At 33.3% G+C, this 58395-nt stretch overlaps 5 protein-coding genes across 5 annotated transcripts; 1 reads left to right on the top strand and 4 right to left on the bottom strand.

Moving 5' to 3' along the window:
- Nucleotides 1-2255: 2255 nt before the first annotated feature.
- LOC137816022 (uncharacterized) lies at nucleotides 2256-3194 on the bottom strand. The gene is made up of 2 exons (XM_068619124.1): nucleotides 2780-3194; nucleotides 2256-2473 (listed from the first exon to the last, which is right to left on the bottom strand). Exons 1-2 carry the CDS (start codon nucleotides 3192-3194, stop codon nucleotides 2256-2258), a joined length of 633 nt encoding a protein of 210 aa, XP_068475225.1.
- Nucleotides 3195-17719: 14525 nt separating this feature from the next.
- On the top strand, nucleotides 17720-18546 carry LOC137816180 (dirigent protein 22-like). The gene has a single exon (XM_068619261.1). It carries the CDS (start codon nucleotides 17822-17824, stop codon nucleotides 18398-18400), a length of 579 nt encoding a protein of 192 aa, XP_068475362.1. The 5' UTR covers nucleotides 17720-17821; the 3' UTR covers nucleotides 18401-18546.
- Nucleotides 18547-27119: 8573 nt separating this feature from the next.
- On the bottom strand, nucleotides 27120-27867 carry LOC137814159 (dirigent protein 22-like). Its single transcript, XM_068616750.1, has one exon. It carries the CDS (start codon nucleotides 27844-27846, stop codon nucleotides 27268-27270), a length of 579 nt encoding a protein of 192 aa, XP_068472851.1. The 5' UTR covers nucleotides 27847-27867; the 3' UTR covers nucleotides 27120-27267.
- Nucleotides 27868-34638: 6771 nt separating this feature from the next.
- LOC137816179 (dirigent protein 22-like) lies at nucleotides 34639-35380 on the bottom strand. The gene has a single exon (XM_068619260.1). It carries the CDS (start codon nucleotides 35283-35285, stop codon nucleotides 34707-34709), a length of 579 nt encoding a protein of 192 aa, XP_068475361.1. The 5' UTR covers nucleotides 35286-35380; the 3' UTR covers nucleotides 34639-34706.
- A 14941-nt stretch (nucleotides 35381-50321) lies between these two features.
- LOC137816178 (zinc finger protein GIS-like) lies at nucleotides 50322-51672 on the bottom strand. The gene has a single exon (XM_068619259.1). The coding sequence runs from the start codon at nucleotides 51647-51649 to the stop codon at nucleotides 50843-50845; it is 807 nt and encodes a 268-aa protein (XP_068475360.1). The 5' UTR covers nucleotides 51650-51672; the 3' UTR covers nucleotides 50322-50842.
- Between the last annotated feature and the right edge of the window lie 6723 nt (nucleotides 51673-58395).

Below are 58395 nucleotides of genomic sequence, written 5' to 3'. Positions count from 1 at the left end.
ACCGAGCTTGTGATGTGTTTGATATGGAGTTTCTCGTAAAACTCTGCTAACCCTCGGTCGGTGAACTGTCGGCCGTTGTCTGTTATAATAACTTGAGGTAGGCCGAACCTGCAGAAGATATTCTTCCATACAAAATTTTGGACGTTACGAGCAGTGATGGCTGTCAAGGGTTCGGCCTCGATCCACTTAGTGAAGTAGTCAATGCCGACTAACAGGAATTTGCATTGTCCCTTGCCAGGTGAAAAGGGTCTGATGATGTCCATCCCCCATTTCACGAACGGCCAGGGAGATAGAATGTAATGCAAGTTTTCCGGTTTTTCATGCGATATATTTTCGTATTCCTGACATTTCAAGCATTTCCGAACGAATTCTGTGCAGTCTCCTTGTACGGTCGGCCAGTAGTATCCGGCCCTGAGTACTTTAGCAGCCATGGTTCGTGCTCCCGAGTGAGTTCCACATATTCCTTCATGTAACTCGGTCATCACATAGGTAATTTGGTCAGGATTCAGACATTTTAGTAGAGGACGAGAATAACCTCTCCTGTAGAGGTCTTGATCAATAAGAATATACCTGGCAACCTGCTGTTTCATTGTTTTCTCCAAGTGCGGGTCACATATTCCTTCTGTCAGGTATTGTTTGATGGGGGTCATCCAGTTAGGTTGAGTGTTGGTCGTCAGGCATTCCTCCACACCGACACTTGGTTTATTCAGGGTCACATTTATGACCGACCGATGGACTCCCTTTTGCTTGACAGTGGCCAATCGTGAGAGAGTGTCCGCCCGAGTGTTGTTTTCTCTCCGGACGTGTTGGAATGATACTTCCCCGAACCTATTTAAGAGGTTTTTCACAAAATGGTAATACTGCTGAAGTAAATTTTCCCTTACATCATACTCTTCTGTGAGTTGCCCGATGACCAGCCGAGAGTCACTTTTGCAAATCAATTTGGTTATTTCTAACTCCATAGCCAAATGTAGGCCGGCAATGATAGCTTCATATTCTGCCTGGTTGTTCGAAGTCTTGAATTCAAACTTCATTGCCTGTTCAATGACAATCTCGCCTGGCCCTTCCAACACCACTCCTGCTCCACACGAGCGGTTGTTTGAAGAACCGTCCACATACAACACCCATGTAGGTTCCTCTTCCTCGGTCGGTTGCGGGGTGAGTTCTGATGCAAAGTCTGTGAGGGCTTGGGACTTGATTGCGCCCCTCGGCTGGTATTCGACATGAAATTCTGATAGTTCGATCGCCCATCCTATCATACGTCCGGCCAGGTCGGGTTTAGTCAAAATCTTCATAATGGGATAGTTGGTTCTAACTATGATGCGATGATTCTGAAAATACATCCGCATTCGTCGTGCGGTGATGATTAGGGCCAATGCCACCTTCTCAACCATTTGGTATCTGATTTCCGCGCCATGTAGCACACGGCCCACGAAATACACCGGTCGTTCTTCTGCTTGTATCTCTTGCACAAGGACCGAACTTACTGCTTCGCTAGAGACAGCCAGATAGACTATGATAGGCTCTCGTGTGTTTGGTTTTTGGATGACCGGTGGAGAAGCTAAAAATGCCTTTAGTCGGAGGAAGTTTTGCTTGCATTCGGACGTCCATTCAAATTTGGTTGTCTTTTTTAGCAGTTTAATGATGGGCCTCATTCGTTCGGCAAGTTTAGGTACGAAACGAGACAGAGAGGTAAAACGACCGATGAGTCGTTGGATCTCTTTAAGACTGCTGGGACTCCGCATTTCTGCGATGGCTTTACACTTTTCAGGATTTGCCTCTATGCCCCGGTGAGTGAGCATGAATCCTAAGAATTTTCCTCCTTCTACGCCGAACGCGCATTTCTCAGGATTTAGACGCATATGGTATTTGCGCAAAGCTTGAAAGACTTCTTTCAAATCTGAAATGTGTTGGTCACAGGAGTTCGACTTAACCACGATATCATCGACGTATACTTCGACATTCTGTCCGATCATGTCATGGAAGACATGGTCCATCAAGCACTGGTAAGTGGCTCCAGCGTTTTTCAGGCCGAACGGCATAACCTCATAATAAAAATTGTTAGAGTCTATGCGAAAGGCTGTTTTCTCCTTGTCTTTCGGGTGCATCTGGATTTGATTATATCCGGAATATGCGTCTAAAAAGCTGAGTATCTGATGGCCGGCCGCTCCGTCTACTAGCCGATCGATAGTCGGCAATGGGTATGAATCTTTCGGACAAGCTTTGTTAAGGTCCGTGTAGTCGACACACATTCGTCACTTTCCATTTGCCTTTTTAACCATTACCACATTGGCTAACCACGTGGTGTAATGGGCCTCTTGAATAAAGCCAGCTTGTACAAGCTTTTCGGTTTCCTCCCGGGCGGCTTTACGTCGTTCCTCCCCCAACTTCCTTTTCTTCTGGGAGACCGGCCTAGCTTCTTCGTACACGGATAGACGATGAGTAATAACATCGGGTTTCACCCCGGGCATATCTGCAGCAGTCCAGGCGAATAGGTCAACGTTTTTCATCAATGTTCTATTGATCAAATCTCGGTCGTTCGGCTTGAGGGAAGTGCCCATGTAAGTTTTGCGGTCTTAATCCCGGAGGAATATAGGTTGTAAGTCCTCGTCTACTTCCATACGAGGGCCGTCCAATCGAGGATCTAGGTCCACAAGGGCCACCAAGTGCCTTCGGGAGCTCACTCTTCTGGGGCGCCTCTCTGGCGACCGACCTCTTCTCTCTGGGGAGCGATCGGCCGTTGTCTTATATAATCGTCGGGTCAGCTCGACTTTCAGACTGGCCACGTAGCATTCTCGTGTTGTCTTCTGGTCTACGTGCACCGTTGCAATATCTCCATTCACGGAAGGGAACTTCATAGCCAAATGAGGAGTGGAAACGATAGCCTTTAACCTGTTTATGGAGGGACGACCGAGGAGTATATTGTAGGACGTATTAGCATTGACCAACAAATATCGGACATTGATGGTTTTGCTGAGATAATCATCACCAAAAGTGGTGAATAGGTCAATATACCCTCTAGTATCTACTCGTTCCCCTGAAAACCCGACTATCTGTTCGTCGTAAGGCTGTATCTCCGATTCTGAAATATTCATTTTCTTAAAGGTTTCACAGTACAAGATATCGACCGAGCTTCCTTGGTCGACAAGGACTTTAGCAATTGCGAACTTATCTATCTCCACCGTAATGACCATGGGGTCATCCTGAGCGGGATCAATTGCGGTGAAGTCTGCGTCCGTGAAGGTGATAGGTGGGATATGCGGTCGGCGATGTACAGATGCCGAATGAACGGACTGAATAGCCCTTAAATGTCTCTTCCTGGCTGAATTAGAACATCCTCCTCCTGCGAATCCGCCCGCAATGTAATTGATTTCTTGAGGAGGAGCGTCGAGCGACACAGGTCCGACAATTGTGTTAATGACTTCTCAAACTTTCTGTTTAGTTCGGCTTCTGCGATCTGGGCTTTCACTTCGAGGCCTTGTCCGTCTGACCGGACTTTCACTCCTTCTTCTTCGGTTCGTGCGATTTCGATCGTTTCGGTCGTCTCGTCGCCCAGATCGTGCTCTGTCCTTAGTGAAGTCCTCATCACGTTGGGGTGACCGCGGTGTAGGTGCCACTGTTTTCACAAACTTGTGGAGGTGGCCGGCCTGGACGAGTTCTTCTATCTTATCCTTCAACGCCTGACAGCCTTCGGTTGAATGGCCGTAATTACGGTGATACTGACAACGCTTAGCTGTATCCGCGTTGGGAGGTGTTTGTGCTTGCTTTAACGTCGGGATTAAGTCAGTTTTTAAGGCTTCGTCCAGTACCTTCCCTATAGGTACAGTCAGCGGGGTATAGCTATGGAAATGGGGGCCTTTGTTCTGGAAACGAGGCCCTCGTTCGTTCGTCTTCGGATGGATGCGGACGTCTCTATTTCTCTCCATATTTTCCACCAGTGTCTTCCTGTGATACTCTATGTGCTATTCTATCTGCATGAATTTGGTGGCTCTGGTCCTTAATTCATCCATATTATGCGGCGGTCGCTTTATCAAGCTATCGGTGAATCGACCTGGGAGTATGGCCGAGATCAGGTGATGCATTGCAATCTCAGGGTTTAAATTCCTGATCCCCATACACACCCTGCTGAACCTATCCATGAAGGTTCTTAATGATTCTCCCCATTCTTGCCTGACGTGGAGGAGAGACATGGAGGACGTGCGATGGGGCCTGCTAGTGGTGTATTAAGTGATAAATTTTGTCTCCAACATTTCAAAGTTGTCCACGGAGTTTGGTGGGAGTTCGGTAAACCATCCGAGAGGTCCTTCTTTGAGTGAAGTGGGAAATACCTTACACCATACCGTGTGTTCCACAGTGTACAGCGTCATTTGCGTCCTGAAAATGTTCAGGTGTTCGTCTGGATCAATGGAGCCATCGTATAGTTTCATCGTTAAACCCCTCCATTTGTCAGGGAGAGGTGTTGCGATGATATCGTCCGTAAAGGGATGACCTCTTGGATTTGCCGACCTGCGGAATACGACACTTTTGACACTTTGATGAGTGTGCTGTGTGGGTGAAGTGTGACGGACTACCTGGGTCTGAGTTTGCGGGGTGGTCATCTTTGTTCCATATGGATGAGGGGGTGGAGTTGGAGCGTGGGAATGTCCTTCCCTCTCAGAGTCTTCGAGTTTTCGGAGCAACCTGTTGTTTTGTTCTTTCAGTTGAGTCATTTCTTCTGCTTGTTGGCGCCGTTCTTCCTCATAGCGTATCTGGTCTGCAGTCCCTTTCTTTAGTAGTTCCTGCATTTGGGCTTGGAGAATTTGTAACACCGCCATTTGACTTTCCGTAGAGTTGTTGTTATCTGTTGTAGACACCATCGTTGCCGAAATCCTTGTGGGGGGCCAGAGATTATTCGGGCCCCACGGTGGGCGCCAATTGTACCTGTGTGGACGTCAGGGCCAGAGTGATGTTGTTCCATGTCAGTACCTAGTTGTTGTTGTCCAGCAGTTGCTTAATTCTTCTAGTCCTTTCTCCTATGCGCGTATGCACGTCCGGTCGGCGGGGGTACCTGCGATTGTACTCCGACGCTCAAGTCAGTGCTCTTCCTTTCTCAGTGTTTTAGATAGATTAAAAACGTACCTTTTCCCCCTCTAGAGATCCTTCTCTTATCCCCTTCTTGGGCCTTGGTTCGTGTAGGTCCAGTAGGCAGTTGCTGAAGACATGCATAGTGGTCTGCATAGTGGTCTCTGGGTCGTGGGTAGTGGCTTCCTGATATTAAGGGATTGCTGGTGAAAATGTCTTTGACCCATTCAAATACAGCCACGTAATTTATTTCATTTATATTGTTTAATGTGCATATTCGGTCGTACGGCGCCTACCGGTTGGAAGGAGTTTTTAATTCTTTAGTTTCGTGGGATGTTAGCTTCGTGGTCAAAGACAAGATTGTTTGGGTTAGGTGCAGAGGTATTCCACTGGCACTTTGGAGCAGTGAGTGTTTTGAAAGAATTGGGAACCATGTAGGAACTTTTGTGGAGGTTGTTGAGGCATGTGTGGCAAAGGAAGTCTTAAAGTACGTTCGTTTGTGTGTCAGAATACCATTGGGAGGTGAGCAATATTGGGTGAAGCGGGTTCGGATCAATGATACTCTGTGCCAGATTTCCATAGAAGAAGAAAGTGTCCTTTCGGATTCTGTGCTGCAGTGCATCCATAATATTTGGGGTGCGTCTTGAAAGGGTGACTCTAAGGCTGGTTCAGGTTTTAATGTCGGTGATGCATTTCTTGAGTTTGAGTGCTCTGATTATGGAGAAGGGAAAGAGGTGAAGGGAATTGAGGAAGCGTTAGGGTGCTTTGGTCATGAGCAGTAGCGATATCTTGGCTAGTATGGAAAAGCTTAAATGGTGCATTGGGAACAAAAGAAAAGGGTAGTTATTGTAGTGGAGATGTATCAGATGGAAAGTCTTATGGCCACCTAGGCATTAATGAGACTTTTATGAGCCAGAAATAGGAGTGGTCTGATGACCTAATTTGTATTGGGCCAATTCAGGCCCACCTGCGCAAATGGAGTTGGGTGAGTCAAACAACTGGAATTTGACTTAGGGTTGACGTGGCAGAGCACTCAGGATTATCCGCACAAAGAGAGGTGCATGCCAACGTTGATGATCATGGTTCACTTCCAGCGGACATGGCAGAGCCATGCGGCGGTGCTAATGGTTGCGAGCGCACAATTAGGCGTTGCGGAGGGTCAGAGCGGCGTCTCTACTGCTTGCGGTTCACATCCAGAGCAGGCGATGACACTTTCTGGAGATATCACACCGCATGCGTATCATGGAGGCGTTGGCGGTTTCTCCACTTTGTTGGAGTTGACGGCCGATGACGAGGTGGAGGCGGTTGGAGGCATGGCGTCCAACATTGTCTACAATGGGGGGGATGCATGGGTTGATTGGGTGCGCAACGTTGCTTTGCTGCTCTCTCCGATTCAATTTTTTGTGAGCGAGCTTTGTTGGTTTCGGTAGCCCCTTGCACTACCTTAAGCCAGAAGCACTGCATAGTATGACATCCCCATGGCAGTTCACCATTTGGGGAATGCACATCATTGGTCCCTTCACCCCGGGGAAGGGGCAGGCAAAATTTCTCCTAGTTGGAGTCGACTACTTCACCAAATGGATCGAGGCCGAACCACTCGCATCCATCTTGGCCAAGAACGTGCAAAACATTTTATGGCGAAGTATTGTATGTCGATTCGGAGTGTCGCACACTATAATAACTGATAACGGTCGACAGTTCATCGATCGAGGACTACAGTCTTTCTACGAGGACCTCGGTATCAAGTCAATAACCAGCTCGATTGAGCATCCCCAGACCAACGAGCAAGCTAAAGCTGCAAGGTCATCCTGAACAAGTTTAAGAAGCGGCTAGGCAAAGCGAATGGCCGATGGACCGAGGAGTTGCTAGAAATCCTGTAGGCATATCGCTGCACCCCCAGACGTTCGCACAAGAAACACCCTACAACCTAACGTACGAAGTCAAAGCTATGATCCTGGTCGAGGTAGGTGAGCCTGCCATCCGAAGGCAACTATTTGATCTGACTCTGAATCAGGAGTGTCTTTCGGTCGGCCTAGATCTACTAAACGAGCTCTGCGACAAGAGAAAAATTGGAGAGATCGTGTGCTAACTTTGAGCGGCAAGGCGATACAATACAAAGGTACGACCGAGGAGCTTTCAGAAGGGAGATCTTGTATGGAGAATGAGAAACGAAGCAAGGAAGAATGATGGCAAGTTCTCATCCAATTGGGAAGGCCCTTTCCGGGTCCGAGAGGTTGCAGTTGGGGGACGTACCACTTAGAGTGGCTATCAGAAAAAAATTATATCGAGAACGTGGAATGCCACACACCTCAAATTTTATTATAGTTAAACAAACAATAAAACTTACGCACCTTTTCCTCACCCGACCATTTTTTCCCTAAGGAGAGTTTTCAGTCAAACAGGTTTTAATGAGGCGTTTCTCTTCAATTTTGGGCAATTTTAACTCAAATTCATGCATCTTTCAAATGCTCAGTTCGGTCAAAGATGTAGCCCTAACTGGTATACCCTAACGATACCTAGAAAACTTGGTTCGGTCAAGGATGTAGCTCTAATCGGAATACCCTACCGATACCTAAAAGACTTGGTTCAGTCAATGACATAGCCCTAACCGACATACCCTGCCAATACCTAGAAGACTTGATTTGGTCAAGGATGTAGCCTTAACCGACATACCCTACCAGTACCTAGAAGGCTCGGTTCGATCAAGGACGTAGCCTTAACCGACATACCCTGCCGCCACCATAAAAACTTGGTGTAGTTAAGGACGTAGCTTTAACTGGCATACCCTACCCATACTTTGAAGCCTTGGTTCGGCCAAGGACGTAGTCTTAACCGACATACCCTGTCGAAACCTTGAACCATCCACAATAAAAGCAATCAGACCAATTACTTAACTTGTTCAATTTATTTGCTCAATTAAGTTACTCTGACTGATTACTTTACTTGTTCAATTAAGTTACCTCGACCGATTACTTAACTTGTTAAATTTATTTGTTCAAATAAGATAGCATATATGAAGGAACGACTGATTCATTAAAAAGCAAACAAGAAGGAGGTCACACCCCGACCTCAAAGGATAAGCAGTAAAGGGCCACATCCTGACTGAAGGAAATAAAAAAACTAAAGCCTAAGACTCATTGGTCTTCGTCTTCAGCACCCTCGGTTGGCACAGGTTGAGTTGCACTCTTCAAGGCCTGCACCTCACTGCTCGACAAGATCTGACCCTCAAACTTGTCCATATTGTGGTCAAAGTCGCCAGATGGTGGTGGAACATTGTAGAAGACGTTGGCCTGGCGAACGACCTGGTGGACGGCCTGAAAGAAGCTTTGGCTCAGTATTACCAAAGTATCATCTATATTTTTATCCAAGTCCGCCTCGACCACCTCCTTCTTGGCCCGCAACTCAGAGTACTTGGTCTCTAGCACCGAGTTCCTTCTGCTAGCCTCCTCCAAGGCATTCTTCAGTTGGGCGATCTTAACCGCCCTTTCCTGATCCCTCCGCTCGACCTTCCGTGATCTCCTGCTCGACAATCTCCTTAACGAGTCTCTCCTCATAGGCGGTGTTCACCTCAAGAGATTTCCTCAAGTTTCCCGAAGTCTTGGCCAACTTGTGCTCGAGCCGAGAGATCTCCTCTACTCGGTGGCCCCGGACGTCCTTACCTAGCCAGGCCAAGACAAGCCCTCGGCAGATCATGTCGATACTGCCTTGGATCAAGTCGTCATCGGGGACATCCCGAATCAGCTCCTGCATGGACGGGGTCAGACCGATCTTGACCCCTTTGACAAATTACAAGTCACCTCCAGTACCGATAGGGGCAACCTCGAGAACTATGGGTAGGCTCGATAACGGTAGGAGGGATGGGTCGATTGAAGTCATCGGTCGGCGAAGAGTCGATGTTGATGGGGGAGTGGCACGGAGGAGGGGGTGTCGGCATTGTGCCCGGGAGCAGGTAGTCATCGCTATGTTACCCCCCTCCCTCAGCCTTTTCTTGCTCTTGTCGGAGGGACTGGCACGAGCAACCGACGACCTGCTAGCAGCCAAGGCCTCCATGCTCGGACGACCTCTCCTTTGTGCAACCCTCTCCTTGAAGGCATCGATCAGGTTGTTGGACTAAGGAACTTCCTCTTTCATGATTTCTGCATCAATAAGAAAAGCATTAGTTGAATACTTGATATCCGATCAAGGTTAAAGAAAATTAGCATACCCTTAAAGGTCGCTCAGTGGTGTGACGACGCATACACAGTCAGCAGTTTCCGTGTAGGTAGTTTTCGTGGGAGCTTATCAAAGATAGAGAAAATCTCTTGCTCCTCGACACTCGGGGTCGGACGAGGTCATTCCTTGAACTTTAGAGGCTTCCCAGTTCAAAACATAGGAAACCTCGACCGACCACCTTCATCAAAGTAATACGGCATGCCCTCCGGTCGGATAAAAACCTTGAAAAAAATTTCTTTGAAGTTTTTGTACGATGTGGTGTATAAGCTGAACAAAATATTACCCGCCCGACTGATCAGCGAATGCCAGATAACAGGCTCGGACGGGTGGGAAGTATAAAAACTTAAAAAAGATGAAAGGGAAGGATACAGGTGACAAATGTCACATATCAGGCGGAAGTCCTGGATGGACACCCAAGTATTCGGGTGAAGCTGTGAAGGAGCCATGTTGAGCGCCTAAAGGACGCCCATTATGAAATTATCAAAAGGTAAGGAAATGTGTCAGTTTTTGAATAAACAAGAATACATATAGAAGAAAGGTGGCTCAATAGGAGATCGATCCAGACATATAGTCTCGGTCGGCAAGCAAGGTTCAACGGTCAGAAGATCAAGGCTAGCATCTGCCTTCAAAATTGGGACCCTTTCCAAAAATTTTGAAACAGAGATCCCGATCCTAAAGGCAGAGGTGATCATAGTCACCTTAGGATCCACCCAATCAAGCTCCAGAAGGGAGATGACTTGATCAAGGGAACCTGACCCGTTGACAACACATCCTGGGTCGTCCCCCCTAGCCACATTCTCCACAGGATACAACACTTGGATTGCACCGATCAAGATAGGCTTGGTTGTGGAGGAGTTGAAAGAAAAAGATGAAAAGGACGAAAAAGACGAAGGACTCAAAGGACAAGGAGAAGGGGGATCCAAAGAAGAAGAGGTAAGACGAGACAAAGAATTCATAACTAACATTTTAAAAGACGAAGAAAGCAACTCATGAGGACGAGGAATGTTTGGGTCTCGGAGCAAAGATCAGAATAGTAGTGCAGTGTCTCAACACTGTTGGGACCACTATTTATAGCCCTTGAGGGTCTCGGGAATTAAGTGTCACAACAATCTCAACCGTTAGATCTCCCTCGATCCAACGGTCTTCATCGATTGACGCTAATAAACCCATCATTAATGCATATCATATCATCCGTTCATGCGCCGTCAGACGTTACGTCAGGCATTGGGAAGCCTAGTCGTCACGTCGTACCTTGGAAAGCCCGACCGTTACATTACTCTCAAAGACTGTTCAGATTAATCATCATTGAGCCTAGGAGAAAGTGTACCGGTGAAGGCCGTACAACTAATCACATATCTCGGTCTCCATCGCTAGGCCGACCGATGCTAAGGTCCCCATCAATTGACCTGTTAGAAAAGATGGCTTTAAACTAGAGGGGGGTGAATTGTTTAAAGGGGTTTTCGCAAACTTTTCAAAGCTAGAATGAACTTATTTCAGAAACCAATTGATTCAGCAATTCAGTTAGCCAAAATAGCAAGCAAAACTGTAATACTAGAAAAAACAATCGGTTGTTTCTTCGAAACAATCGGTTGTTTATACCAGCAAACAACAAACAAACTGAATTTAAAGAGTTAGGGATAGAGAGATTGTACACAGTTGTTTATACTGGTTCACTCCAAACTAGAGCTACATCCAGTCTTCTCAGAAACCCTGAGGATATCCACTAAGCAATCACCACTTGATCACTTACACCACAACCAAGAGAATGACCTTGAACACCTCAAGAAACACACTCTCCTTGGCCAACACTAAGATTGTTGATCTTGAACACCTCAAGAACACACATCCATTCTCAGCAAAAACACACAAACGAATTGTTCAGCAATTTACAAAGATTACACTTGTTACAGATGAATATCTGAAATCAATACAAGCAGAATCCTATTCAGCACCTTGATCAATCTCTCAACTCTTAAGCAATCTCAGAACTCTTTGAAAAACTCTTAGATCAAAACTTTGTTTCAAGATTCTTAAAACATAAAAACAGTTTTTCAAAATATATCTAAGAATATAGTTTGTTATCAAATCTTAACAAACTCTTAATTGCATTTAAAACAGATTGGTCAAAGCATTTAATGATTGGAGCGTATTCAGTTAAAGCATTTAAAGCTCAGTCAAAGAAAACAATTTTTCTGTTATGGTTTTAAAACAAACAATCGATTGTCTCCTCGAATCAATCGGTTGTTTTGTTACTTAACAAAATTCACCATTCAAAAAACAGTTTTCAAACTTTCTCAAAACACCTAAGTGTAAACAATCGGTTGTTTCGACAAAACAATCGGTTGTTTCAACTTAGTTTGAAAAACATTTTGCTTTGATAAAATTGAGATGTTAATTGCTTTGAGATTTAATCTAAGGGTTGATTACAACATTGAACTATCCCAGAACAAGGCTTAAACCAGCACAGCAGCATCAAGCAAAGCAGAGGCTTCATCATCCTTCAAAGGATTGGATTCTTCAAAACATTGAACACCACATGGTTCAACAATCTCCCCCTATTTGATGAAGACAAATCCTTGATGCTTGTGTTGTTCTTTGATTAAATTTGAAGCAATTCCTGCAAAAGAACTTTGAGCAATATATTGAACTTCTGATATTCTGTTAGTATACAGATTAACAATTAAAGCTTAAACATCTAATATCAGAACCAAATAACATCACTCAAACTGTTTTTAACAACTTGAAAAACAGAAACTTAAAACAAATTGGAAACACAACATATATCTCCCCCTATTTGTCTTCACAAATAGACAAAGATAAGAGATAAAATAAAACATTGTTCCCATTACATCAGAAATAAACCAGCAACAGCAGAAGGAAAGAAATTTTAAAACCAGAAAAGAGAACAGCAAAAAACAATCGATTGTTTTGATGACCAATCGGTTGTTTTTCTTTCAATCTTCTTCATCAGCAAACTGAAGATTAAAGATTTGATTCTGGACAGCTTCAATCTGTTCGTCCAGAGTCATAAACCTTGCATCCATGTTGTCAATCCTCTAAAAGTTGCTAACACACAGATCATGAAGGCTTCTTTGATTTTCAGCAAAGCTATCTAGCCTATTCACCATGAGTCTTTCAAAAGGAGACATGGTTTGCATTCTTTCTCCTTGATGTTCAGCATCAGCACTAGGACCTGCATCTTGAAAATCTTCAGCTGGATCTTCATTTTGAACATCCATGTCAGCAGGTTCATCTTGTTCAAGATGAGCAACACCACTAGAAGATGTAGCATGACCACCATCCTTACTTATCCACTTTCCACCTATTTTTGTAAAGCCCATCTTGCTGAGTGATCCATTGTTCAACTCTTGAGTTGACTTGACCAGCTCAGAAGTTTCATCTTCAAGATTAACTTCAAAATAGTGTAGAAACTTAGATATTAAAACAGCATAGGGATAGTGGTAATCGCCTAACCTCATGGCTTTTTGCATATGTTATTTGATTATGTGAATCCAATTGATCTTCACTTTCTTGGAGATGCAGAAGATGTAAACCAGATCTTCTTCAATCAACACAGAGTGGTTACTCCCCCTTGGAGTTAGAATCCAAGTTACAATGAGAGCAAGCAACCTCTCATCAAGCTTCAAACCTCCAACCGAGCATGTGCTAACTTGAGATTGATTGTTCTTCAAGCAACTTTTGTAGAACTGGATTTTGTTGAAATCTTCCACCACACCAAGGTTTCCTTTATTGATTCTTAATCCAGAGAACTTAAGCCCAGCAACAGCTGCCCAAACCTCATGGGTTATCTCCATCTCCACGCCTTTCACATGAGAGACTAACTTGTTTCCCTCAAACTTCAAGTTGGTGTAGAAAACTCTCACCAAATCTGGATATATATTCACTTTGAGCTCCAGAAACTTTCTGAGTGATTGGTCCTTGAGAAGCCTCCTCACATTGTCAAGCTTTTGACTTTTCAGCCAGTCAAAGCACACAACCTTGGGGTTGTTTATCTTCTTGACACTTGTTTCATATCTATACTTCTCAATGAGATCGGTGTCACCAGAAAACCAGCTTTCAAGCCTTTCTCCAGACCTTACAGCTCTGGTTTTAACTCTTTTAGAGGTGGGAGGGGTTGATTCCATGACAGCAGAGACAAAAACTCACTTCACAGAAAAATTTCAAGAGATGGTGCAAGAGATGTTGCAAGAGATATTGCAATTGGTTGTTCTTGATGAAAGAAATCTGCACCTGATTTTATAGCAGAAAGAAAATCAATTTGAATTTAATTTCATTCAATGGGTATCTGATTTTCAGAGAGAGGACTTGACTCTGTTTTGCACTGAAAATGTCAGAAAAAGCTGAAAATCACATGGTCTTCACATGTGATCTTTGACTAGTCATTAAGGCTCTTGAATTTCCAAGATTTTGGAATATATTCCTTTATGACTGTTGTAAATCCTTTCTGAACGTGATCAGCTTTCAACACAGATCCTTTGACTAAGATTCTCCCTTTGAAAAATATCTGCAACGGCTAGAAATTCAAAAAGCAGTTAAAACAATTTCTACACAGTGCTGTTAGACTCAAAACAATCGGTTGTTTCGAAGAAACAATCGGTTGTTTTTCTGCAGCAGTTAAAAACTTGATTTTTCAATTTAATTTTTTTTAACCATAAACAGAAACATATTAAAGTACATGACATTGATTAAAAAACAATTAATCATAAGAAGGAGCTTTGAAACAGAAATTGATAACAAATAAAAGGAAGGTCTTATCCTTGTGTTGTTTCTTCAATGAGCCAATTGCTTGTTGATCAAGAAAACTTCTTTTCACTGTTTTGACCTTTTGCATAGCATTGATTCAGCTTCAATGACTGCCTTTTTATTCAACAGCTTGATCAGAAGGCTCAATTCTTCCTTTTCTCTTCATTTTTCCTGCATAAACAAATTCAAGTTGCAAGATTTGGTCCCCTTACAAATTTGGGTCCATTTGGCTTTTCTTTGCTGTTAGAAACATCACATCCCTTAGGAATCCATTTCATACAACCTTTAGGAACATAATATTTTCTAATTTTGCAGAATCTAACAGAGTGGCCTTTCTTCATGCAGTAAAAGCATGTAACAACCGGTTGTTTCGTCTTAACAATCGGTTGTTTTTCTGATTTTCTCAAAAAACTTTTTGAAAACCTATCTTGCTTGTTCTGTGGATTGAAGCCTAAACCAGCCTTTCCAAAAACACAGCTTTGAGATGCTAGGACATTCTCAAAGTTTGACTTTCCTTTTGAAAGCTTGTCCACAGTTTCAACAAGATAGTGAACCTTTTTCTCAAGATTTTCACAATTTGTGCAATTGAGAGTATCACACTTGCAAGAGGCATTTTTGAAATCTTTTTTCAATTTCTCAAAATCACTTTTTGCTTTTCTCAGTTCCTCTTCAAGTGATTTAACTTTCTTTTCAAGCCCATTGTTAAGATCTTTCAATCGGCTGTTTGAAAGAACCAATCTATTAGCTTCATCATGAGTTTCTTGAAAAGCTTCAAGCAATTCACTATAGTTTTGTTCATTTAAGGAAGCACATGAACTTACCTCACTTGAACTGCAAGAATCATCATCATCATCCTCAACAACTAAGCATATGTAGGCTTTTTCATCTTCACTTGATGAAGAGCTTGATGATGATACTTCCTTTTCATCCCAAGCAATGTAGGCTCTTTTTGTCTTGCCTTTCTTCTCCTTGTAGCTTGTCTTTTTCTCTTTGCTCTTGTTGGGACAATCAACCTTTATGTGACCTTGCTCACCACAACCAAAACAAGTATAGTTATTTGAATTAAAATCATTGGGTTTCTTGTTTCCATACCTATCCTTGTTGTTGTCTTTGTTGCGGTTTCTCTTTAAGAATTTGCTGAATTTTCTTGACAGCAAACTAAGATTTTCCTCATCACTATCATCACTTGAACCTTGCTTTCCCTTATGTTTGGATGCTTTCAAGGCTATGCTCCTTGTGTGCTTATCTTCACTCTCTTGAACATTGAGTCTATTCATCTCTAGCTCATGTTCCCTAAGCTTTCCAAACAAAGAGGCAACACTTAATGATGTTAGATCTTTAGATTCGGAAATAGCAGTTACCTTTGGTTGCCATGCTCTATCAAGACATTTTAAGATTTTGATGTTCAGCTCTTCTTTATCAAACGTCTTGTCTAGGCTCATAAGGTGATTGATGATGTGTGTAAACCTTTTCTGCACTTCAGCTATGGTTTCACCTTTCAACATTCTAAACATCTCATACTCTTGGATGAGAGCATGCTTTCTAGCTCTTTTCACCTCATTTGTTCCTTCATGAGTGACTTCCAAAGTATCCCACATTTCTTTTGATGATTTGCATTGTGAGACCTTGAAAAACTCATCAGAATTTAAAGCAAAGGTTATAATATTTTTGGCAATGCAATCGAATTTGGCCTTTCTACTTTCTGCATCAGTCCATTGAGACCATGGCTTCTCAATGACAGAACCATCTTTTTCAAACGTTGGGATAAAAGGGCCATTTTCAATTGCATCCCAAATTCCTTTGTCAAGAGATTCCATAAATATTTTCATTCTAACTTTCCAAAACTGGTAATTCAAACCACAAAACAAGGGTGGTCTGTTTATTGAGGCACCTTCCCCAAACGGTAGTCTATCAGCCATTTTGAAAGATTTTAGGATCAACTTGAATGACTTTCAAGAACCAAGCTCTTGATGCCAATTGTTAGAAAAGATGGCTTTAAACTAGAGGGGGGGTGAATTGTTTAAAGGGGTTTTCGCAAACTTTTCAAAGCTAGAATGAACTTATTTCAGAAACCAATTGATTCAGCAATTCAGTTAGCCAAAACAGCAAGCAAAACTGTAATACTAGAAAAAACAATCGGTTGTTTCTTCGAAACAATCGGTTGTTTATACCAGCAAACAACAAACAAACTGAATTTAAAGAGTTAGGGATAGAGAGATTGTACACAGTTGTTTATACTGGTTCACTCCAAACTAGAGCTACATCCAGTCTTCTCAGAAACCCTGAGGATATCCACTAAGCAATCACCACTTGATCACTTACACCACAACCAAGAGAATAACCTTGAACACCTCAAGAAACACACTCAAAAAACAGTTTTCAAACTTTCTCAAAACACCTAAGTGTAAACAATCGGTTGTTTCGACAAAACAATCGGTTGTTTCAACTTAGTTTGAAAAACATTTTGCTTTGATAAAATTGAGATGCTAATTGCTTTGAGATTTAATCTAAGGGTTGATTACAACATTGAACTATCCCAGAACAAGGCTTAAACCAGCACAACAACATCAAGCAAAGCAGAGGCTTCATCATCCTTTAAAGGATTGGATTCTTCAAAACATTGAACACCACATGGTTCAACATGACCGACCGATATCTCAAATCTAGTTAAGCTTAAGCAGAGTCGGTGAAGCTAATCCACGATTAAGAGCTAGGTAATGTATTCCTAAACATGGTCAAACACCGTAATATGACCCAATAAGAAAGACCCATTAAAATAATATAAATAACACACATTCCAAGATCCAAGTACGTCATCATATACAATGTTATGGCAACCAAGTGTTGAATACCTTCACTGACTTAAGCGTCGGAGTGCCTTCTGCAGGTACCATCCGAGTCTGAACTACGAGAAAACCGAGAGGTGAGACGAGTAAGGAGCTTACGAGGAGGAAAGTTAAAGTGCAATCCGACCAACCGACTAAGGAAGGACAGTGATCTTAGTTTTATGAGTCACAACCTCGTTTGAGAACAAGACATTAATACTAATGAATGCATCGTAATCGATTAATAACTATATGAATTCAAATATTTATTAATAACACCTTCAAATTTCAATATCCTTTTCCAAATATATAATAACTTAAATATAAACAAAATTGAATATATATATATATATGAAGTAAGAATAATAATTAAATTTAATATTTTATTTCTATAATAAAACAAAATTTGTTAAATTGTTTTTAATTATATTTATTATAATTAAGTTTAAGAATAAGAATATATTTTTGGAATATTATCATTGAATAAAATTTAAGAAATTAAGAATTCCTTGTATTTAAGTGCAGCAAACATGATTCTCTCTCATAATTGTTTTTTTACTTATATTAAAGTATAGAGGAGAAAAAAAGTTTACATTTAAAACTTATTTTTTTTATTAAATGTTCTAGTGATTAATACGAGTAAAGTAATAAAGGAAATCATCAGAGATGTCGTTATTTTAAGAAATAATAGCCAAAGCTTTTGATTCAACTTGCGTATGTAAAGCATCATAGATTTCGATACTTATTAATAACTATTGAATTCGATAATTTTTATATATTTTAATTAAGGACTTTTATTTTAGTTATATAACTTTGGATGTAGATGGTTATTTTAGTTGTGAAAACTATAATTTTTGTTGGGATAACTTTCTGGCAGCTCATTGGTTTCAATTCTGCACTCTATAAATTGCTAATAAAAAGTTAATTCCTCACACATTTTCCTTTTCCCTCTCATTGCAATGGCCAACTCCAAGAGCCTCACAACCATTTTCACCATCATCGTTCTCAACCTGCTCTTCTCATTGGCCGCCGCAAAATCTCCTACGTTCTACCGAAACCTATCTGCCAAGTCTTTGGGACTCAAGAAGGAGAAGCTCAGCCACCTTCACTTCTTCTTCCACGACATTGTCAGCGGCCCAAACCCCACCGCCGTCAGAGTGGCGGAGGCCGCCTCCACCAACTCTTCCTCCACGCTTTTCGGATTCATAGCGATGATCGACGACCCATTGACCGTGGGCCCCGAACCCGGATCCAAACTAGTGGGAAAGGCCCAAGGAGTATACGGATCTGCAGCCCAAACAGAAACGGGTCTGTTGATGGTAATGAACTTCGTTTTCTCGGAAGGGAAATATAATGGCAGCACGCTGAGCTTGTTGGGGCGGAATGCGGTGTTCTCCACCGTGAGGGAAATGCCAATCGTTGGAGGAAGCGGGGCTTTCCGGTTCGCACGTGGGTATGCTCAGGCGAAGACTCACACGTTTGATACTAAGACTGGGGATGCTGTTGTGGAGTACAACGTCTTCGTGTTCCATTATTAACCAACCAGTTCTTGATGATATAACACCCTTCTACTTCTGATTCTCTCATGTTTCTCATCTTTGCTTCATTGTTCATGCTTTTGAAATGTTTAATGTGTATATTTGACAACCTTATCTACAATCAATAAATATTAATACTTTAATTATTTATAGAAATTTATAATATTCATAATCAACCTTTGTATACTGTGTATATATTAATTATTAAAGAATTTTTATATTTTTTTTATTATAAATATTAATATTTATTATGATTTAAAAAAAATTCTAACCTTTGTATTTTATGTGTATTTTTATTAAAGAATTTTTTTTATAATAAATATTAATATTTATTATGATTGTATTTTGATATTGGTGGTCTAAATATCATATCTCTTATGAAATAAAACGTTGCTTTAATTAAATATAATGATAAGATGGGTTAATTAAGTTTTATATTAAATTTTATGAAATCTTATGTATCTTAACATCTGAAGACACTGTAACCAGATAACGAAACAAAATAATAAATGTCACTTGTTTAATAAAAAAAATTAAACAGCAAAATTTAATTATAAAAATATACAAATTTTAAATATTTGATAAATTAAAAATTTTAGTACACACTAGGTCATATAAAACCATCCACGTAGACGTTAAGAAATAGTCTATGATAGATATATGTTTGTAGAAGATATGATGATTTCAAAATGACTTGGGTCTCATCTAGCATTATAGCTTGTTTTGGTTCAGTATTCTTATATTTTTGCATTCATCACATGTTCTGAAGTTCTTATGATGTATAGAACCCATTTTTATGTTGATAGTATAATAACTTTAGGTAGATAATTTTTTTTCTTCTATTAAGACACTTAGGTTATTAGTTTGTCAAAATTGAATAATATTAACTACGATAAAAAAAATTATGGAATGAACATGTCTTATCAAGAATATATTGGACTGTCGAGAGAAAATTGTTGAGAGTAAAGTCTCCAAGTTTAGTCTAATAATTGCTAGGCAAAAGATGGGTAAATACTTTATTTTTTATGATTAACATAAATCGTAGCCTAACACCTTTTTTCAATAGTTTTTGAGTAAAATGAACATATGATGTCTTTTTCTAAAAAATTATACAAGAGAAAGAGAACACATTTATTAAATACATGAATACTAAGGAATACATAGTAATCAATTAATAACTATATCAATTCAAAATATTTATTAATAACCTTTAAATTCCAATATACTTTTCCAAATATATAAGAACTTAAATATAAACAAAATGAATATATATATATATGAAGTAAGAATAATAAACAAAATGAATATATATATATATATGAATATATATATATATATATGAATATATATATATATATATGAATATATATATATATATATATAAATAATAAGTAAAGTTCATACATTGTAATTTTATAATAAAATACAATTTCATTAAATGTCTTGCTCCCATCACTGGGTCGATTGAGAATAAGATCCTCATTAGTGGACTGACCGACATCTCAAATCTAGTTATGCTTAAGCCGAGTCAATGAAGCTAATCCACAATTAAGAGTTAGGTACCATCCGAGTTTGGACTACGAGAAGACCGAGAGGTGAGATGAGTAAGTAGGAGTAAGGAGCTTGCAAGGAGGGAAGCTGAAGTGCAATCCGACCGACTAAAGAAGGAGAAGAGTGATCTCAATAGTTCTCTGGGTCCCAACCCCATTTGAGAACAATTGGCGCCCACCGTGGGGCCGAGAGAATTCGTGTGAAGAACGTTAGGAGATGGTATCAACTCGCAGCATGGCAAGTGAGAGGATGACCGAAGCTAAGCAAATGATGTTGTTGAGGTCTCTGCAGATAGAGATGACCGAGATGAGGAGGAAGACCTCATGAAGAGGAGATTCTAACCCTCAGAAGGGAGAACAAGGAGATGACGAGGAAGTTCGTCGAGGGGGGACCGTCTGCTGTATCGACCAACCTCGTCCGCAGGTAGTCCCCTCCCGACCGAAAAAAACTGAGGAGACCTAGGACAAGGTCCTCACTCAAGAGATGGATGGTGAGTCCCATCCAAACAAGCCGGTCTGCGCGATTGGGACGTCGGATTCGATGCGCCGACATCCCTTTACCGATTCTATAATCGGGGTACCACTGCTGGATAAGTGGAAAGGTTTCAACCTGGATCGCTATGACGACACGACCGATCCAGAAAAACACATGTATGTGTACACTATGTATATGAGCTTATATACCTCGGATGATGCGGTCCTATGTTGAGTGTTTCCTACATCACTGAAGGGAGGAGCCCTGAGTTGGTTCACAAAGCTCTCCCCAACTTCGTCGACACTTTTGCGACGCTGATGTCCAATTTTGAGATGCAGTTTGCCACTAGCTGATCGCACCACCTAACCTCCATCGCCCTGGTTGAAATCCTCCAAGAGAAGGGAGAGTCCTTGAGGACCTTCATTGATAGGTACGAGAAGGTGGCAATGAGCATCCGGAACCTTAGCCCCCGAACGTGGCCATGCAGCACATGCTGACGACCTTATGACTGAGACCGTTTGCTGGCAACCTCTGCATACAGCCGGTCGCTAGCTTGGACGAGCTCAGGAGAAGAGTCGCCAAGTTCATGCAGTTGGAGGAGCTGAGAGAGCTATGCAACCAGGCCCGAGTGGAGGCCAAAGGGAAGAAAGGAAAGTAAGAGAAGGAGCACCAAGGCCGATCAGACGTCAGGGAGACAAGTGCTAAGATAACCGGAGCAGCCGATTCGCAAGGTATACCCCCCTGACGACAGAGAGAGCAAGAATTCTAGACGAGGCCCTCAGTGTCGAATTGATCCGTCCATCCAGAAAGGCATCACACTACAAGAAAAATTAGAATTACATACAGCCAAAATCCGTATGTAAGGCCCAAAATCCGTATGTAAAACAGGTTTACATACGGATTATGATGGAAGAGGGCCAAGCACAATCTCACATAAAAAGACAAGAGCCAAGACATGAGCATCCAAAGCCAAACCAAGAGCGTCTAGGCCAAAGGGAGGAGCGTCTAGGCCAAGCGAATCCATGAAGATTTGTATATGCTACATGAAGGCCCATTAAGGGTAGCTTGGTATTAGTTGTGGTGTAAATAGCATAAACTTGATTCCATGAGACTTGACCTAGATTTGCTAAAGATTTGGTCGCATTCTAGAAGGATTCCCCACATGGCCGGCCATGTGTGATGTGATGTAATTTGCATTTCATTTTGCTTAGCATTAGGGTTGCATTATGGTCCTCTTTAGCCTATAAAAGGAGGAGCCAACACCTTGTATTTTGAAGACTATTTTGAGTAATGAAATGCTGCCCAAGTGCCATTCAAATTACTCCCTTGCCAAATTCTCTCTAGAATTAGGTTTTTAGTCTTCAATCTTCACCCTCAAATGGAGATGGTCGAACCACTCCAACCCTCACTACTCCTCATGCACCTTCAAGGCACCCACACTTCCTAGGAAGGCCTTGTTCCACTCTCCTCCACTAAGCTTCCGCAACCATCATCATCAAAATCAAAGAAGAGCTCATAGGAATGCCATCAGATTACATACGGGCAAAAATCCGTATGTAAAACTGTCATAGGTAAGCGTTACATACGGATCCAGAATCCGTATGTAATACAAAAAAAAAAAATCTTTATTATTATTATCTTTTTTAATTATTTCCGATTATTATTATTATTGGAAGCCATCTACACTGGATATGTAATACAAAAAAAAATCTTTATTATTATTATCTTTTTTAATTATTTCCAATTATTATTATTATTGGAAGCTTATTGGAAGTCATCTACACTGGATAGGACTCAAACACAAGTCCCAAATTAATATTGGAAGCAAACTGCAGTAGACAGGAATCGACTACCAGACCAGACAAGTTCTTTAGTCATATTACCATTTTTATTATACTTATTATTATTAATACAATTTATACATATTATTATTAATACAATTTATACTTATTATTATTAATATAACTTATACATTAATATAACTTATACATATTATTATTATTAATATAATTTATACATATTATTATTAATTTAATTTATACATATTATTAATATAATTTATATTTATTATTATTAATATAATTTATACATATTATTATTAATATAATTTAAACTTATTATTATTAATATAATTTATACATATTATTATTAATATAATTTAAACTTATTATTATTAATATAATTCATACATATTATTATTAATATAATTTATACAATTTATAATAATAATAATATAAATTATATTCATATTATTAATATTATATTCAATATTCATATTCTTAATACTAGCGGGAACACAGGCACGCAGTGCCTGTGTATCCGCATTTTTCATTTTTACTATTTATATATTCATATAATTTTAATAAATATTAAATTATATGAGAATATATGTAAATTATCTAAATGCACCATTGATAATAGTTTTATTAAGATTTTATGTTAATTTTTTTATATTTTTATTTTATTGTTTTTGAATATTAAATATTGATTTAACATGGGTGTAATCTTGAACTTTGTAAGATTATCAAGAATAAAATTAAGGTTTAAAAAAAATGGACATTTCCTAATATTTATTTCTCTCTCATAAAAAAGACACTCTCTCGTTCTGCAATTAATTTTTAAAATAAATTATCTCTTTCAATTCAAATATTTTATTAAATTTATTTCTCTCTCATACAACTGACACTCTCTCATGCAATTAATTTTCAAAATAAATTATCTCTTTCAATTCATAACCACTCCTCCACCTCTCTTTCAATTCATAACCGTTCTTCCACCTCTCTTTCAATTCATAACTGTTCCTCCACATCTTTTTCAATTCAAAACCGCTTTTCCACCTCTCTCTCAATTCAAAACCGTCTCACTACGTATACCAAATATTGTAGAAAAAATAAGAAAGGGCACAGTGACCATAATACAATAATAAAATTAAATATTAATATAAGGATAAAATGGAAAAAAAAAATTAAGAGCAGGAGAATAAGAAATGACACAATGACCATAATACAATAATAAAATTAAATATTAATATAAGGATAAAATAGAAAAAAAATTAAGAGCAGTTAAGAGAGTAATCCCCTTTATATATAGGTATAGATTATATTCATATTATTAACATTATTCATATAATTAATAACATTAATAATATTGTTAATATTATATTCATATTATTAATATTATATTTCATATTATTATTATATTCATATTATTAATATTATATTTCATATTATTATTATATTCATATTATTAATATTATTTGTATTATTAATATTATTAGTATTATAAAATATTTTTAGTTTTATTAATATTATTAGTATTATAAATTATTATTAGTATTATTAATATTATTTGTATTATTCATATTATTAGTATTATTAGTATTATTATTAATAATAAGTATAATAAAAATTATAATAATATAAAAGAAGTTGACTGTTGTAGTGGTTAAATTTTTCCTAATCTGAAGGAACACCTGTTTACATACGGAATTTAATTGACCGTGGGTCCCGAACCCGGATCCAAACTCGTGGGAAAGGCCCAAGGAGTATACGGCTCAGCAGCCCAAACAGAAATGGGTCTGTTGATGGTGGTATATGAAAATAGTATAAAAAAATATGATGATAAAAATATTAACACTATTTATTTATAGTTATTGTTTATGTATCATGCTGGAAGAAAAAAAAAAGCATTTCAACTTTTGATGGAGTGGTATCTGGAACTTCAGAATCTGCATCACCATGCTAGAGAAATGAACCTAAGGAAACCAAACCAGTAAATCAGGGACACTTCTATGAAATGCAAGGTGTAGTCCTTCATCCTTTCCTTCTACCATTATTAGTCAAACATTTCATTCATTTCAACTAACTCCACAATCAAATTTTCCCTTCTAATTATTAGTCAAACATTTCATTCATTTCAACTACTTTATATTATACCACACAAACCAATTTCACCAACAATGTATAACTCGCTAAAGAAATAACTTATTAGTGATTTTTCATCTCTCTCTCTCCCTTTTTCACAACAAGTTTTTATAATTCATTTTTTATCCCACAGTTTCTCTGTTTTTTCACCTCTTTTCATGCTATGACAAATAATACGAAAAAAAGGACGAAATTATTGTCTAAGCTTAGATAAACCTAATTATCTCTACCCCACCAATTAGTTGTTATCGTATTACCAAACATGAATGCTTTTAAAGTCTTATATTGTCAAAATAATTGTCTGTTTTTATTAAGAGAATTAATTGTTTGTTATCATATGAAAAGTCATGAATGCATTGATTATTTTAATTTTATTAATGCATCTAATATACAAGATAATTTCAACGTGTATCAAGAAAATATAAGATCATTTCAGCAAGTGGCATCTTGGATATTTGTTAAGAAAATTAAGAAGAAGACAATATTTGGAATTTAAAAAATCTTTTTATAAATTGGATTAATAAAGTCAATGTGGTAGATTAGTTGGCATTGATAATGCAATAGATTAGCTGACTTCAACAGTGGCTTTTGTTATTTTGTTTATTTTGGGTGTTTTTCACTGTGCCCATTGTGCAGAATTTTGTAACTATTTTTAAGCGAATAATAATTTATGTTGAAAAATGAAAAGAGAAATTTTTTCACCAAAAAAGACAATCTAATTTAGCTAACTAGAAGACAATTAATGGACATGTTTGATGAGTGTTTGAAGAACTTTTCGGATTTTAGAGGAACCAAAGCCTCCTCGAGAAGAATTTTAGAAATAGTTCCGTGGAAGTTTTTATGACCGAGACCCATTATTATATACATAATCCTTCTACTCTATCTACTTTTATACACAAGTTATAAACCGTTCAACTTTATTATTGTGACAATCTTTTCTCGTAATATAGTGTTTTCAATAATTGGCCTTACATTATAATTTTTTTATTAAATAATAATTTATTTTAAAAATAAAAATTAATTAATTATTCTATTTATTAAGTCAATTATTATTTTATAAACTAAAACAATATTAGTATCTAAAATAATTTTTATTATTAATAAAAAAATTGTAAATTAATTTTTAAACTAATATTTAAAATTAACTAATAATATTTTAATTACTAATTATTTTAAATTCTAACTTAATATTTATATTAACCAATTTCAAAATAAAGATTATATTATATTATAGAAAATTATTAAATATAAACTAATTTTAAAAACTAAAAATTTATTGATATCTGAATTAGTTTTTATAATTAAATAATTTATAAATCAGTATTTAATTAGTTATTAATATTTAAATATATTTTAATAAATTTTAAACTATGTGTGTTGTAATTTCTTATTATATCAAATTCAAATTTTGTATAATGAATGGTGTGCAACATTTAAGTTAAATGATTATTTTATATAATTAAATATGTTTTTCGTTATTCTAATATGAAGTGAGATTGATATTTGTTTTTTATATAAACTTTAAATTATCTATAATTAAAGTCAATTTTACTTTTACGTGGCAAACAAAAAATATCTCTACGAGAATCGTTTTGTAGACTCAATTCCTTTACACTTTTATTTTCCTAGTTAACACTCTTTTGTTTTTGTTTCCCTATTTAACACCCTTTTGTTTTTATTTTCCTATCTAGCACCATTTCAAAAGTAAAAAAATAAATTAAAAAATTAAAAAAATTGATAATTTTAATTTTGAATACATTAAAAAAAATATTTTTTAAAGTTTAAAATAGTTAGAAATATAATTAATGAATAAAGAAATAATTTTTTACAAAATAAAAATAAAAAGTAATAAATTAAAAATGTTTAGTTTAATTTTTTTTTGTTAAAAATGAAGAAAATAAAAAATTAAACCATACAACAACATAAAAGTTGAATCTATAAACAAAAATTAGTATTTATTTATTATTATTGATGATGTAATCATATTAAATTCAAGTAAAAAATACATAACATAATTATAGAAAAACCAAAGTCAATTAGTATTAATTAGTAGTTGACACACATATAATATTGAAGTGTCTACTCTAAATGCAAAATCATAAAAAAAAATCTAATGCAAATGCTACACTTAATGCTTAAAAATGAAAAGACATTTTAATATTATCTATCTGTCCACTACTAATTAATATTAATTGACTTTGATTTTTTTATAATCATGTCCTATATTTTTTACTTGAAATTAACATGATTACATTATCAATAATAATAAAAACAAATACTAATTTATGTTTATATATTCAACTTTTATGTTGTTGTAAGATTTAATTTTTTATTTTCTTTATTAAAAAAAAAACTAAACATTTTTAATTTATTACTTTTTTTATTTTATTTTTGTAAAAATTCATTTCTTTATTCACTAATAACTATTTTAAACATTAAAAATATTTTTTAATTTTTTTTATACTTTTGAAATGATGCTAGATAGAAAAATAAAAATAAAAGAGTGCTACATATGGAAATAAAAATAAAATGGTGCTAGACAAACAGGAAAATAAAAGTGTAAATAGTGATATACGAGAAATTGAGTCTATTTTTTATGGCACAATGTTTCTATTAAATTTTTTAATTTATCAAATATTTAAAATTTGTAAATTTTTATAATTGAATCTGTTTAACTTTTTCATTAAACAAGTGACATATTTATTATTTTGTTTTGTTACCTGGCTGGTTACAGTGTCTTCAGATGTTAAAATACATAAGATATTATAAAATTTAATATAAAACTTAATTAAACCATCTTATTATTATATATTTAATTAAAGCAACACTTTCTTATTTGGAAAGCATGGAACAAAGAAGCAAAGATGAGAAACATGAGAGAATAAGTTAAAGGATGCTATATCATCAAGAATTGGTTGGTTAATAATGGAAGACGTAGACGTTGTACTCCACTACAGCATCCCCAGTCTTAGGATCAAACGTGTGAGTCTTCGCCTGAGCATACCCACGTGCGAACCGGAAAGCCTTGCTTCCTCCAACGATTGGCATTTCTCTCACGGTGGAGAACACCGCATTCCGCCCCAACAAGCTCAGCGTGCTGCCATTGTATTTTCCTTCCGTGAACACCAAGTTCATTACCATCAACAGACCCGTTTCTGTTTGGGCTGCTGAGCCGTATACTCCTTGGGCCTTTCCCACGAGTTTGGATCCGGGTTCGGGGCCCACGGTCAATGGGTCGTCGACCATCGCTACGAATCCGAAGAGCGTGGAGGAAGAGTTGGTGGAGGCGGCCTCCGCCACTCTGACGGCGGTGGGGTTTGGGCCGCTGACAATGTCGTGGAAGAAGAAGTGAAGGTGGCTGAGCTTCTCCTTCTTGAGTCCCAAAGACTTGGGAGATAGGTTTCGGTAGAAAGTAGTGGATTTTGTGACGGCCAATGAGAAAAACAGGTTAAGAACAATGACGGTGAAAATGACTGTGAGGCTCTTGGAGTTGGCCATTGCAATGAGAGAGGAAAGTAAAATGTACGAGGAATAAACTTTTTATTAGATATTTATAGAGTGCAGAGTTGGAACCAATGAACTGGAAGAACAGTTAAACCAACAAAAATTATAGTTTTGACAACTAAAACAACCATCTAAATCTAAGTTTACATAACTAAATCTAAACACGTCAAAAGAACATAAAAGAGTTGTATATAATTCCATATAGATTATCAAAGTATATTTTTCAAAATAAAGAGTCCTTAATTAATATATATATATATATAAATAAATTATCTCACATCTATGATGCTTTTTTATTACTTTGTATTAATCACTAGAACATTTAATAAAAAAATAAGTTTTAAATGTAAATTTTTTATTTATCGTCTCGTATATACTCTAATATAAGTAAAAAAAAAAATAAGAGAGAGAATCATGTTTCGTGCACATAAATACAAGGACTTTTCAATTTCTTAAATTTTATTCAATGATACTATTCCAAAAATATTCTTATTCTTAAACTTAAATATCATATATATATATATATAATAAAAAACCACTTGATAAAAATTTATTTTATTATAAAAATAAAATATTAAATGAACTTTAATTATGATTCTTACTTCATATATACATAGTTAATTTCGTTTAAATTTAAGTTCTTGTATGTTTGGAAAAGGATAATGAAATGTAAAGGTGTTATTAATAAATATTTGAATTCATATAATTATTAATTGATTACAATGCATTCATTAGTATTTATTAGTATTTATGTATTTAATAAATGTGTTTCTTCCTCTTGTCTAATTTCTAACAAAAAGGATACTATCTTCATTAGACTCAAATTCATCTTCCAAAATGTTTTATTTAAGGTTGTTATTTAAAAAACACTCTTATATTTAGATCAAGAAACTCTCTCTTTAAGGAAATTTTGAAAATATATTTATATATGATATAAATAAAAAATATTGAATAAATCTGTGCGAGTATTTAAATTCATGTATTTCTGAATTGATTTCTAATATATTATTGTGAAAGTTTTAGGTGTCATAACGAGAATTTTGAATTCATATATTTATTAATTGATTTTTACGCACTAATGTACTTCCCCCAACTTTCAATATTGCAAGGTACTTTTAAATTGATTACACATAGATAAAACTAATTAATTCAGTTTTTTGTCGAATTTTTAAAATAATATTGCCAGCGTATTAAAGTTATTATTATTATTAATTATTATTAACTTTTTACAATTTTCTCACATTATTCATTAATAAAAAATAATTCATAATAATTACAATAGAAAGATATAAGGGAGAAGTGTTAACCAAAAGATCTAAGATAAATGAATATAAAATATGATGAAGTTTCTTCCAAACATAATTTGAAGAGATGATAAGATAAAGTTTTGAAAAACTTTAGTATTATAAAAAATTAATAAATGGATAAATAGTTCTATATTTATTCTTTATGCTTTGTCGGTGTTTATTTATGAGGTCTTTAAAAAATAGTTGTTGTAAGATGTTTAAAGAAATTTTTAAAGAGTTTACTTATGATAATTATAGAGAAAGTCAACATTCTACATTACATGATATTTAATATATTTTGTTGCAGGTTACAACAATTGTCCCGTGACATATGTCACATGATCTAAGTCAAATGTTGTACTTATGTTTTTCAATAAAAAGAGTTTCACTCACATTATTAGTTATAATTTATTTTCCAAGTGGTAAGTACCTAATTTAACAATTGGTATTAAAGCTAACATCAGGACTTGGATTCCTAGTGAAACAATTGTTGAGGAAAAGATTATTGCAAGTTACTTCAATTATTATGTGGTGTGTAAGCCAAATGGACCAAGTCACAATTCAATAGTTTGGTTTTTAATTGACTTAATTATAGGGTGCATCAATGGTGTAAGCCGCATGGACCAAGTTATAATCGTATCATGCCATTTGTGTTGTTTCACTCTTAAGTATAAAGAGATACGCTATGATTATAAGTTATAGTTTTTGACCTATTGGTAAGCTTTCAATCTAATACATTTTACCAACCTTTTTCCTTGATAAGATAATGCAATCTGTGTATCTATCTTTAAATTGTAGGTTATTTCTAACTTTGCACAACTTATTATGTATAACATAGTAAATATATTTTTCTCCATGACTTTGCACTCAAAGAATACTTTTTTTTTTTATGTTACATTGTCTAATTTAAACTATAGATGAGTATCATCATCTATTACAATGTAGATGGTGTATGGTTTAATGTTAAGACATTAGATACTTCATCTAATGTCTTGTCTTGAAAAGTATTTACTTATATGTTAATAATCAAAATAAGATATTTAACCATCTTTTGGATAAGAAGATAAACCTATTAGTAATGATTATGATACATTGTAGAAATTAAAGATGATTGTATAGTTCAATTTTGACCATATTATCATTGTTGAGATGAAAACCTTTGTAGGTATAATGGGACAAAAAAGTTTTTAAAGGGGATAAATATGTTGTTCCAGTGTACACCTTTCTACCAAATGCATTAGAGATCATTCGAGAAATTTCTATATTGGCATGGTAGAAATTAAAGATGATTTTATAGCTTAGTTCTAAACATGTCACCATTGTTAAGGTGAAAACCTTTATAGGTACAATGGGACGACAAATTTCTTAAAGTAGATAAATATATTGTTCCACTATACACCTTTCTACTAGATGTATTAAAGACCATTAGAGAAATTTCTTAAGCATTAATTATGTGATACATTCATGATTAATATAGGTCATGTTTTCTTATTTATGTTTCCATTTTAATATCTACATTTAGTATATTAATTTTATTCATTTAGGTACATTGAGAAATTGAATGTAAAGTTAAGAGAAAATAGATGTATATGGATATTTTTGCCTCTATTAATTTCTAAGCTTGTGAACACAAGTGTGGAAATCCAAAAGTACTTACACGGATAAGTGGCTAAAAATGACACACATATTTAGCTTTATATATAAAGGTTTATCATTAATCATTTGTTATTTTGTAGTAATGTAACTTACATGACTAATTGGTTTTCCTCTTTGAATGCAAGGCCTATTAGCAATTGGTTGTCCTTATACATAAGACTACATTGTTTTTATGGCTATATTTGTTCAAATGCAAACACAATAATGAAATGAAAAAATTACTATAAGGGTACGTCGTTATAAATTTATCTCAAGAAAAGTTGATTTTAAAATATGTTATTGACTTATTTTATTTAATTAAAATTGTGGTTGGTATCAATGTTTTATGTTTAAGGTCAAAATAAGGCCCAATGCAATATATTTCCCAATCTATTGCTTAGTTTATGCATAAACTAATTGGTTGGTTTATAAATTTATAATAATTTTATCAATTTACACTAAAAAAAAACATTAAATAAAAATTAATTTTAAGAACAAAAGTAATTAGTTATTCTATTAACTAGGTTAGATATTATTTTACAAATTAAAAATCTATTTGTATCTAAAGTGGTTTCTATTATTAATAAAAATGTATTAACTAGTTTCTAAATTGATATCTAAAATTAGCTATAGATGTTTTAACTACTAACTATTTTAAATTATAAATTCATCTTTACAATGACTAATTTATTTAGAATCTAAAGTAGTTAGTAGCTAAAACTTTGATAGCTAATGTTATATACCAATTTAGAAACTACTTTAGATACCAATAATTTTTAATTTATAAAATAATATATAACTTAATCAATATAGTAACTAATTATTTTTTCTCTAAAATTAGTTTTTATTTAATAATTTCTTGTAGTAGTGTTACTTCTCATTTTAATAAGTAAGAGAATTTATTTTGAATGTTGTTACTACATCATGTATTGATGAGAGTCATCAATATTACATGTATTATATTGGTTCTTCGCTGAAAATAAGATACAATGTACATATATGCATTAATATTTTAAATTAATTTATAATTATAATTGAGAATTAACATATTTCAAAACACGACTCTATTGACCGAGGATGACCTGTTGCAAATACGACAATAATGAACAATAAGTATTCTACAAATATTTAGTAACTACGTTAAACTTTTTTATTTGAAATTATTTGATACTTTAAGTTAAAGAGACACTTTAGTATTTAAAATTGTTGACATATTTAAATAACAAGTTTAGGTAAGTTGAAAAGCAATCACTATATTACAAATCAAAATACCATTTTCATGTCCATAATGACCATATGCAACCTAGATTCATTTCCATTCTAAGTTGGTTATAGATTTAACTATTATAGACATGTGTCTTTTTTGTTATAGCTTTATAACTATTATAGACATATGCCTTTTTTGTTGTAGCCTTAACTATTATAGACATGTTCCTTTTCTATGTTGATTATGGTCATAATTGATATATAACTATGGAACTATGTCATTTAAAGACAAAATTAAAAGAGTCTCTTTTATTGTCTCTCATATCTATATTGACTTTATAGGTAAAGTAAATTGGTCAAAACAATCAATGTTAAAACCTCATTTTGTATTAGTGATTATTTCTCTCGGAAGCAAAACAACTATTAAATAATGGGAGTTGAACTATATTTAAATATTTTTTTAAAATTTATTAAAATGAAAGAATTTTATATATTTAATATTAAATAAGTAATTGTTGTTGATTTGATGTTGAATTTCAATTTTTAGATTGTATTACTTTTGGTAAAATTTGAAAGGTGGTACCATATTTTGATTTTTGATTAAATTGTGATTTTGATTATACCAACATATTTTATTTGTGTTAGAATACATGTTAGAAAATGTAAAAGTTATTAATTTAGTGGAGAAGTTCCTAATGCAATTATTTCATGAATAGATCTAAATTCAATTATTGGAAACATCAAACTCCCTTAAAACAAATTTCATAATAAGAATTTTTTTAATCATTTTTGAGAAAAAAAAGCACAAACATTCTTTTCACTTCTTTCTCCAAAATATTACCTAAATTATTCTTTTCATTATAACCTCTTTATGATTTTCTACAAACTCCCAATACATAAATAAATAAAATAGAAATTGTTACAACCCAAAATATCTAAGATAAATGAATATAAAATATGAGTTAATGTTTCTTCACTAATATAAGAACTTTAAGAAGAATAATAAATATAATTTATGATCACAAACACTTAATTCTACATATACTATGTATTATTTAATGTCGATGGTACTTTGTCTAATTTAGATTCTAGATAGTGTGTCGCCTATTACAATACGTAGATTATGTATCATGCAAACAACTTATCTAAAAAGGAAAGATGTTAGTGAGGTGGAGTAAGTCCGTTGTTTCAGACCCTGCGCTTCACTAAAAAAGAAAGAGAGAAGTCACATGGCTTAGCCTATGAAACTTAGTCATATTCCAAAAGTGTTGTCAAATAATCCACATACATTCAATACTAAGTCAAGAGAGCATTTATGATTTCTCGAAGCTTTAAAACATGCTTAGATGCAAGAACAAGCAAAAGCAAAAGAAGATCTTTATAACGATTTCAAAGGATGTTCAACAATTTCTTTTCTTTTCAAGCTCTATATATAGAACATCTATTTATAGCAATAAAGTTGTCGAAGAGTCTTGTTATAAGAATAAGTTCAAGTTTTCAAGTTATCCTTAGCCTTTTGTAGTTGTGAGAAAGAACATTGTTCGTATTTGAAAGCAACCTAAAAGTGTGTTCCAAATAATACTTAGGTTCGTAGACAATAGTGGTTGTGTTTAGAATAATACTCGTGTTTATCTTTGTAATAGTAAAACTAAATTAGTTGATTGAGAACTGAATGTAATATATTGTTTACTGATGAACTAGAGTTAAAACATCTAGAGTAAATCTTCTTTTTCTGTGATATTTCTATATTACATGTTATTTAATAATACTTAATTTTTGAAAGAGAGATTTCTAAACTAAGTTGTAGAAAATATCTTGACAAATTGTCTATCATATAAAACTATTCGTCTAACTGCATATCATCATACAATATGTTGCAAGAACTGCAAAAAGTTTAAATACACCATTCAACATTTCATTCTTATGTAATTTTTGACATGTTTTCTCTAATATCTTGAAACATGTTTACGTATACGTTAATCATAATAAAATATTTAACCATCTTTTTCCTGATAATTATTAGATGAAACTTGAACAATTTACTCTCAATTATCCAATACAGTCATGATAAGACATGCTCATCCCATAATTTTTTTTTATCATAGTTAATATTATTCAATTTTGATAAATTAATAATCTAAGTGTCTTAATAGAAATTTTTTATGTACCATCAAGTCATTATACTATCAAACACAAAATGTGTTCTATACACCATAAGAACTTGAGAACATGTGCAATGAATGTAAATATAAGAACTGAACTAAAACAAGCTCTAATGCGAAAGACATGTTATAATACATGTGACCCAAAATTATTTTGGAATCATCATATCATGTACAAATGAAGATTTAGCATAGATTGTTTTTTTATGTCCACGTGCATCGCTTTGTATGATTTAGTGTCTTTACTAAATTTTTTAATTTATCAAATATTTAAGATTTGTATATTTTTTTAACAGAACTTGCTGTTTAATTTTTTTATTAAACAATTGACATATTTATTATTTTGTTTCTTTATCTGGTTATAGATTGATTCTTCAGATGTTAAGATACATAAGATACACAAGATTTTATAAAATTTAATATAAAACTTAATTAAACCATCTTCTTATAATATTTAATTAAAGCAATACTTTCTTGTTTTCAAAAGCATTGAACAATGAAGCAAAGATGAGAAACATGAGAGAATAAGAAGTAGAAGGATGATATATCATCAAGAACTGGTTGGTTAATAATGGAAGACGTAGACGTTGTACTCAACAACAGCATCCCCAGTCTTAGTATCAAACGTGTGAGTCTTCGCCTGAGCATACCCACGTGCAAACCGGAAAGCCCTGCTTCCTCCAATGATTGGCATTTCCCTCACGGTGGAGAACACCGCATTCCGCCCCAACAAGCTCAGCGTGCTGCCATTGTATTTACCTTCCGTGAACACGAAGTTCATTACCATCAACAGGTCCAATTCGTATTGGGCCGCAGATCCGTATACTCCTTGGGCCTTTCCCACGAGTTTGGATCCAGGTTCGGGGCCCACGGTCAATGGGTCGTCGATCATCGCTATGAATCCGAAAAGCGTGGAGGAAGAGTTGGTGGAGGCGGCCTCCGCCACTCTGACGGCGGTGGGGTTTGGGCCGCTGACAATGTCGTGGAAGAAGAAGTGAAGGTGGCTGAGCTTCTCTTTCTTGAGTCCCAAAGACTTGGGAGATAGGTTTCCGTAGAAAGTAGGGGATTTTGCGACAGCCAATGAGAAGAGCAGGTTAAGAACAATGATGGTGAAAATGGCTATGAGGCTCTTGGAGTTGGCCATTGCAATGAGAGGGAAAAGTAAATTGTGTGAGGAATTAACTTTCTATCAGCAATTTATAAAGTGCAGAATTGGAACCAATGAACTGGGAGAACAGTTATCCCAACAAAAGTTATAGTTTTGACAACTAAAACAACCATCTACATCCAAAGTTATATAACTAATCCGAGCAATGATATATCTTGATATAAAAAATAATATTTTTATTATTTTATATAAAATAAAAAATTTAAACGAAGAAATAAAGTTGTATATTGAAACAAGATGGTTATATATTGAAACAAGATGGTTAATGTATCATTTTTGAACTAACAGTAAAGAGTTTTAATTAAAATACATAAAAATTATCAAATTCAATAGTTGTTAGTTGTTAATAAGTATCGAAATCTATGATGATTTTCTTACATATACGTGGAATCAAAAGTTTTGATTATTATTTATTGTAAAAAATAATGAAATCTATGATGATTTCCTGAATTACTTTACTTGTATTAATCACATATGAACAATTAATTAAAAAATAAGTTTTAAATGTAAATTTATTTCTCTTCCATACTCTAATATAAGTAAAAACAAAATTAAGAGAGTTTAGGATTTAGGATTTAGGGTTTAAGGTTTAGTGTTTAGGGCTTGTTGTTCTTACCTTAATTTACTTTCACTAGCTTACCCTTGTTTTTCTTGTTGTGTTTGAATTGTGATAACGGTAGTATATACACAAGCATATGATCATATAGGTGCTGGAGAACTTGGAAGGCTTTAGATTCTGGTTATGAGTTATGAATTGTAAATATTTGTATTTCTATAAGTCCTAATCATGTATTAGGAATTTTTTTAAAAAACTCTAAGTTTGTATACAAATCTATAGAACTTGTATTATAATAGTTAGAGGTATTTTTGGGATGTTACAAGATGTCTATGAAAGAAAGTGTTGAAATCTAAGTATTGGACATGATGATCCCTAAATAGGTAGTAAGGTGAGATTAAGGGTGGGCAAAAAATCCAAATTGTCAAATTCAATCTATAATTATCAAAATCCATATTTTTTTAATCCATTTAAATGGATCTCAAATCCAAATCCATATTTTTGGATTTTAAGTCCAATCCATTTAATTGGATATGGATTAGATGTAGATTGGATACATTTTTGGATTATCCAAAATGAATTTTGGGTTACATTTTGACTTGGCCCCAACCTTGATTAAGTCGAATCAATCTGGGTCCAGGTCGAGCAAAGTCCGCCCAAGTCCATGTCGAACCGATTCGGTCCAAGCCAAAGTCGAGATGTTCAGTCCGGGCCAAACTCGAACAGAGTTGGCCCGGGCAAAAGTCGATTTAATCTAATTTACAAATTGAATTTAATCTAATTGAAATGGATTTGATCTAATTTACAAAGTGAATTTAATCTAATTTACAAAGTGAATTTAATCTAATTTACAAAGTGGATTTAATCTAAATTTAATCCACTTTAAATTATTTGAAAAAATTCAAATAAATTTGATCAAGTTAAAATAGATATGGATTTTAAATTTAATCCATTTATTTGAATTTGGATTGGATCTAGATTAGATTTTAAAGAATTTGACCACCCCTATCCTAGGTGAGATTATGGAATGATAAGATAGGTGATAAAATATTGTTAGATAAATATCCAAGATTATATGTGAATTAACTAAATAAGGAGGTTGGTGAAATGGGTGTTTAGAATGAGAATACATGGGAATGAAATGGAAGAGATAATACTTTGATTGAGAGAGGAGTATATGCATTACAACAAGAACCAACGAGTAGTATTACGTATAAACAAAGAGAGGACAAATGGGTGAGGAGGGGAGTGAGTCCCTAATTTTTACTGTAGAATATGGATATGTTCAATTATATAAGGAACCATAGGGGAAAAGGCAAACATATAATATGCTATGGAATTTGAATACACTTTTATAAGTACAACACTTTGCATGGAAATTTATGTTTAATAGGGTAGTCACAAAAGATAATTTATATCAGAGGAAAGGGGTGAAGGTAGGCAATAAGTTATGTGTAATGTGTGAAACCAATGAAGAAACAGTGAACCCTCTATTTTTTCAAGGCAATATTATAATGAGAGTGTGGTATCTATGTGCATTAAGTGGATTGATATAAGTCCAACACAACACCCCCTTACCTAAGAAACTCCAACAATTTGCATTACATCAATTGAATACCAAAGAAGATATAATATGGAGATATGTTTGCGTTGCACTGTTATGGAATATTTGGAAATTAAGAAACAATATATTATTTAGGAAGACAAAGAGTAGGCATAGAGGAGAATTTTTTTTGTTCGACTCAAATAAGTGCTTGATCTGGATTGTAAACAAATCTTAAGGCAAAAATTTCATATTCATAATGATGTTTATATCCGAAATAGTGCATAAAGTCTATACAAAGTCTATGTAGTAAGCATAATCTTAATAGAGGAAAAGGTAGCTAAACACGGAGAATATTGTAGTGAGGAGAAGTTACTGAAATCACTCTATATGTACTCTGCTAAAAATAATTCTCATCAAGAGGTCACTGTGACACTGAGATGTCCTTAGAAAAGAAGGGGAATGGAGGAAAATATCACAGGTTTAGACTAGTAAAAAGGAGGAATTGAGAATAGGAACAGGGAAAAGAGAAAATGAGTGTTAACTATTTGTGTTCATAGAATGATGGTCTATCTAATTTTGCAGGTGCAAAGAATACTTGCACGAAAATATAGCCATATTGTGTTCAAGGAGTGGTGGTGTGTTTAATTTTGCATGTGTTAAGATTACACAAGAGCAAGAGGTAGCACAGAAATATAATCCAACCTTGAAATCGTGATATGAACAACGACAAAAATAAGAGAATATGAATCCTTGGCTGCTGGAGCATTAATTTTGTGGTAAAAAGACCCAATTTCAGTTGACAACGGAGAAAATATATGATTAAGGCAACAATTATAATAAATGTAATGGTGGCAAAAACAACTGGAACTATGCAACATTTTTTGGTTGACACATGTATTAGTTAAAGCATCAAGAAAAACTGTTGCAAAGTAAACGGGGCTAAACTCATAACAAAGGATTAAGGAGTGAAGCATGGGATTAAAGCAGTATAAGGGAACTCCATTGCATTAACAAAATGAAAAAGGTTACAACAGGATAAATCTTATGAATATGTTTGTGTTTTGTAGGCATATAACTCATGGGTAAGGAGTTCTTTGAGGGTTAATGTTTGATTATGAAAATGGTAGATAATCAATTAGAATAATCATTAGACATGTACATTCAGATACCCTACAATATAAATTTTTTTATTAAATAATAATTAATTTTAAAAATAAAAAATAATTAATTACTATATTGACTAAATTAAATATTAATTTATAAACTAAAAATTTATTGGTATCTAAAATAGTTTTTATTATTAATAAAAAAATATTATAAACTAGTTGCTATCTAATTAACTATCAAGATTTTATCTATCAACTTTTAGAATATAAATAAAAGTAATTGATAGCTAAAAAACTTTAGTAGTTAGTTAGATACCAATTTAGAAACTAGTTTATAATATATTTTTATTCAATAAATTTTTAGTCTATAAAATAATATCTAATTGAGTTAATATAGTAACTTACCTTTGTCTCTAAAATTAATTTATATTTAATAATTTTTTAGTGTTAGTTTCTCATCTAAATATATATCTATTCCATACTGATTAAAAACATATTTACATTAATTTTGTGTTTTCAACTAATATGACCTTTGTTTACTATTTTGACATAAATATTTTTGTTTATATTTATTTTGGTTGATTATAGTTGCATTAGATTCTACATTTTAAGGGTTTTAAAATAGACATATTGTTAACTCGATTTGGAGTCACTATAATAAAATCACTAGATAACAACTAAATTCAGAGACCAAAAATACTTAGTCACTATATTAGTCACTATATTGACTAAATTAGATACTAAAAAATTATTGGTATCTAAAGTAGTTTCTATTATTAATAAAAATTTATAAAATGATTTTTAAATTGGTATCTAAATTAGCCACCTAAGTTTTAGCTACTAATATTTTAGTTTCTAAATTAGTCTATAAAAGATTAATAAAAACTAATTTAGAATATAAAGTAATAAGTAGCTAAAACATTGGTAGCTAATGATTAGATACTAATTTAGAAACTATTTTATAATTTTTTATTAATAATAGAAACTACTCTAGATACCAATAATTTTATTAGTTTATAAAATGGTCTCTAATTTAATCAAATAATAACTAATTATTTTAATTTCTAAAATCAGTTTTTATTTAATGATTTTCTTGTAGTGAGTTTTCTATTTCTTTTTACAATTTTTAGAAGTTGAGACAAATTTGCTGAATTTTTTATAAAGAAGTCCATACAAATTTGTTTTTCTTTGGAATTTTGTAATTATGTACTTAATTAGTTACTTCAAAATTCAGAGCATATATAGTTTAAAATGTGTTCTAAACACTTAGAATAAAATCATCTGTTTATTTTTCAGTTTCAGAAGTTATTTTTTAATTTTCGAATTTGACTCTTCATTTTCTTCTCTTATTTGTGTTTTCTATTCTTTATCTATAAAGACTTAACTTTTTATGACCAATTCATGGAATTAAGTTCTGATAATTAAACAATTATTAGATTAAATGATACCTTATTTTTTTTTATTTTTATAACTGATTTAATTAATTAATTGTTGAAACTTGAATCTTAATCTTTATATAATTATGATTAGAAGAACTATTTGGTTCTTCAATTTATAAATTGACCTTTCTTCATTTTTATTATTATTTTTACCAATTTGGTTGTGTATTCAAGTTTTGTTTTACTTATTTTTTCAATTCCTAAACCCCTAAGTTAACTTCTATAGTAAAAGTTATAAATTGAAGACAATTGATAGGTATATTGTCAATCAAATTAGATTAATGTATTTTATATTATAATTTTTTTAAAACTTAAATATTTTTTATTTCAAGATAGACATTAAAAATCACTCAAATTAAAGAAAATGTAGCATTTACAAGGAATTATGCTCGTTTTCAGGATAAGATTGAGGTTTCTAGGGCTATTTCAGTTATTAAAGATTTAACTTATCTAGTGGGGAAATTGTCTAAAGCTTCAATGAAGAATGATATGATGGATTTCAGTGTGATTAAGTTTTTTGGTATTAATACTCGTACTGGTAAAGTTCTTCGTCCTCTTCATGTTAGATGAGTTTCTTTTACCAGGTTGAGTTAAAATTAACACTGATGGGGTTGCTAGGGGTTATCCAGGTCTTGCCACTTGTGGAGGTATTTTCCGTGGGAGTATGGGAGTGTTTATTGGAGTTTTCTCTGCGTTTCTTGACGTTCAAACTGTTGATTTTGGCTTAATCCCAAGTCCCACATCGGTGGGTTCATTGTTTGGGAAGGAGGTTTGAGGGTTATAAATTAAACTCTTCTCCTTCACTGTTATATATCCCAATTTGTAATATCTTCTCTCATAATAATAAAAGGAAGTTGTTTTTGCTGTGCTCGGAGATTAGGCTAAACAGGCCGAACTCCGTTAACAATTTTCGGGTGTGTTTTTTCCTCTTTATCTCTTTTATTATTCCGCTTTATTTATTCAATATTATTTGTCGGGTAGCTCTGTTAGGGTTTTGTTTTAGTGGGAAAATTACCCGTTTTTCCCAACAAGTGGTATCAAGAGCCGAAGGTTCGCCTTGGGTTGTTTGAAATTATTTGTAATATTGAATATTATATTTTGAGTTTGTAATGGCAAATCAAGAAGAAGAAGCCAAGGATGTATCCAGAGTGTCGGGCTCCTCTTCATCATGGTCGAGGTTCCCGGTGTCCACCTTGAAATTGGCGGTGGAAATATTTGATGGCACTGGACATTTTGGCATGTGGCAAGGAGAGGTCTTGGACTCTCTTTTTCAGCAGGGTCTTGATATTGCTATTGAAGGAGAGAAACCAAAAGAGGTAGAGGAGAAAGATTGGAGCATCATCAACCGGTTGGCATGCGGAACTATTCGATCCTGCCTGTCCAGAGAGCAGAAGTACGCTGTAAAAAACGAGACTTCTGCACACAAACTGTGGAAGGCATTGGAGGACAAGTTTCTGAAGAAGAGTGGTCAGAACAAGCTCCTGATGAAGAAAAGGTTGTTCCGATTTGACTACCAACAAGGTACTACTATGAATGCACACATCACTATGTTTAATCAATTAGTAGCAGACCTGTTGAATTTAGATGTGAAGTTTGAGGATGAGGATTTGGCTTTGATGTTGTTATCATCTCTTCCTGATGAATTTGAACATTTGGAGACTACGCTCCTTCACGGGAAGGAGAATGTGTCGTTAGATGCTGTTTGTTCTGCTTTATATAGTCATGAATTAAGAAAGCAGGATAAGATGAGAACCAAATCAACGACATCAGAAGAAGCATTGGTGGCAAGAGGTCGTCAGCAAAGCCAAACAAAGGAGAGAAGAGGGATGTCTAAGTCTAAAGGTCGAGTCGTTGCCAAAGATGAGTGTGCTTTCTGTCATGAGAAAGGACACTGGAAGAAAGACTGTCCAAAACTGCAGAAGAAAGGGAAGACTCCACAAGATGCAAATGTTGTAGAATGCAAAAGTGACGTGGAATCAGATATCTCTTTAATTGTCTCGCTTTCAGCATCATCGTATCCAGATGAGTGGATATTGGATTCAGGTTGTACTTATCATATGTGTCCCATTCGGGAATGGTTCTTTGATTTTCAAGAACTCGATGGCGGGGTTGTTTACATGGGTAATGATAATCCATGTAAGACAGCTGAGATAGGTTCAATCAAGCTGCGGAATCATGATGGATCCACCAGAATTTTGCGGGATGTACGGTACGTGCCAAAGTTGAAGAAGAATCTCATCTCATTGGGGGCTTTAGAATCTAAAGGCCTAGTTGTGACGATGCGAGATGGAATTCTTAAAGCAACTTCAGAAGCACTGGTGATGTTGAAAGGCGTGATGAAGAACAATTTGTATTACTATCAAGGTAGTACAGTGGTGGGGACAGTAGCGGCAACAACTTCTAGCTCTAAGAAGGATGCTGAGGCAACGAAGTTGTGGCATATGAGGTTGGGACATGCTGGAGAGAAATCCTTGCAAATTCTTACCAAGCAAGGATTGTTGAAAGGTACGAAGGCTTGCAAACTTGAATTTTGTGAGCATTGTGTTCTGGGAAAGCAACGAAGAGTGAAGTTTGGCACTGCAATTCACAATACCAAGGGTATTCTGGATTATGTGCATTCAGATGTGTGGGGACCTGCCAAGACTCCGTCAATCGGAGGTAGGCATTATTTTGTCACTTTTGTGGATGATTTTTCCAGGAGAGTTTGGGTGTTTACTATGAAGAACAAAAATGATGTGCTTGAAATTTTCCTTAAGTGGAAAGCTGAAGTTGAAAACCAGACAGGAAGGAAGATTAAGGTTCTCCGAACAGACAATGGAGGAGAATACAAGAGTGATCCGTTCCTGAAGGTATGTCAAGATTGTGGCATAGTTCGGCACTTCACTGTTAGAAAAACACCACAGCAGAATGGAGTGTCGGAGCGTATGAACAAGATACTTGTGGAGAAAGTTCGTTGTATGTTGTCTAATGCTGAGTTAGGCAGAGAGTTTTGGGCTGAGGCTGTGACATACGCTCAACATCTCGTCAATCGTTTGCCATCATCTGCTATAGATGGCAAAACCACGTTAGAGGTATGGTCTGGAAAACCTGCAACTGATTATGATTCTTTGCATGTTTTTGGTTCTATTGCATATTATCATGTGATTGAATCAAAGTTGGATCCACGGGCAAAGAAAGCTCTTTTCATGGGTTTTAGTCCTGAAGTGAAGGGATACCGTTTATGGTGTCTAGAGGCAAAGAAGACGATTATCAGCAGGGATGTTACCTTTGATGAATCTGCCATGTTAAAGAAGGTAAATCCAGAAGGAGCTGATAGTACTCCACAACAGGTGGAGTGTGTGCGGAAGCAGGTGGAGTTTGAGCCGACAGTGGTGATCCCAACACGAAATACCACAAGTGACTCTCCTATGGCAGAAGAAGAGTCAGATGAGGAAGAGGTTCCTACCCAAGAATCTCAACAACAATCAGCGCCAATTGCAGTTAGAAGACAGAGACGAGATATTCAGAAGCCTGCTCGTTTCATGGATATGGTTGCCTATGCACTTCCAGTTGTTGATGACATTCCATCCACTTACCCAAAAGCCATTCTGAGTTCAGAGAGTGGTAATTGGGCGGGTGCGATGGAAGAGGAGATGCAGTCTTTGAAGAAGAACAAGACATGGAAGTTGGCACAATTACCAAAAGGTAAGAAGGCAATTGGGTGCAAATGGGTATTTGCAAAGAAAGAAGAATTTTCTAATAAAGAAGATGTTCGCTACAAGGCAAGGTGGTTACAAGGGCCAAGTTTGAATATTGTTTAGACTTGGTTAATATTTTGCACATTTGAAGTTGGTGCCCGGAGGCGCAAATTTGAAGCACTGTAAAGTTTGTTTTTTGTTATGTTGTGAGAAGATTTGTTTTAGGTGGGACTTGAAATTAAGCCAAGGTGGAGATTTGTTGATTTTGGCTTAATCCCAAGTCCCACATCGGTGGGTTCATTGTTTGGGAAGGAGGTTTGAGGGTTATAAATTAAACTCTTCTCCTTCACTGTTATATATCCCAATTTGTAATATCTTCTCTCATAATAATAAAAGGGAGTTGTTTTTGCTGTGCTCGGAGATTAGGCTAAACAGGCCGAACTCCGTTAACAATTTTCGGGTGTGTTTTTTCCTCTTTATCTCTTTTATTATTCCGCTTTATTTATTCAATATTATTTGTCGGGTAGCTCTGTTAGGGTTTTGTTTTAGTGGGAAAATTACCCGTTTTTCCCAACACAAACTACTTTGGTTGCTAAATTTTATGGAGTTATATATGCTTTGGAGGAAGCTCAAAAGTTGGGACTTACTAATGTCTGGCTGAAATGTGACTCTGCCTTGGTTTGTGTTGCGTTTACTACTAGGAAAAATGTTCCTTAGATGCTTCGTAATTGATGGAATACTTGTCTTAATTACTGTAGAAAAATCAGGTTTAGGGTTACTCATATTTTTCGTGAAGGGAATGCGTGTGCTGATAAGTTGGCTAATTTATGATTGATTCATAGAGAATCATTTCATTGGTATAATAGACTTCTATCTAGTATGTTCTTAGAATTCTTTATTAATAGGTATAGTCTACCTATGTATCGTTTTTGTTAACATATGGGTTTTGATCTAGTCTCCCATATTTTTGTATTTTTTTTTAATAATACATTTTTCAAGTGATGACAAATGATTGTTGTTACTTGAGGTGTTAGCCTAGTTGAGATGTCAAGTAGCATAATGATACCTAACATGAAATTTTTATTAAAAAAAATGCACTTAAAAAAATCATCAAACTCTTAAGCTAATAATTACTTATACTTGTTTTACTTATAGATTTATTATTTTAGTTAATTTGTAGGTAATTTTGTTTTCCTATAAATTTTCTTGTGTTATTTATAAATTTCTATAATAGATAATAACATTTTTTTATAATAGTTTTAGTTGCTCCAAATTTTTTTTAATGTTTTATGACACGCCATCCCATAAAACACAATACTCATGGTACTTCAGAGAAAGTAGTTTAGGGCCTGGAGCTTCAAGTGATATTTTTAAAGGTCATAAAGACAACTTTATTAGTTTCGCTAATTTTATTGGCTAAAAATATTCTTTAGTTGCTGAAATTTCATTTTTGTTTTGGAACACTGAAAAAATGAAATGACACTTTTTATAAATTGAATGAGACTCTAAACTTTTTGCAATGAATTTATTGTCTCTGGTGAGTTCAAGCTCAATTAATGGAGAAAATACATAATTGTTTGTCTTTCTGTTAATTTCCATTACTCTCATATTTTTAGAGATGAGAACACTTATACCGATAGTTTGAGTTAGATACTAATTAAATATTCTTCTATATATGGTGAAATCTATTGTCCTATTTTCTAGCTTATAACTTTATTAGAAATAGGACGGGTTTCTTTTTGTTGTTTTGCTTAGCAAATTATATTTTGTCTTTCATGAATTTTGGGCTAGTCTATTTCTTATACTTTTCTTTGATTTTCTGTTACTTCATTGATCAATTATGTACTTTAGCACATCATAACTTTTCACTTAAAAAAATATGTGAGTAATTTCTACTATATCATTGTTATATACCCTTATTACTTTATTATAAAAAAAACTAATTAACTAATTATTTGTGGAAATATATATATAACTTTTTACTATATTTAATATATACGCACACCGAAATTTACTATATTTAACTTTTTTTCTAGGATTAATATATATTTATTACATGAGTAAAAAAGCTTTCTATACATTTCTATTTCATCTAATAAGCGGGTAATTAGAGATATCTAACAAAATGATGAAAATACAGATATTTTTAAATGCGTTTTTGGCATTCATAATTTTATGATTTATACATCTTTGACATTGTAAATTACGTAGAGCTTTATTTCTTATTTAATTTAGTCCAAGTTTTAAAATGATGGTGACACACAAGGATGCTTATTGAAGTCACCACACGAGGTTCCTTAGAATCCTAGATCAATGCAAATTTGCCATTGGTTAATAAAGGCTTCTAGACAGTGAGAATTATTCAAACTCACAATTCAGCATTACAAAAACTCACATTTCAAACTCACAGTGAGAATTAATACGTTTTACTTCTGCAGGAAACTATTAAATAAATGTCAGTAATGCAGCATAGTAATCCTTATTCGGTGGATATATTCTCACTCACTCCCTACAAAAACTTTCATTTCATTCATTAATTGATTTTATTCCAACTCGGTTGGATTTAAGATAATTAATCTTTAATAATTATTATGTGTAGTTATTAAAAGAATAAATTATTATTAATATATAATTAATTTTGAAAGGAATCTCTTATTTATTTATTTTTAATTTTATTCTATAAATTTAAAATATTCTTAATGACTTCTTTAATGTTAATGGTATAATTCTCTACACCTCAGAGTTACTAAAGACCAATAATCAATTACTTTAAACACTCACCAAGTTTAAATAAAATTAAATTTTTGTATTAGAACTGTTTTTTATTGTAATATATCAATACAAGAGTTAACTGACTATTTATATATATATATATATATATATATAATAACTTCAAAATTACTGTTTTTAAGCTTATATAAAATTTTAAAAAAAATAATTAAATATAAACCAATTTTAGAGAAAAAAATAATTAATCACTATATAAACTAAATTATATATTATTTAAAATATTATAAAATTATTGATATTTAAAGTTATTTTTATTACTAAAAAAATTATAAATTAATTTTTAAATAAGTATCTAATTAGTTACTAAATATTTTACATATCAATATTTGTTTAGTCTCTAAAATAGTATTTAATCTAGTCAACTTAAGATGGCAAAATGGGCTGACCCGCCCCGCATAGGTTCGCCTTGCATTTGACCCGTAAAATGTGGGCATGGTTGGTTTGCCCCACGTTCATTAATGAACGTGGACTGGATTCTTTGTCCTGCCCCACATAAGGGTCAGCCTGCGGGGTTTGTGGGCTAGCTCGCATTTGTTATTTTTTAGAAATTCAATGAAAATATTTTTTACATTTTGCTTTTGAAAAATTGAACCTATTTGTTACTATCAAACTTAAAAAAAAAAATTCATTTCAAACATATTCCAGCATCAATAATTTAATTAAGATAAAAATCAAATATCAATATTCTTTCATTTAAAAAACATTAAAAATAACTAATTAAAAAATTAAACTTAAGCATCAAAAAGAGAGAATAGTTGTTTGAATGTAATGCGAGACTTTTACAAGTGTTTTAATATAAATTATATTAATAGAATAAATTTGTATCATAGAAATACTTATCTTCAATATAACGTAATACCTTTGAATTGAAAATTATATTTAGTTGTTAGCCTAACTACAAAAAGAAACACACAAATATTCTATTTTTTTTTCTTTAGAAGTTTTACTAATCCATTTATAATTTAATCGAAAACAATTATATAGTGATTTGAGTAATAATTAATTGTATTAATTAAAAATTGTGTAGAAATATTTAAAATAACATATAAGTTGTATACGATTTTGGTTGAGTCTTGCATTTTTAATACTGTTTTATTTTATTTTAAATTTTGAAGTTTAAGTTGAGTAATAAAATACTTGTACCAATATCATGTAGATTTGTCAGTAAATACCATATTAAATCTGAACGCATTTGATGATTAATTTTCCTTTCAATTATAAACAAACATCTTTTAGATGTAAAAAATTATATTGTTCTCGCAATGTTATTATAGTATTTCAAAAAACCTATTTTTTAGCAAGCTAATCTATCATTTATGCGGGACGGATTACAATGGGTCAATGGATTGAGAGCTTGTCCTGCATTTTTTACTAGCTGACCACAGGGCGAGTCCGCATGAACTAATTATTTTTTTTTTAAATTAATTTTTATTTTATAATTTTTTTATAGTGAAATAACATGTAAAGACGTGGGATTTTTTTGTTTGAAAAAGGGATGAAACTTTGACACTGTTTTTTTACCCTCATTTGATAAATAAGGATATTATTATTTTATTTTAAAATTTTATTCATATTTATTTTTATTAATTACATATAATATTTTATTATTGAGAAAAGTTGTAAAGTGAAAATAAGACAAAAATGTAAGTATCAAAGAATAAATTTCTCTTATGTGTTAGGTACAAATTTGGGTACTTTCTGTTGTCATAAATTTTGTGCTGTCAAGTAATAGATTATCAAAGTTTTAGGTCGTTTTTTTTTTACAATGATCACACTGAAGTTAAAACTTATAATTTATTATTACTATTTGATCCAAATGAGTTTCTTGAAGCAGCTAGGTTAAGTATTATTATTATGAAACATAGATGTCCTCCATATCTTGGAGAAGGAATCTCCTAGCCCCACTCATTGAAATGAGCACCACCAAAATCCAAGCCATCTAATAACATCTCTTTCTCTCACTATGTATATATATCAGACACAAAAGCAAACGTACAGAAGATTGAAAATAAAGATGGTAGTCTAACTACCATGTTCATTTGTTCCTTGATAAATCCCTTTCTTAAGGGGTTGGTTTTGTCACTTTAAAGTCAAAAGCCCTCAGTCTATCACTGCCCCTGAATGATGAGATTTAATTAATTTGCGTTTGCAGACAAGACATTAATAAGTGACCCATGTCTCCCTAGTATGGGACGTTTACTCATCAACTTAGTAATTAACTCGTCACTTCAATTTTCAATTATCACCTACCCATTACATCATTTCTCCTCCATCATTTTACGTCCTTTAATTAATCATTGATTCTCCTCCGTAAGAGAATAATACATAGGTTAAAAAAAAATAACAGCACCCTTTGAGTCAAATCCAGTCAACCTAAATTAACCGTAAGGAACACCAGAACAAGGACTGACATCTTCTTGCAAATGTCGCTTCTACCATTTATAGATTTATAGAGAGAGCAAGAAAGCTAGAGAAGTATATGATTGAGTGTTTATTAATTGAATACGATATATATTGGGTAGTTTGTCTCCTAAGCCCTAGGTCTCATAGAAAAGAGGTTTAATTAAGCATAAAAGAGTAAAAGACATAAAAAGCAGATAGAAAGACATCCACATGTCTTTTTCTCTCCTTATAATGCACTGGAAACTAAGAACTGACTAAGAACAAAAGGAGCATAAAGGTGTAGTATGAAGACGTTGGATGTTAATTTTGGAGAGCGATGGTGCCAGCAAATGGCAATGAAATATCATTTTCTCATCTGCAAAACTTTAGCAGATATTATCGAACGTTGTCCACACAGCATTCAATCTGAACCCACCTCTGTCGGCACTATACCTGTCCGGCAACGTGCAAGAATTACGCACACGTGTGTTCGGACAAAATGTTCATGCGCGCTCAACTGTTTGAACGCTTTACATGATCCCCACACGAGTGGACAATTTTCTCAGCTAGTGCAGGCCGAGAGTGACGTGAGTGAGTGAGTGAGTCACTATGCAAAACCAAAGTAGTAGAACTTAGCACATATTGATTAAAAAGTTTCATAGTTACAAAACTCAGAACTAGTTGATCATATATAAACCAAAAAAGTACGTTGTTTGTGTCGTTAATGAATAATCAACTTTTTAAAATGATTTAACTTTGTTTTGTTGTTATTGGTTTCTAAATTATATGTCTTTATAATCCTTTAACTGAAAATCATATGATTCTAGTCAATTTTAAGATACCCAAAAACTATTTAGATCCGATTTTGCAAAAGCTATTATTTTAAGTTTAATCATAGCTTTATCATGATGTTCTTTTTTAATTAGTTTGATTGTTATGCGAAAAAGCAATCAAATCAATCTCTATACATGGAATCATTTCATATCCATTCTCTATGTGCTATTGGACTATATTGTGGTCCCTACATGTTCTCAATATTAGTTCGTTAACTACACAAATTAAATCAAGAATAAACTCAGATACCGGTTTGAAAACAATAAATTGAAAAGAAGTATTACATACGATGATTAAAGATTGGCTTAATTATATCTATATAATAAACCATAATACCATATATCTAAAAATCTTCCTTCAATTTTACTGTCTCCCTCATCTACCTTGTTGTGGAAGAAGGGAGTCACCTTTTAACCGTAAAAAGCTAAACGACTCGAATAAGACTACTAAAAGTAATGTTTTAGACCCACAAAAAAATATATTTACGATTAGTTCTTATAGAACATAAAAATCACAATGAAATATCAAATATATAATTTTTTAATCTAAAATAAAAATATATCTAGAAAATTATTAAAGAAAAAAACTGATTTTTTGACACATTATTCTTTAAAAATGATTAGTGGACACCATAATTTAGTGGACATCTAATAAAGAGAATAGCATTGGAAGTGACATAATGTAAAAATTGAAATAAATAGTAGATATTATAATTGGTGAATTAATTTACAAAGAAAAGTGTTAATGAATCACCACTTTTAATCATTAGAGCAAGTAGAAGGAGAGATAAAGAAGAGAATGAAAATGATTAGGAAAGTAGACCTGGGACAGCCAAGAAATATATCCGTAGTCAGATAGAAAGAAAGGCGAAAGTTGTGCTTAATATGATGGAGTACAAGAAGAACGGAACAATAACTGTGGATAAAGTGTTTGCATTTTGGGTATTAAAAAAAGGTTGAGATGTGATGAAAAAAAAAATCCAAAGTGTAAAAGTTCATGAGGTGTTAAGAAGATCATAATTAAAGGAAAAGAAGATCATATGAACACAGTACGAGAATCATCATTAGAATCTGGTTGATGAGCATAAAGATCCGACAATAACAGATGAAAATTCTCAAATTATATATATACCACCCGGAGCCAGTGGGAGCTGGAGATGTTATTGAGATGTATACGAGCGAGTGTAAGTGTGTAAAATGGATGTTACAGATGAAGATCCAAACTCACATGGTCGTTTACGCTGGGTTTGAGGTCATAACCAAACCGGTTCTGCGAGCCGGAGGGTGAGGGACCCATCCTAGTGGTCACCATGTTCTGGCCAGCAAGCAAAGGCGACGGGCGTTGGTGGTATAAAATAGGGTTACTCTGGGCGTGAGTGGTTGCAGTGGCGTTGGGGATTCGCCACAAGCCCAAGGGGCTTCCGTTGATGGGTTGAAGCTGGTGAGAATGGGAGGTTCCGTAGAAGCTTCCGCGAGCAGCGGTAGAATCCCAAGTTGGGTGAGAAGAATAAGAGATTGCGGAGGAAGTGAAGGTGGGGTTGGTGAAAGCGTAGGTGGAAGGATCGGAGAGGGTGGAATGGAGCATGGTTGAGTGGAGGTGTCGTTTGGCGTGTTGGCGCTCTCGTTTGTGGGCGTTTTGGTGGCCGCCTAAGGCCTGGGAAGTGGGGAAGTTTCTGCAACAGTAATGGCACTCGAATCTGCGGGAGGGCTCGGCGTTTTGTGTGTTGGTGGTGTTGTGGTCAGCGTGGTGGTTGTTGGTGAGGGTGTGGGTGGTTTGGGAGAAGTCTTGGCCGAAGAGGCGAATGGGTTTATCTTTGGAGGGAGGGGAGGGGCGGAGAAAGGGGAGCTGAGAGAAAGAGTCGACGTTCATGAAGTCGTGGGTGGGGGTGGGAGTGTTGTTCATGTTAGGCAAAGGGATGAAGAGAAGAGAAAATGAGAAGAGGAGTGGTATTGATGGGGTGGAAGGAGAGTGGGGTCTGATATATGGACTACTTTGGGGCGGCTGTTGCATCTCTCACTCAACCCTGACAATGCCACAAAATCTGAAAATGGCTTCGGCTTCTCAAAGTACCGGCACAACCGATCTCTGGGACCCACCCCCAACACTGTCATTTCTTTCGAACCACATTTTATCTTTTCATTTTTTAATAATTATAAAACCCTTTTATCATAATCAACTCTCATGCTCTATACTTCTTTACATTATTCTTATTCAGAGTTAATAATATGTGTTTAAATAAATCTTCTAAATATAACCACGGATATAACAATTATGAAGATCTCACATAACACATGGAAAATGTGATTTTATATTAAATTTCCGAAAATTTAATTTAAAAAAAAGTGTAATAACATTTTTGTAACTATTTATTGTCATGTCGCACATCCTACGTTTTAAGTAAAATTCTATACTTATTATACGGAATGTTTAAATACGGGGTTTTACATCAAATTAAGAGTTTTTAAGATTAAAATCTCTATTTAAATTTGTACTAAATATTTGTTGTGGTAGTATTTATCTGTGTGAATGAAGTTGTTGTGACTTTTTCCTCCTCTAATAATGGTGAAAGTAGTTATGTAGTGGGTTTTTCATCTCAATTGACTATGGGATGAATTGTCAAGGAGATGACACATGTTGGTGTGGATTCTCGCTCTAGTATAAGGTCTCAAGTTTATATATTGCTCAGTTTATAAGCTACTTCAACCCCATTCTTTGTTAATCATTTGTTCTTGGAATGAGGATTAAAAGAAAAATCATATGGCAATGTAATAAGGTATTCAAACATCTCTCCAACACAACATAATTACAACAAAATTTTAAGATTTCCAACACTGAGGTGATGAGAAAGAAGACTTTATCTGCTATTATCATTAGATGAAGTGACATCAATAATTTGTTCACATTGAAGTATATTTTCAGAGAGTATAAAGTTAAGACTCCCTATCTAAGTAGCATATTAATGAGGAAGACTAGATGTAGTTTTGTGCTAGTTGATTTGACATCTCTTGCCAGGTTAGTTGTTGATAATTTATGTAATTACATATATATATGTATATGTATGTACTTATAGTTTTTGCTGATAAAAAAAAATGTACTTATAGTCTTTCATAATTTCATTTTCTTATTTGCATTATAAGAGAAAAAAATAACTACTAGAATGACATAAGTTGAATGATGTATGTCATCTACTGTTTTTGGGGGATGTGCATTATTGGAGCAACAACTCTTGAAGACTAAAGCAAAGTCAAAATGACTTGAGTTTGTTGATCTTCCACTCCACCTCCATGCTATGAGATGTGAAAGGAAATTCACACAAAATTAATAGGATAAAATTACTTATCAATCAGGATGTATCATTGTTGATAAAATCATAAGTATAAATATACATAATAACATTCTCAATTCACATCATTCGTAAGTCAAGTAGTTAGATGTATATTTAATTATTATTGATATATTTCAAGATTCTTTAGTTGAGCAGGTCACTTATGGCTCATTTATTTATCATGTTGTGATTATATGTTGAGGATAAGAAGACTAGAGCACCCAGGACTTGTGTAAAGTGTTGATGGTCCTACGAATCTCTTTGTTTACTTTGGTGTAGCATCATAGAGGAACATAACACAGTCTTATTGTCATGATGACTTATAGAAAATGGAGATGTAGTTTGAAGAAAAACTAAATCAGATCCATAACCTTTAAAGTAAGAGTTTGATGGGAGGTTTAAATTCATGGCTCATTCTCAACAACAAAGTTAAGGAACACCTTATACAATTGTTGAAGTTGTTCAAGTGAGCACTAAAAGCATTTGTACTGTTGGAGGTCCCTTAGCAAATCATACTCATACTGATGTAGCAAAGAAATGTAAATTATATGTTAAACATAACCCCATGCGTCTAGTGATAATTGGTTGAGTAGTAAAGGAGAATTTAATAATCCATAATATCCCTTATATAGTTGGATTAGACATGGGTAATGGTTGATGAAACTGGAGATGAATGTTGTTGCTTGAGTGTCTTTGCTTAATATAGAGGTTCAACTATCAGGAGAGGCTTTAAACCATTTTTTACCTGGCTAATACATTTGGTCATGCTAGTCTCAATATGGGCAAACGTCTTATTTTATGTTTCTTTTTTGTTTCTCTTTTATAATTTTATCAATGTTGGGATAACTTTTGTCTTTTTGTTTAAAATTTTATCTATCATCATAAGTAGGTTAGGAGAAAAATTATTATTGATGATGATGATGAGATGGTAGAACACTACTAGAAAAAATTGTTTTAGAAACTAATTTATTAGTTTCTAAAATGATAAAAATTAGTCACTAATTTAATTCGAGACTAATTTAGAATCTAAAGTAATAATAACTAAAACCTTAACAACAAATGTTAGAGACCAATTGAAAAATTACTTTATAATTTTTTTTATTAATAATAGAACTATTTATATACCAATAATTTTTTTAGTTTTTAAAACAATATCTAATTTAGTCAGTGTAATGACTAATGATTTTTTTTTTGTTTCTAAACTAGTTTATATTTAATGATTTTCTTGTAGTAGAAGTTGATGATGATCTCATATTTAAGTTTCTGACCACATTACCAAGATTAAGGAAGAAACCATTGTAGGTATGATGAGATGACAAAGTTTTCGAAGTCAACTCTTTTGTTGTTAACTTTGTACATTTTTCGAACCTTCATGTTAAACACTTTAGTTATACAACTCTAGGTCATGCAAGTATATATTTTCATTTTCCCATAACATTTTAACCAATAATTTCATCGTGTTAGATACACACAAAAATTAAGTGTAGAGAAAGAACAAATAAAAGTATATGAATTTTTTTAGCCTTAATCGATTTCAAAGTCCGAAAACACAAATGTGTAGATCCAACAATACTTACAAACATGAACAAGTGACTCACAAATACATATATTTGGATATATATTGATGGTTTATTTTTCTAACTTATTTTTTTAATTATGCTAATTATATAACTAATTTGATTGTAATTGAATGTAAGTCATGTTGATAGTTAATTGTCATTATAAATAAGAATCATGTTGTGGTGTGGTTTTGTTTGCCACCAACAAAATCAAAATAATGGTAAACTTAACTATAAACCAACTTGTGCAAGTATTAAGAATTATTGGAAACATGTAATATAAACTTTAAATTTTCTTAAATAACACATTTGTGGTTTGAAATATGTTATTGTAATATAAAACATATATATATATATATATATATATATATATATTACATATATTGCAATTTTTTTGTTGACAGTGAGTCATTGCGCATAGGTAATTGAATAAATTCGCCATGAAAACAAATGCATCTCGGACATTAGATTTGATTGGTAGTAATGATTTAATTTTACTATTTTAGTAGTTAGCCTTTAGTATTGATTTAAATGAGATGAACTTCAAATAAAATTTGTTGAACTTATTTGGGTGTAAGATTGTCTCGGTTGTGCACCAAAACCAATATAGAAAGGTCAAATGTTTTTTTTTAAAAAAAACTATAAGCATAATTGGACATATAATCAATATAATATATTATTTTTTACATCGATTGATAATTAATACTAAATGATTAATAATAAATACTAAAAGATTCCAACCATTTTACATTGACTGTAAGGATGTTGTTATTTTAATTACCAGTTTCTTGATGGGTGCATACAAATGATTTTTTTTGTCAGAATTATATTTTAAATAATTTTATTCAAAATAAAAGAAATAAAAAAAAAATCTACGAGTATCCATAGATATCAACGGGTACAAAAAAAATGCACAATTATTTTTGTGTGGATTCTCATCAGGTCACATGATGGCTAATGAGACATTTTTTTTAGATGGGAAAGGTAGTAGATACCGCCGAGTCCGCTATCATCCCTAATTAGTAATATCTACTTTAAATAAAAAGCAATATAAAATGCAAAAAATAACCAAAATAAAAAGTCTATATTCTTGTAATGTAATATAGTTTGTGAGAATTTCGCTTTCTCTTTCATCCAATTTTCTTTATTTTTTCCTCACTCTAACAAATGTGATATATTATTATTTTTGTTAACACTAACACAATAGTTAACCATATCAACATTACATCCTTCCTTATGACAAATTTAAAAATAACAAAAGAATTTGAATATATTTTAATTACAGAAATTTAAAAATAACAAAGAAGTCGAAAATATTTTAGTTAGAATTGGACTAGTCAAGGCTAACTCAATAAATTTTAAAAATTAAATTTATTTATTATTTAAATTGACTTAATTAATGCTAATTTATGATTTTTTAATTTTTTTTACATTTAAAGTTAGTTAATCTAATTATATCATAAAATAAATATAATTTATTAAATTAGTTCAAACTATATTGACTGTGACTTCATTTAAACAAGAAAGTAGCCTTGCTTTACCTTCTCTCTCCCTTTTCAAATTTTGAATACCTTATTATAAGAGTTATTCGTCTAACTATACTACATTTTAAAAATTAAATTTATTTTATTATTAAAATCAATTTAATTAACGCCAACTCAAAATTGGTTAAACTTACCTTAATAATAAAAATTTAATAAGTTAGCATTATTTATTATTGAAATTATCATTATGATTGTGGGAAATATATGTGATTTATTAAGGAGTCGAACAAGAAGAAAAGAAAAATAGGAATGAGAGAAAGTCTATAGTCAATAAAGTTGTTTTTAACCTTTTGATTATAACTAGTTTAAGAGTGGGTTTGAAAAATGTAAAATTATGGGTCGAGCCCATTAATATAGTTAAATGCTTTATTTTTTATCTTGAAAATTAATGAAAAAATTTCATTTTTACTCTCAAAGAGGAGAGAATAATGTAGATCATGGTAATTAGTAAATATGTTGGATAGAGTTATTATGACAAAAACAATACTTAAAAACGGAAGTGAGAAAGACCAGGATAAAAACCAATCCCGAAAATAGAACAATAATTTGACTAAAAACCACTGTTTTTGATTAAACTATATCTTATAGTTAAAAGATATCCGTCTTTGTTAGAACAAAAAGTTCTAATAAGAGTGAATCTAAAACTCAATTTGACTATTTCTAATAAGTAATTAACTGTTTTATGTATATTTTTTAATCTCAACTATTAATAAAATAAGATCTAATAATTTTAGTTTATATTTTTTATTTTTGATGCATCCATCCATATATATATATATATAAAAGATGCTTTAAAGGACAAATACCAAATTCATATCAATATCCTCAAACTTGATTATTAGTTTTGATTTTCGTTCGTTTTCTCTTAATTTCAAAGCCCCCACTTGATTTCATTACAATTCACGCTTATAGAAAACAACTATAAAATTAAGAATATTTTGGAGTAGTATAATTTATTTATTTTAAAAAACTTGATGATATTCAATCATATTGCTCACGTAGTTTTCCAACTTTTTTGGTGGGAACATATTTTCAATTATTAAGTTAGCTGATATTGTTTGGTTTGATATCATGCAAAATAAAGCAATAAGTACACTAGCTAATCACATCAACTAAAAGTTTTGGAGTCTTGCGCGCATCATATAATCTTCTCCGGATCCGAATAATTGATTACTTCTTATGTTTTTATATAAATAAGTCTTTTTTTATAGAAATTACATGTTGTTAGGAGTGATTTTTATTTTTGAAATTTAAAAAATTTAAAATTATTATTAATTTATTTTAGTTTAAATTTTAAATAAACTATTGTCAATTTTCTAATTTCTGTTTTATGAAATTGATGATAAGAAACAAAATTAATAGTTTTTCTATAAATATTCTTCTCACTTTAAAGAAGAGAAAGAGATAAGAAATAAGTGAAAATAAAAGTAGTTTGAGTTAGAAGAAATGAAGATAAATAAGAAAAAACTTGAAATATTATTATTTTATTTTATTTTTTACTTTATTATTATATTATTATTATTTTAATAATTTATTCTATTTTACAAAAATTGAAACTAAAAATATACTTCATCATCTCTATAATTAATTATGGATCATTTTTAAAGTAAAAAAACAAAAATAAAATACTATATAATTGATTATGTAACTCACACGATCAATTATATTATTATTTTTCACATTTTTTTTATATTTTTTAGTGGAAGCAAGAGTATCTTTCTTTCTTAATTTGCCCACTTTCTTTTTTTCATGCAAAATTAAACACTATTCTTTTTCCTTTTTTTGCACTTTCTTTTCATCCCGTAACACCCAAAAAATACATCTAACTATTACAATACAAGTTCTACATATTTCTATATAAGCTTAGAGTTTTTTAAAAACATTCATAATACATTATTAGAGCTTATAGAAATACAAATATTCACAATATAAGTTTCAAAACAACACCCTAAAGCTCTCCTGACCCTCCGACACATGTATGATCATATGCTCGTGTACGTAGTACAGTCATCACAGTTCAAACACAACAAGAAAAGTAAGGGTAAGCTAATGAAAAGAAATTTCATAACATATCCAATTCATGCAAAACGAACCAATCAAACTAATCATTTATGAACATTTCTACAAGTTTAAATAATATATAAACACACAACATAATATATAAATAAACAACATCCTTGTAAGAGAAATTGAATATTGGGACCACATCCCTCCACTTTCAGATCTTCTAGCCTAGGGTACTATTGAAAGTTAAAGTTAAGCAACCTCTAGAATTTTATCCTCTTAGTCTGGATAAGTTTCAAGATTTAAGGGCATAATGCAAGTTAT

This window comes from Phaseolus vulgaris, chromosome 1, assembly GCF_000499845.2.
Source record: "Phaseolus vulgaris cultivar G19833 chromosome 1, P. vulgaris v2.0, whole genome shotgun sequence".
Lineage (NCBI taxonomy): Eukaryota > Viridiplantae > Streptophyta > Magnoliopsida > Fabales > Fabaceae > Phaseolus > Phaseolus vulgaris.
The sequence above is the reverse complement of the archived record's forward strand: the minus strand, read 5'-3'. Positions and strand labels throughout refer to the sequence as shown.

Excerpts from the sequence above, each read along its gene's own strand:
- LOC137816022 (XM_068619124.1), bottom strand. The coding sequence starts at position 3,194 with ATGGTCATTACGGTGGAGATAGATAAGTTCGCAATTGCTAAAGTCCTT. Across the intron at positions 2,474-2,779 it reads ACGAGAATGCTACGTGGCCA|ATATGCCCGGGGTGAAACCC; the intron begins GTCTGAAAGTCG and ends GGACTGCTGCAG.
- LOC137816180 (XM_068619261.1), top strand. The coding sequence starts at position 17,822 with ATGGCCAACTCCAAGAGCCTCACAACCATTTTCACCATCATCGTTCTC.
- LOC137814159 (XM_068616750.1), bottom strand. The coding sequence starts at position 27,846 with ATGGCCAACTCCAAGAGCCTCACAGTCATTTTCACCGTCATTGTTCTT.
- LOC137816179 (XM_068619260.1), bottom strand. The coding sequence starts at position 35,285 with ATGGCCAACTCCAAGAGCCTCATAGCCATTTTCACCATCATTGTTCTT.
- LOC137816178 (XM_068619259.1), bottom strand. The coding sequence starts at position 51,649 with ATGCAACAGCCGCCCCAAAGTAGTCCATATATCAGACCCCACTCTCCT.